This window comes from Helianthus annuus, chromosome 6, assembly GCF_002127325.2.
Source record: "Helianthus annuus cultivar XRQ/B chromosome 6, HanXRQr2.0-SUNRISE, whole genome shotgun sequence".
NCBI classification, from domain to species: Eukaryota; Viridiplantae; Streptophyta; class Magnoliopsida; order Asterales; family Asteraceae; genus Helianthus; species Helianthus annuus.
In genome coordinates this window covers 130,192,802-130,264,890 of record NC_035438.2, presented here as the reverse complement: position 1 = coordinate 130,264,890, position 72,089 = coordinate 130,192,802, and the positions used below count along the sequence as shown (strand labels likewise).

Below are 72,089 nucleotides of genomic sequence, written 5' to 3'. Positions count from 1 at the left end.
GGAATAAATGACTAAAACTAATAATTGTTAACTAACAATTAAATAAAGTTTTACCAAATGAAACCATAAACATGGAGATAATTTGAGGCGTTACTTACATAGGGCGTGATGTGAAAACTATAAAAAGGTCGTGTACGTCATGTGTTAAATCGCTTACTCTGGCCAAGTAAGTAGTGGCATATGATACCACGAGTTTCTTATAGCGGACACATTTACATCCGATGTAGTAAGGGCGGAGTAAATGGGACTAATTAAAAAGTACCCCAAATGAATCAGATAAGCAAAATATTTGATAATAATGTAAACGCACAACCGAGTGACTGAAGCGTATTACATCAGGATAATGAGCCCGAGCAAAGGGACAAAGAAGCAAGTAAAATGATTTAGACAAGTATTGGGAGGGAGTGATACTTACACTCGAACCCATAAAGCGCAAGCAAGTAAAATGATTTAGACAAGTATTGGGAGGGAGTGATACTTACACTCGAACCCAGAAAACGCAAGCATGTAGAATGATTTAGACAAGTATTGGGAGGGGGTGTACTTACACTCGAACCCGGAAAATGCAAATATGTCCTTAACGGGTCGTTTTTGTAAAACGTCAAACTTAAGGACAAAGTCAGAATATAAAAAAAAATGAAACCTTAGACTACGGTCAAGGTCAATTGAAGTTCAAGAGCAAAAATAAACGATTCCAAACATAATAAGAGATGCCTTGAAGCTATATATATATATATATATATATATATACACACACACACTTGAATACAGACAAGAATAAAAGAGTGATCTACGGGATCAACATAACCTTTAGGGTTATAAACAAATGAGAGATATACGGACTAAAACGACCCACGGGTCATGATTAGAAAGAAGTTATAAGGACTCCGCCTTGAGGAGGTGAATGTCTAATCAAAAATAGCCCTTAAGGCTAAGTGATAAAACCTATGGGTTAGATGGAATAAAGCGAGGAAATCAGTTAAGAATCCCCGCATAAAACTAAGACTGTAAAGGGTTAAATTATGGACTGTCAATATCCTGGTATGGATGATTGACAAAAGTTAAAGGGAAGATTCTAAAACTAAAACTTCGGTTTTAGTAAGAAATAATGTTTTTACAAATATAAATTCTGATAGGAAATTAAATAGTAAGCATGAAAGATACAAGTCTTGACACTGATAGGCGCAAGACTATATATTCGAAAAGTGATATTTTCGAAAATGAAAATTTGATATAAATTAAACATGAAGTAACAAAATCATGGTTAAGAAATGTAATGTGAAGTAGAATCACAATATAACCAAGCAAGCGGTAAAGAGTAACTGGACTAATAAGTCTAATCAGTGAGACCCAGCAAGGTCATTTAAATAAATTGGGTTTGCTCATAAGCGGTAGGTTCGGTATAACTGAACCAATTAAATAAATCTGAAAACAAAAGAAAGTATTGCTAAAAGTGAAATATTTCACCAAGGACCCTTAAACGGGTCAAGGTGACAAATGCACCAAGAGTTCGATAATATATAAAAGCGATGGAAATCGCTAAGTTAACTAAACTAGTAAAAATAACGGAATTACGTTATTTCAAGTTACATTATGTCACATGAGATATGTAGAGGTTCTGTAACCAAAAAGATATTACCATAATTTTTCTGGTAATGATAATAATTGATTAAAGTATGAGTAATGCTTAAGAGATTACTCAAGTCAAACGCATTGAGTTTAGAAACTCAATGAACTATGTAAGCAAGGTTTCGAGGACGAAACCTCTTTAAGGGGGTAGACTTGTAACACCCCGAAAATGGGTTTGGTGATCAAACCCCATTAGCACTAAAAGACGGGTAAAATACCGTTAGCGGTAAAACTTACCCGGTAAATATTAGGATTTAAATAATTAATCCTAATATTAAATAAGAAGTGAATAAAAGCTTTTAATGAAATGAAATTTATAAGAGGCCGAGTAACGGGACTTAAAATAAAAACGGGTTATGACTTCCCGAACCCGTTAAGTTAACTAGGAATGTTTAACCTAGTTAATAAGGGGAATGTTACTAGAAATAGATGGGTTATGGTCTACTTAATGACTAACTAAACTAGAGGGACCTAAGTTGCCAAAAAGGAGATTTGAATTATAAAAACAAAAAATTAAAACACAACACACATTGTGTGTGTGTGTGTGCGTACGCCCAGGAGCAAGAACAAGGGGTTCCAAACCCTAGTTCAACAAATCGATCAAATTGAAGCCCAAATCAAGAGCCAAATCAATGCATGAACACAAATTAGTGATCACCTCAGTGAAATGATCATAAGGTATGTGAAATTTCGTTGAATGATTCCAATTGAAATTCTGAACCAATACTTGAAACTCGAAATTCATGATGCATGATAGTTACTTGGATGAAATAGGAATGAGATAGTGATTAGGGATAAACCCTAGTCAATTACTTGTTGAAATTTTGCTTAATTCTTGTTAATTCACAATCACCATTGAAGGTGATAAGTGGGTTTTGTAAGAATATGTTAAACACTAGAATTTTGATTGTTGTTCTAGTGTAATTTGAGCTCTAGGAAGTGAACTCAGATTTTTGTTAATGTGAAAATTGATATGAACATGCTTAATTGGTATTAAGCTTGGCTAAATAACTAGTTATGAAAATTGATTGTTGATTTTATAGAATATGCCCACAAGGTGTTTGTTAAAATGCCTAAGTGAATATTCATATTGTGAATTTTTGAATGAAACGCATAATTGCCTTGTTTGACTAATTACGTGAAAGATGGGGTAAAGCGGGTTCTAATCATAATGTTGATTCGACTTAATTGCGTAAACCATGTGATCAAAAAGTAGTTAACTTTTGATAAGCTAAGTTAACTAACCATGAAGTCGAATAGTAGCTTCGGCATAGAAAATAAGTGAGGTGGAATAGTCGTGATTTTATGACTAATTTAACCGCCTCGTAAATGATTTAAAATAGTTTGACGCCTAACGAGCTAGGTGGAGGCTTGGGAAAGGAAGCGGGTCAAACAAATCAAGAATGGAGGAAAAACACAATTCGGATGCAAGGTAAGTAAAGCTTACATTCTAGTTATTTGATACCTATTGGTTTGATAGGTCGTGAATAATAAGTCTTGTTTTAAATTATGATGTTCCGACACGGCAAGTGCGGTCCGGAACAAAAGACAATGGTCATAAATCATGTTTAATGGATAAAAAGGAGCTAATGCGGTTAATTAGTCATGAAATGACTAAAAGATAATGAGTTTTTAAATGGTTACCTTATAAGGTAAACCATTGCAAATAATAAGGGTAAAATGGTACTTTGGTCATTTGTGGACAACAACCGTTTAATTGGGGAAAGACACATTATAGCTTGGGTCATAATGGGTCAAAGAAATCAATAAATGATTTACAAGTAGAACGACTATACGGTGTAAACCGAAGTTAGTCATATAGATAAGATGGTAATAAATGCCACCTCATAGAGTTTCATGGTCCTTTAGACCAAACGGGTCAAAAGGTGAAATTATCACCCTTTGACAATATTGACTAATAGTTGTTGAGCTATGTGATTATAGAAATAAATATCGGATGGATATGTACATCGTTATCGCTTAGCGGCTACTAAGGCAAGGTATCGAAACGAATCAATATATTAATTCGAGCCAGGTGTGTATAATTGGTCAAATCATCATTAGAACTTGAAGTTCAATGAGGGCTAAACAAGTTAAAATGGACATTGGGTTATCTTTTAAGTAAACCGAATGATTTAAGTTATTGTCATTGTGTTTTAAGAACATGATGTCTATTTAAACAAGATCCTAGTTCAAACAGTGGAATTTTGGTCAATTACGACATGAAAAGTCCTTGTTGTAAAGAAAGGGTTTAAGATGACTAAAACGCCCTCGTAAGCAAAATCGAGTAAATGAACCTTAAGAGTCGTTTAAAAACAAGTTATATGATCAAGCAAATACTTTGAATAAGTATAGAGAATGAAAAGGGTAAACCTTGGGTCAAAAGACTCAATATGAGTCTTTGTCGTAAATTAGCAATCCGACGAGAAAAACTCGGATTATATAGATCATCTCATTGAGCTCACCACAAATTTTGTTGTGGTTGAAGATCTCATAATAAGTAATGTGGTATAATAACGCTAGAAACGAATTAAAGCGTTTCATGCTCAAAATATGCCTAAATACCCTTAACGGGTCAAATTACGCATATGAGCGTAAACGGGTTTAAGATACGTAAGAAACCCGTGACTTGAACCTAATATGATAGGAATTATTGAAATTATGATTACCGTGAGAATAAGGATCAAACAAACATGTTTCGTTTGATAAAAACATGAATGGGTCAAAACTACGGCAAATTGGAAAAGTTAGATGCAGGGTCCACCGTAAATTACGGTGACACCGTAATTTACGGTGGAGCTGATATGGTTACGGTGGTAACCTACTGTTGTACGGTAGAGGGATATGAATACAGGAGCCACCGTAAATTACGGTGACACCGTAATTTACGGTGGAGATGATTTTCAAGTTCTTGTTTTTCTTTTGATAATCAATTGTTTCCCGGACTCGTTTGGACATGATTTAAACCCCGTAAGACTAAAGCATTTCATGTTTATGAAATGTAGGTACACTATGGGATGCCGGAAGACGATCAAGCTCAACGAAGAACCGAACACGATAAAGATACACGCTTCCGCACTTTGTAACGTTGTAAATTTTAAAACAACGATTTCGATCACGTTTTGTAGAATAACTTATGAATTGTAAAAGTTTTAGTAAACCCGTATTTTTTTATAGCATGTGTAGTCTTAACTACACATCTAATTGTTGGTAATTGCATATAAAATCGTTAATTAGTAAGCAGGGTGTTACATATTCAAGTTGAAATCACGACGAATAACAAAGTATTAGCTCAATTTGAGCAGCACTCAAACAATCGTTGGATAGTTATAATCGATCGGACGTTGAATCGTAATAGCGATCGTGTGTGTTAATTGTATTGTTTCTGCTATAACTCGTTCTACGTAAAGAAATTTTACGTCGTTTCAGAGACAGAATGCAAGTGCCAATGTCGGCTATTTATACTGATTTTTGGACACGCTTACGGACCGTAAGCCACTTCCCTTACGGTCCATAAGGGAAGCAATCTAGTTATAGGGTAGCCAGGTCTGGGACTAGCTATGCTGAGTTGACAGTTTAGAATTTTTCGAATTTTGACAACGAGTTTTATAGATAATCGTTACTAGGGTTTTACCCCCCTGAGTTTTAGGGGCCCTGATCCTGATTCCAATTGTTCTGAAAATTTTAGGGTTTATGCAGAATCACTTTGGGTGTCTCAATTAGGGTTTCCTTAATAGACAATTATTATCCTAAGTATTAATTTTAGTGAGAGTTGTTACACCAACCTTACAACAATCAAAGTGGATATCGAGGTGGGAACAACCAAGGATACCAAAGGCAATATCAAGCGGGTCAAGAACAAGGGGGGTCTTCGGGTGGTAATGAAATGATGGAAATGTTGAAGAGCATGAAAGCGGAGATGCAAAAGAGGAACCAAATGGATGATGCTCGCATTCAAAAGGATGAGGCCCGAGAGAAAGCGATTCAAACCTTGACCACCCAAATGGGTCAACTTGCAACCGAAGTGTCCGATTTGAAGAAAAACAAAGGTCAATTACCAAGCGACACTAAGTTAAACCCGTCTCATGGTACTTCAAGAGGTAATAATGTTAATATTCACCATGTAAGTGTTTTGAGAAGTGAGAAAGAGTACAAAACCAATCCTTCACCGGATTTGGTTGATGGGGTGGTTGAGGATATAACGAGTCAAGAAAGTGAGGAAGAAAATGAACCACCAATTGTTTCTTCTAAAAAACCCAATTTTGAAAAACCCAAAGTTAATAAAGAAAAAGAAAAAGTAAATGAGGGTGGGGGATCTAGTGAAGTACCATTTCCCTTGGCTTTATTAGATCCGGGTAGAAAAAATTTTATTTCAAAACGGGGTCCTCAAAAAGAGGAAATGTGGGAGGGTTTTAAACAGGTTAAAATTAATCTTCCTTTACTTGAAGCTATCAAACAGGTACCCGCTTACACCAAGTTCTTAAAAGAATTGTGTACTCAAAAGAGGCAACAAAAAGTGCCTAAATTGGTAGATTTGACGGAGCGGGTAAGTGCGGTATTGAAAGGAGACCTTCCTCCTAAGTTACAAGATCCGGGAACGCCCCTAATAAACATTCAAGTTGGAAATTTTCAAACCACAAGGGCGTTATTGGATCTTGGAGCCGGAGTAAGTATCCTACCAGGGGGGTTATACGACCAATACGATTTTGGTCCATTGAAGCGAGTTGAGACAACGGTTGTATTAGCCGACTTGTCTCATAAACTTCCCCGGGGTATCGTACGGGATGTGATAGTTAAAGTTGATGAATTTTATTATCCCGTTGATTTCCTTGTGCTAGATTACTCATCCGCGGACCCAATTCAACAACAAAATGTTATTTTGGGTCGGCCATTTTTGAACACCGCACATGCTATTATTGATTGTCGATATGATACGGTCGACATGACATTCGGTAATAGAAAAATGAGATTAAATGTTTTTACTAACGGTACTAATGTGTATGGTGATGAGTGTTTCTTAGCAGATTTCATAGATGGTTATGACCCGAAGGAGTTCGAAGAAGAAATTTTGGGTTCTTGTGTTTGTGATATGTCTTTGCAGGTTCACGCATGTGAGTTGGAGGTGGAAGAGAAAGAGCAAGAGGCTCTTGCGGTGAAAGAAGGAAGACCGCCATGGACCCACCAAACGGACTCTTTACCGGTGGGAATTGATTCCGGTACAAAGCCTTCTTTGGAATGTCCACCAAGTGTGGAGTTGAAGGAGCTACCAAAACATCTCAAGTACGCATTTTTGGGGGAGAATGACACTTTACCGGTGATCATTGCTTCCAACTTGGCGGTAGCTCAAGAGGAGGAGTTGATACGGGTATTGAAGGCTCACAAGGCGGCAATTGGGTGGACGATAGCTGATTTAAAAGGTATTAGTCCATCCATTGTGATGCACAAGATTATTACAAGTGAAGAAGCAAAGCCGACCCGTGAAACACAAAGAAGGTTAAATCCAAACTTGAGAGAGGTGGTAAAGAAAGAAGTTATCAAGTGGTTGGATGCGGGGATCATTTATCCTATCTCGGATAGTGCATGGGTAAGTCCGACTCAGGTAGTGCCTAAAAAATCCGGCATCCAGGTAGTGAAAGATGATCAAGGTGAGCAAATCGCCACCCGCCCGGTAATCGGGTGGCGAGTGTGTATTGATTATAGAAAACTAAACGCCGCTACCTCAAAAGACCATTTCCCGTTACCCTTCATTGACCAAATAGTTGAGAAACTTTCCGGTCAAAAATATTATTGTTTTTTGGATGGGTACTCGGGATATAACCAAATTGCTATTCACCCGGACGACCAACACAAAACCACATTTACATGTCCATATGGTACATTCGCTTTTCGGCGAATGCCATTTGGACTATGTAACGCCCCCGCCACGTTCCAAAGATGTATGATGAGTATATTTTCGGACATGGTCGGGGAATCTCTTGAAGTGTTTATGGATGATTTTTCCATTTTTGGCCCAAGTTTTGACTCTTGTCTTGATGAATTGGAGAAAGTTTTAAAAAGGTGTGTTGAGACAAACTTGGTGCTAAGTTGGGAATAGAGCCATTTTATGGTTCAAGAGGGTATTGTGTTGGGGCATGTCATTTCGGACCGGGGAATGGAGGTAGACAAAGCAAAGATTCGGGTAATTTCATCTCTACCTCCACCAAAGAATGTTAAGGGGGTGAGATCTTTTTTGGGACATGCGGGGTTTTATCGAAGGTTTATTAAAGGCTTTAGTGTAATTACAAAACCTTTATGTAACTTGTTATTGAAAGAAGTTCCATTTGATTTTACTGACGAATGATTGCAAGCGTTTCATGTTTTGAAGGAACAGTTGGTGAAGGCTCCTATCTTGCAACCACCGGATTGGTCAAAGCCGTTCGAGATTATGTGTGATGCTAGTGACACGACCATTGGAGCGGTTTTGGGTCAAAGGGTCGATAAGAAACAGGTGGTGATATACTATGCAAGCAAAACTTTGTCTGAGGCGCAACTCAACTACACCACAACGGAAAAAGAATTATTAGAGGTGGTGTATGCCTTGGACAAGTTTAGATCTTACATTTGGGGGGCAAGGTGATAGTGTATTCGGATCATAGTGCGGTCCGATATTTGATGGAAAAGAAGGATGCAAAGCCCCGGTTGATTCGTTGGGTGCTTTTGTTACAAGAATTTGATCTTGAAATTCAGGACAAAAAGGGATGTGAAAATGTTGTTGCGGATCATTTGTCCCGAATCCCATTGGAAGGTGTTGATGACCCAAGTGAAATCAATGAACGGTTCCCCGATGAACATTTGTTGGTCGTCTCTACTTTCGTTGCACCTTGGTATGCCCATTACGTTAACTATTTGGCCAAGGGTGCAATTCCAAATCATTGGACTAAGAAGAGACGACAACAGTTTCTTAGTCAAGTGAAGCAATATATATGGGATGAACCGGACGTGTTTAAAATCGGGGCCGATTAAGTGATACGAAGATGTGTTCCCGAAACTGAAGTTTTAGAGATCTTGACCCATGCTCATTCATCGGCATGTGGAGGCCATTTTAGTGGGAACAAGACGGGTTATCGGGTGTTATCTAGTGGGTTTTATTGGCCCACGATTTTCAAGGATTCTTGCGAGTATGCCCGGAATTGCATCAATTGTCAAAGAATGGGAAGCATTTCGAAACGTGATGAAATGCCGTTACAACCGATTTTGGTAGTAGAAGTATTTGATGTTTGGGGAATAGACTTTATGGGTCCTTTTCCAAACTCAAATGGGTTTTTGTACATATTGGTTGCGGTTGATTACGTGTCGAAATGGATTGAAGCTATCGCCACAAGGACCAACGATCATGCCATCGTATGTAAGTTTGTGCAATCCAATATTTTTGCTCGTTTTGGTGCGCCTAGGGTGATAATAAGCGATGGTGGTTCACATTTTAAAAACTTCAATTTTGGAAAATTACTAAAAAGATATAATGTGAACTACCGCGTTGCTACACCGTACCACCCGCAAACGAGTGGTCAAGTGGAAGTATCTAACCGGCAAATTAAAGAAATTTTAATGAAGACGGTAAGAACGGATCGGAAAGATTGGTCAAGCAAGCTTGATGACGCATTGTGGGCCTATCGCACGGCCTACAAAACTCCACTTGATACCACTCCTTATCGAATGGTGTATGGAAAAGGATGTCATTTACCTATGGAGTTGGCACATCGGGCATATTGGGCAATTAAAACGGTGAACGCAAACTATGATGAAGCGGGTCGGGCGAGAAAGCTTCAATTGAATGAAATTGAGGAAATAAGGGATCAAGCTTACGAGTGTGCATCCGCATATAAAGACAAACTGAAAAAAGTTCATGATGCGAAGATAAAGAAAAAGAACTTTGAAGTGGGTCAAAAGGTGTGGTTGTACAATTCAAGGTTGTAAATGTTTGCGGGGAAACTCAAAAGCAAGTGGGTGGGTCCTTACCTTGTCCGAAGAGTGGGGAGATTTAGAGATATTGACATTCAAGATGAGCAAACAAATAAGCAACAAACGGTGAACGGGCATCGGCTCAAACCGTACTTGGAAGGTAATGATATCAACAATCTCGAGCTAGACAAAGTGGGTTACATTTTACGCCCAGTGGATGACGAAGAAACGTGAAAGAGGCCCAGGTTTGGTATTTGTAAATATTTAGTTTAGTTTATTTCGTGTTGAATAAGTTTCGTTTAAACCGATGTTCGAAACAAGTGTGGGGAAAGTTTTACGGATTTTCCGAACATAGTGTTGAGGACAACACGGGTTTTTAACGGGGGGTAGGAATATAATTTTCATGTTTTCAAAAATCATAAAAATCATAAAAATTAAAAATTATAAAAGCTAAAAAAAAATATATATTTTGCAAGTTGAGAAGTTTGTGCCGGCCCCCCTTTGCCCAGTACCCGCCGTAAGCTACGGTGGGGGGCGTAGCTTACGGCGGCTCTCCAACAAAAAGAAGTTTACGCCGCATAGCTCCTGTTTTACGGTGTGTTTTTTTTTTCGCCCAGACATCGCTGTAGCCTACGGCATGGAGCCGTAGGTTACGGCTCGTAGCTGAATGGTGGGGTCGTCTTCGGTTATGCATACATATAAAAAAACCGTAAATAAATAAATAATAATAATAACTTTACTAATAAAAACAAAATCAACAATAACCCTATCCACTCATTTTCATCCATCCTTCCCCAACCACAATCTTTCTTCTCCATCTTTCTTCTTCAAAGAACCCTAAACCTCCATTACTCCCTAACCTTCATATCTTCATAACTCTCTCAAATCAAGTCCGATTTCAGTGATTTTTGAGTCCATTTTGGGTGAAATTTCACAAGGAATTCAGATTTACTCTTGTATCTTAAAGATTCCTTTGTTTTGGGGTCGGATTTGAGCCTAGGGGTGCCGAAAATTTGGGGCTTTTTGTGGGTTTTTGTGTGAACCTCAAGTTTTTGTGATTCTCATCTTCTACAACACCAAGGTATGCAATTTCTTGTCACTATTTGATGTACATTGAGGTTTGTAAGTTTTCACCTTTGTTTTTGCTTACACACTTGCTAGCATATGATAGATGATAGGATTTTGTGAACCATTGAATGATATGGGTACTAATGTGTTTGATGTTTAGTGAAAATTTTGAGAAAAATTCTGATTTATAAGGACATCATGCCGAAATTTTGTTTGAAAGAATGAATTTTTGGTTTTTGCACATTAGCACCCATAACATGAAGCAAGTGTGGGGAAGATTTGGTAGAAATACTAACTTGATTTGTTTGTGTGATTTTTGAATGTGTGTAGGCATGGCGACTAAGAAAGGGAAAGGAGTTGCAAGTTCTTCTAATGCGCCTCAAGGGGATGTTGCGCAACTAAAAAGGAGGAGATTGACCCGGGTTGGTGACCCGGACTCGGAGGAGGATGCACCTCCAAGGGGTCCGAAGCCGGATTGGACATCCGGTTCATTGCTAGACCAACCCGCGGAATGGAGAGAGGATCTATTTCATGAACAAATGAAGAAGCTAAAACAAAGGGGTGAAGCATTTATTTGTGAAAAGGAGATCCGGGAGGTTGATTTCGGGCCATTCGGGGTCACGGCCAAGTTTAACGCATTAGGTTGGGGGCGGCTATGAAATGCTATGATGGTGAGGTGAAGAAGATGTATGACAAGCAGATTCAAGAGTGGGCGGCATCACTTGAATGTCCCCCATTCAAGGCCCCAAGCAAGATGCGGCTAGTTGGATGGTGTAATGGGGTGAAAGTAGAAATGTCGTACGATTCTTTGCGTCGGATAGCAAAGTTTGATGATGGGCCGGCCAATGAATACATCTACCCGAGTCTCAAAGATCTCTACCACGAGCCCAATAAGCATCCGCAATGGCAAAATATGCTTGATTATCTCTTCCTTCCGGGTACAACACATGGGAAGTTATATAGAAGAAATTGGAGGACGGAAGCAAAGTTATTGTTGACATTGTGCATGTATAATGTTGTTCCAAGGCGGGGTGACAAGATGGAGGTGCGGTTCCAAGAAGTGCCAATCTTATATATGATGATGCATGGGTCACGCAAGGTCCCTTTCAGGTTCTTAGTGCTAAACAACATTTGGTTGAGCAAGAATAGTGGGGAAAGAAAGATTATACCTCATTGCCGGTTGATTACGGCATTGCTTAAAAAATATGGGGCAATTAAAGGAGATGAAAAAGGTTCTTACAAGAGGTTTAGACCATTCGACCTTAAGAATCTGGGGTCAGATTGGATTTACACAGAATCAGAGAGGTTTCATAAGTTGAAAACAAATGGGAGAAGGTGGAGAGCATTGAAGGTGGGTGCGAGACCGTTACTACCGGGAGAGGCCGAGGAGCCTGAAACAACGGATGATGAAGTGAGTGGAGATGATGATTACCGTGAAGACACATTCATGGTAGATGCTCAGATAGGGGGTGCCGGTCAGGCGGGAGTGCATGGAGCTGGCGTACAATCTGGTTATGTGGGGAGTGCATTTGATTATGCACAACATGCTTATGATCCGTACTGGGCCCATTCGGGGGATATGGGTCAAATCATTGAACAAAGGCGGCCACCCACTTTCGGTGAATGGAGTGAACCAAATCAGATGCTATTTGATCAACAAATGTTCATGGGTGCTAGTGTGGAAAGGTCTATCAAAAGAAGTTATGATAGAAATGAGCAATGGAACCGTGCTCATAGATATGCCCATGAAGAGGAAATAAACAATCGTTATATGGATAATTGTCAGAGACGCATGCATGACCAATGGCATGCGGGGCAGCCAGTTGTAGGAGATCTGCCCGTTGTGGACTACACCACATTGCCACCAAATGATGGTAGTGTGTCATACCCCACCCCACCATTGCACCATTCTCATTGGGTGGATCCGCATGCTATGAGTTACCAACAGGCGAATCCAAGTAGTGATCAAGGAAGCAGTAGTAGCGGTGGAGCATTTGGTTTTGGTGAGTGGACGGATATGATGACATCCATCTTCGGGCCTCCACAGCCGAAGTACTACTAGCCAGGTTGTATTTTGCTCCTTTGTACATTTTTGTATATATGATTATGTTATGGTTGGGAGGTAGGGTGGTGTTTGTGTTGATATGTTGTTGGGTTGTGAAAGTTGGTAGTGTCTTTCGTAATATCTAAAAATAAGAAATTTGGGGTTTGAGAATATAAGCAAGTGGGATGTTCTTGGTTAAAGCGATCTTTCCCTCAAAACCATACATTGGGACAATGTATCCCAAGTGTGGGGATGGGGGAAATTTTTGAGTTTTTTTATTTTTAAAAAAAAATTAAACAAGCAAAACATTGTGAGAATTTGAACACCTTGGATTAACTCCAAATGATGCACCGGCAACCCTTGATACCCCTTTTGTTCTTGGTGAGAGTTGAAGCCACACATGTAACTAAATAATACTTGTCTTTAATGAGAGTGGCAACGGGTGGGGGTGCATTAGAACTTGTGCCTCGATACGGTTTGAGTCCTTAAGTTAAATGTGAATGTAGAAAGGATAAGGGCAATTAGGTAGCTTCGTCTTGGTGAGTGCGAGTGTGGGATTTGGGGGGTTGGACCTCATTAATTATATATATGAGCATGGTTGCGAGAGGGGCGGGGGTTTGGACATTTAGTTGCCCATTTTGTGCCTAAAGCCTATCATTTGTTACCCCTTAGCTAGTTTCCTAAAAATTTACCCGACTTGACCCGGTCTTATAGTGTTAGTAGTTATTTTAGTAGTGTGTAGATACGTTCGATGTTATGTTGAATGTTTGAAAAAAAAATAGAGAAAAGAAAAAAAAAAGAAAAAAAATGGAAAAAGCAATGAAAAAAAAAAGTAATGTTGAGTTGTCTTGTATATAAGTTTAAGTTTGTTTGCTTGTTTATTTCATTATGTAATAAAAGACCGGGCAAGTCCTTCGCTACTTCATATATATTCCATGTCCTACCCATTCACCTAGCCTTATTACAACCTTAAAAGCCCCTTTGATTTGCATTCATATTTGACACTCGTAGGAGGAGGACCGATTTAGGTACAAGCATATAGTTGTGCAACCGCCCGTTTGCCTTTTCTGTGTCTAGCTTACTAATGCTAGTGCTTACTTGTAGCCGAGAGGAGAGATTTAGAGAGGGGTGTATTGTTTTGGGTGTTAAGAACGGGTTATTAAAAGGACAACATGTTTTTGCTTGGTTTGCATATTTGATCGTTCTTGGTTGAAAATAGTTTTGAATGGGTTGCTTGGGACAAGCAACGGGTAAGTGTGGGGATGTGACGGGTGGTCCGTAGGACAACCCTTAAAAGGTTTAATACAACGCACATTCTATGCTTTATTCGGTAAATTGCTTGAACTAGGTAACCACTTTATGTTTGTTTATGCAGGAGTTAAAGTTACCAAGATGTAGATTTTAGGAGGCATGAAGGAATGCTAGAAGTTGTTGGAGTCAAAGAGTGAAAGAATGAAGATTTGGAGAAGTAATGGAGAAGAAACAAAAGCTCAGCGCCGTAGCTTACGGCATCTGGCCGTAGGCTACGGCCCCCTTTCATTCAAAAATCACCTACCGTAGGTCAGAAGATCCGGGCCGTAAAGTATAATTAGTGCCGTAAGCTACGGTGGCCTGGCGTAGCTTACGGCGCTAAGCTGACCAGGTTGACTCAATATTTTCCGTAAGCTACGGCCAAATGGCTTAGCTTACGGCGCCGACTGATGTAACTCGTAACTCCTCCCATTTAATGCTATTTTTCATGAAGATTAAGGGGTCTCATGATAGTTTTCGGTTACACATCATTGGGGAACGATTGGAGAGCTTTTCGGAGACTTGTGTGCGTGAAGAACATCTGGCAATCATTAGTTTTTGGTCTTGGATCTTTATGAACAATAATATTTTCGTTGTGATGTTGATTCGAGCCATGTGTGGCTAAACACTTTATGATCGTCCTAGTTTGAAGGTTTGCTTGAGACATTTTGTATTTGATTTCCTAATTTCTAGAATAGCAATCCTTATCTTTATGGTTGGTTTGTTATGGTGTGTGATTGTTTGTCAGTAACTTGTTAATTCTTATGTTAATCTAGTTTGAAACCATACGTTCTTGGTGCCGTTGGCAATCGAGATATCATGGGTAGAATTAGGATTGGGTAAGGGTTGATTGATCATCGGGTAACAACCTCACGTTCTAGGAATCTGAGTACTTAGTTCCCTTTCATCACTGTGAGTAATCACACATGAGCTATGTCTATGTAGTTCTTTCTAGTGGAATGATAATATGAATGTCGAAACAAACCGGAAATCTAGGATGGTCATTCGTCTCTAATTTGCTTACAACCAAACTTTTCTCTTGCAATTTAATTAGTTTGATTTAGTCTAAAACCAATTCACTCACATAAACTCTTGAATTTTAATTTTCTTGCAATTAGATTAATTTAGTTAAATTAGACAAACTTTCAAATAACACATATTCCACAAACTCCCTGTGTTCGATACCCACTTGCCACTATCTATATAGTTTTTATTGGGATTAAATTTGATTGTGACCACGACATCACGTCAGATGCTTTGAACGATTTGTTTTCGTCTCACTCTGATGTTTCCGCCATCGGTTGGGGTGTGACAACAAGCATGGCTCGACGTATCAGAAGATGAGATTGCTGGTAAAGTTTCTCTCCATAAACTTTTTTTTGCATACTTTTGTAAATATATTTTTATAATTAAACATTTTTATAGGAAACGACCAAGATATAAATGTATTTTGGAGGCGTATACGTGAGAAGTTTTTCGCCGCAATTGGTCGTGGTGAATATCGTACGGCCGACTCTTTTTCGGGCAAGTGGACCGCAATGCGGACGAAGATTACCAATTTCAACAATTTACATAATCATTATGCCGACAATGTTAGAAGAAGAAGCGGTGCGAGCGACGTGGACGCTATGACCTCCGCCCACAACTACTCTAGATTGCATCATGGGGATCCGTTTACGATGATACCTTCGTGAGAGCTTCTTCGCAAATATCCTAAGTGGAATCTTGTACCTCCGTTTGACCCAACCGCCCATAGGTCAAAACGGTCCAAATCAACACCCACTACCGAACCATCTGAGTCCGATGCTCATGCTACTATTAACCTAAACGACGACTTCGACGAATTTGAATAATCGCAAGAGTTGCCATGACCAAAGGGTAGGGATTGAAGTAAGGCAGCTGCACGAGCACGAGACACGTCTTCTTCAACGCCATCGGATGACCCGTCAAGGTTGGACGAGTTCTACAATAAACTCAAGAAGCTTCTCTCGATGAAGGAAAAGTAGCAAGAACTAAAAATGGAGAAACAAATCCAGAAAGACATGGAATTTCTCATGAAAGACATTTCACATCTAGCAGAGGAGGACCGAGTCATTTTGGAGGCTCGTAAGGCACAAATTCGAGGGAAATATATTTAGTTTTTATTTTCTAGTACTTTATTTTTTTAACTTTGCATTTTTTGGACGTTGTAATGTTTTATTTTATTTTAATGAGATTATGTTTTTCTTAAATTTTCTAGTTATTAAAATTGGCATATAAAAATATAAAATATATAAATAAAAAATAAATAATTAGGTAATGATGATGAGGGCTTTAAACCAATACATGCAAGTTAAAGAAAGGGGCTTTAAAGCCCCCTGTGTGACGTGGCGCTGAGGTGGCGCTGAGGTGGCGTAATAAAGCCTCTAGAGACTTTATACCACAACGTGTAGCCTTACATCTATTGTAATCTTGCTTATTGACTTGGATTTTGTGCAAGTTTAATTTAACTTTGCCCACTCCACAACTATACTCCCATTTTTATTTGAAAATTTGTGATCCTCCATGTATACTAATAAAATTTAGGGATGTTTTCTACTTTTATTTGAAAATACATGATCCTTTGTGTAAACAAATAATATTTAAGGATGTTAAGAGATACATATTATAATTCTTTTGTTTGTTACCTTATTAATTTGAAATTTATTCTATTGTTTTATGTAGTATGTGTTTTGGTGAAAAATTAACAATTTAGATTTAACAACCAAAATTAGTTAGTGAGGTATGGTGCTTGTTAAAATGGTAGATTTGTTATTCAGGATCCTGGGTAAATAGTTAGGATCCTCGGTTGGTAAAATAGTTTGCAAAGTAAAATACAATGAATGTACGATGAAATTTATCACTAGGAAAAAGCCCTTGGTCTTCTTCTTGAAGATGATCTCCTACATAAAAAACCCCGGGAGTTGGAAACTACTCAGCTCCACTATTATTCATATCAAGAAAATGTTATAATGAGGAGGCTTGATTGATCAAACTAGGCGTTACAGCTGGTAATTGTGTTCGTTAACAGTGTAGAGTGATTATGGAGTGCGAAATTATGTGTCTAAAATGATTCGATCAAGCCTTTTTATAGTACAAGTCGAAAACGAGTCCTAACTAAAATTCCAAGAAATCTGAGATCCTAAGAAGTATAAATCTGGGACCGTTGGCAGCTCTCTACTCTATTTCCACACGTTTTCTTGAACTATCTTCGCGACAATTCGGGTTTGGGGGATATTGTTAGGTTTATTGAGGCCGTTGGTACATGAGTTTATATGTTTAGGGTTTCTTTGGGAAATAATTAAAGCCAAGGAACTATTTTGTAAAGTCTGTTAAGACTTGTTAATATAGTGACGGTGTTTTTAATACCCGACGTTTTTATTAAAAACGTTGGTCACAAATATATATATATATATATATATCTTAGTGATGCACACATTAGGGTTTTTGGTTATTCCACGTAGGTGTTTTAGTGTGTTCAAACTTGTAATCTGATTTGGGAGATTATCTAATACAATCCAGGATGTTATTGTTATCATTTTGTGGGATTCATCATCTTAGAGTTATCGCTTTTACATTTTCTACAAGTTTTACTTGGTTTTCATCCTTGTTCTTCATTTTAGAACATTTAAACACCTAATCACTAGGTGTTTGTATGTTTCATCAATCACCAACACTGTGATTCTTAGCTTTTGGGATCTATACCCAACTTTAAGGTAGATTCGATCTTCATCTGCATACTGTAGCAATTATCTATGGTGTGACCGTTGTCCTTGTGGTATACGCCGTAGAGGTTCGAATCCCCACCTTTTATACTGCCATGGGCCTTGGAGTTTAGAAATTGGCATTCCTAATTGTCAAAACCTCCAAGGGGGTCTTGGTTAGTGGGTCCAAGCTCTTTCCTTTGACCGATGACTGTAATCGTGATAGTTTCGGTCATTTATCAATTGTCTCGCATCGGCGAGGGATTAGATCTATCATCCGTAGAACTGTTGGCTGGATGTGGGTCCAGATAGAGATCTTGCCCTATTTGTTCTTGCACCCGCCATCTTCCCACTGATCGTTTCTGTGTGAGCCTCTTCCACCTGTTAGAGACTTTTTGGTATGTGCATAGACCTTTTTTGCAACCATGATTTAATCCAAAGCTTTGGGCATCCCATCTGTACCTGTGAGGGTAAGGATGAGGTGATCACAGCGAACGCCTTGTTTGAAACTAGCGCACATGAGGTCTTCACTAGCCCCGCCGATTTCTAAGGCTTCCTTGTTAAATCTGGTTATGAGGTCTTCAAGGCCCTCATTGAGACGGCGTTGCTGGCTAAAATGCTATAATAATTTAGCCTAAAGATCTACAAGAGATGAGACTTGGTCAGAAGTTAGGCTATCAAACCATATGCGTGCGTGCCCACTAGAGTTTGTGCAAACATGTGACACCATACTGAATGAGTCCCGCCGGCTAGAGTGTTTGCGCTGAAGAAACCCTTTATGTGATCGTCCGGGTGGGTTAAACCGGTGAATTTCCCGAAATTTGGTAGGAGCTTGGACTTTGGGAGTGGAGCCAAAGTTTTTATCCATGCAAACTTGGACTTTTTGGTGGCGGCAGCTGGCCTATATGGTTTTCAGAAATCATCCTCCACATCAGGGGTGTGTGTGAGTGGTGTTGGCGGCTTGTATACTCCACGCCTACTTTGATTTCTTGTCGTGTGGAAGATATGGGTATCCACATCTGAGTAAGTGGGGTCTACATCGTTCATGTAGTTATCCACGTCCATGCTTTCTTTGTGTGGAGCGGTGTGTACACGGCTATAGGTGGTGTTACGGGCTTGATTGTATACATTATCATGGGGGTGCCCGTAGTTAGCATCACGGTTTTTCCCGGTCTCATCATGTATGTTGCGCGTGGTGCCTGCTCACTTACGGGCTTCCCTGTACCTGCGCTCCTGACTACCCCCTTCCGTGTTTCCACCTATGAGAAATGATTGTTCACGGATGCGAGGTGGAGAGCCATAAGACAAGGTCCATGCCATCATTAGACCCTTATGTTGTGTTTGCGCTCGCAACCTCTGGTATTTTTCAACGAGTGCTGCTTGCTATTTAATGAACCAAGTTTCAACGGTTCAACCTCTAGCAATTGTGGTTCTTGTTGAGCGTCCGGGTCCTCACAGAAGCTGAAGGACGGGTTTAGGTTCGTCCTAACTGTGTTGTTGGTAACCTTGTTGTTGACCAACAACATTGGTCTCCTGGTCGTATTCGTCGTCGTTGGGATCAGGGCCATGCGAGGTGGCTTTGACGGCTGCATATTTCGAACAAGAGCTGTAAGGTGGAGGAGGAAGATCAGCCATAAAGATCGAAAAAAGAAAAGATCGAAGAGAGTGTGTTCTAGCGAATGAGTTGGCGCCAATAAAGAAACAATGATTCTAATTCGCGGGGAATAGGACTAAGATGGTATCTCAGCAAGGAGTTATCTTTTATTCTCTTTTCTTGATCAATACGAACTAGGATCTTGTTTTGATGATCTACAAAACTAAAACAACACCGTTACTCGTTAAGAGAAGGAGAAAGGGGTTCTTCTCTTAATCAGGCTTCTGCTTGAGAATAAGTATTGTTCTTTCTAGAGAGAAAAGAAACAAGTGTGAGTTTAGAGTGAGAGAGTCAGAAATCTGATTCTCAAACCTTTGGTGAAAGCAGGCATTTATAGCCGAAGGGTTTGATAAGGATATGGATTGATGGGCCAAATGTCGCTTTCAAGGAATATCCATTTGGTCCTCTCTGACATGACATGTAGTGTGCGTAGAGGTCGGAGTACGAAGCCCTGATTGGCTAGTACGTCCTTGATCGTTAGTGGAGATTGAGCAGGGGTGAAATGGCGCATGCTGATTGGCCACATGATGTTGCTTAACTATTTGTTCCATGCACGGTTGAGCATCGTGGGAATCTTCCGGTACAGTAGTTGACGGACGTTAATTGGTTGTAAGTCATTTTCACCTTGTACTGCTTGTCTTTTCTGGGCTGGCGTGGTCTCGCGCCCACAGGAGTTGCTCGTTGTGGAACCTTAGAACCTGTTGAGTGTTTTTATGATAAATGTGGATATGATTCTACACACGCAGTGATGGGTTCACCACCCGCGTAACAGTTGGGACCATACCCCTTCAAGAACCTTCACCACCACACAACCACCAACTGGAACCCGCCGACCACAACACCAATCATTCACCTGAAAGAAATAAATAAAGTCTGGGCCCAATTTAACTAAGAATGGTACAATTATGTAAGATGAGAATCACTCTTTTACTAAGTTGCGTCCGTGTAAATATCTAAGAATGGTACAATTATATAAGATGAGAAGCACTCTTTTACTAAGTTGCGTCGAAGTAAAGACTATCATTATAAAAAGCAAGATAGTAGATGAACAATATTTTAAATCCTAAATCATCGCCTCCTCCTATGCTATTTGAGTCTTGGACCTGGATCAACCTCTTCTACCTTGCATCAATTTATTTTGTAGTAATTTTATTTCTCTAACTGTTTGCTTATATTAAGTTGCTTGTATATGTTATAATGATTTTATTATTTGTTTATGTGAATTTGCTAAAAAAATCTATTAAGTTTAGTGAATTATATTTAGCAGTATAATAATGTTTTATCGTCTTTTTGTTTTCTTGACACGATTCATTTCTAACCTGCTCCCTATAAAAAAAAATAGTGTCAGTCACTATGTGTAGACCAAACAGGCTATACAAAAGGTTAATCTTATTTATTTTTATTTTTTTTTTGAAGGGTGAGAATCTATTATTACAGTTGAGAGAGAGCTCACACCCTTTCAAACAGATGATTGTAACCTACTCTGACCAAATTATGTTGTCTTAACTAGATTCAAGTTGAGTCAGAGTTTAGCTAACGGCGTTCCCCGGGAAACAATATCACCCACTGCCAGTGGCAGGGGTTGGGCCGCCACAACAGAGAATCTCTCTGACGTAACACACGGTGGACTAAAACCCGGGGTGGCTCGGGCTCGAACTCTTGACCTAAGGTCTGGGAGAACTAGCATTAATTGCCTGTATTCACCAAATATGACACTAGTGATGGAACACAATATTTTATATAGTTCATTGAACTTGAGTCTTCAAGGAAAACTTTAAGTCTTTCCAATTAATAAACCACAAGTGATGGAACAATATATATATTATATATTTCTCCTCATTATAAAGCGTAAACCTCTTTATTGGAGTAATTAACCCCAATTGTTGATTGTAATTTGTAAACGCTCATAATGTACTTGATCCAATATGGGGTTGGTGGATTGAAACTAAACAATTGTCTATTCTCCACATCTATTTAAAACCAACAAATTAATTTTGAAGGACAATGAGGGGCCATTTGCAAAAAAAATAATTGCAAAGTGACAAATCAATAACAGTCATCACATGACTAAATAGTTAATACAATAATTCTAGATGAGTATTGAGTAAACTGCCATTTTGATCCCTATGGTTTGTGTACTTTTGTTATTTTAGTCCAAATCTCAAACTTTTTACATCTGAGTCTCTGTGGTTTGCATTTTGTTGCCATTTTAGTTCAAAATCCAAAAACCCTCTATTTAGACTGTTAAAAGCTGATTATTTTGTCCTTTAGTGCAGGGGCATTTTGGTCATTTTTAAATACAATTCCTTTTGTGCAACCAGCAGATCAAAACCCAGATGTTCATCTTCATCATCGAAACTTCAGCGATTCATCATCATCCATAATTTTCAACCATCCAACAGTCACACCCACACCTCCTTCCTCGTTTACCGACGACCACAAATCCTAGATTTTGAGTAACACCAAGCATATCATCAGATTCGAGTTATCGGTTCGTTAATCACAAAGGATTCAAACTATCAGACTAGTAATTTAGCATTTTCATATTACCGCCATGGATTTTTAACCCAAATTTGATCCCTTCCAATAATTCCAAACAACCTTTTCGAATCTATGTATATGTCTAAGCAAACAGTCAGTTAACAATTATATGTATTCACAGCTTCAAAAGAAAATTACAAGAATTTACAACAAATACAGAGGAACACAACTGACCAAGTGCTCCTGAGATGAACGGGGGTTTGCCGTCGTCTTTGCTATGTCGTCGACGTCGTCAAAAGTCACCTTCATCACTACAGCCGCTGCCGAAACTTCGAACCTCCTTCATCAGCATCAATCAATCAGCTGTTCATCTTCATCATCGACAACTTCAGCGATTTATCATCATAACCAAAAACCTCAGTCATCGATCATCATCAATTTCACCAACACTGTCGTCATAGCGGCGGAGCCGCCGTCATCGGAGTTCCTTTCTCTCTCCTCTCTCTCTCTCTCTCTCTAATCTCCTGAACATACAGGTGTGACTGTTGGATGGGACGACGCCGGAGTGGCGGTGGTGAGAAGGGGGAGGAGGTGGCGGTGGTGGTGGTGCTATAGAGAGAGAGAGAGAGAAGAGAGAGAGAGGGAGGAGGTGGCGGTGGTGGTGGTGCTATAGAGAGAGAGAAGAGAGATAGAGTTGATCTGGGTTTTATTGCTAAAAAAAACTAAACACTTAAATGAATTCACAACAAATGAAATCTAAAAAATGACCAAAATGCCCATGTACTAAAGGACAAAATAATCAGTTTTCAACAGTCAAAACAGAGGGTTTTTGGATTTTGGACTAAAATGGCAACAAAATGCAAACCACAGGGACCCAGATGTAAAAAGTTTGAGATTTGGACTAAAATGGAAAAAGTGCCCAAACCACAAGGACCAAAATGGCAGTTTACTCTTTCAATTTTGTATTATATTTAAATTTAGATCGTTACCATAGGTCGTGCGTTGCGGCGACGACCTCTAAGTTATTTATAGATGGCGACACGCTATGTCATGCGTTAAACGCGTGTTTTGACCTATCTGATCTAACTCAGTGTAACCAATATAGGCATTGCAGTTACAATGTACGATGATGACATTAACGTGTGGTGCATGCACGTGACAGACGTTATGTTTGTGACATTAGCGTCATTAGACATAGATAAAAAGAGCATGTCCCGTTTGTTGCGGTGTAAAGTCGTAAAAGTAATGTAGATAACGATGTAAAGTCTTAAAAGTAATTTAGACATTCACGTGATTAAGCATAGATAAAAAAAAAAGTAGAATAATGTGTTAAACGTTGCGGTGTCAAATTAAAGGTGAATGTGTAACCTACTTAGACCATGCGTAATGGTTAAACATTATAATGCCCCCTCCATGGGGCGTTTTGCGCCATGTGGCAGCCCAGTCAGCAAGGGGCATTATACCATAAAATGGTGTAGTGGGGCATTATTCAAATAATGCCCATGCAATCATTTCCTAATTATTTTTTTTAATTTAAAACATAAAAAAATACAATACTAAAATATTAAAAACAGAACTTAAAAATAAAGAAAATAAAAATACAGAAAATAAAAAACAGAAAGTAAAATAAAAATACAGAAAATAATAAAGTTTAAAAGTATAGGGGCCTAAGTGTCAATATCAAAGTTTTAAAAAAAAACCTTTCTTCTTCTTCATTCCCATTCTTCTTCCCTTCTGCAAACCCTGCAAACCCAGAAAATCCGGCCAAAAATCCGGCCAAAAATCCGGCCAAAAAATCCGGCCACAACCCCATCTCTCTCTCTAAACCCACATGTCCTCAATTGATTGGGCATTCAAACCATTGTTCAGCGTTTTTAAAACCACGCCACCACCATTTTTTTTCAAAAAAAACGCCCGGAAACGCCCCATGTAATGGGGGTTCCGGCGTTATCCGGCGTTTTTTTGCAAATTTTTTTAAAAAAAACGCCCCGTTACGGGGGGTCTTAAAAGATAAGGAATGTAGGTGTCAATTTAGAAAGTGTAGGAATTAACCTTTATTTTTATAATAAAGTAAATAAATAAATTTCAAATTATACGTAAATAACTAATTTCACAAAGTCAAGAATCATATATTAATTTTAGTAAGTACAGAGTCATATGTGAGTATCAGAACATAAAACTAAAAGAGTATTTGAGAAAAAATAAAGAGTAAATTACAAGTTTTGTCCTTTATCTTTACAACAAATTTCAGGCGCTGTCCTTTAGGCAAAAAGTTGACAGGCGGTGTCCTTTATGTTTCAAAATTTTGCAAGTTTTGTCCTTTAGACTAAACTAGGTTAGAAATCTCAGTTAAAATACCTCATATGCAAGGCACATGAGGGTAAAATGGTCATTTTCCTCGCACCCCTTTCAATTCCCTCTTTATAGCCCACACCAACCCCTGAATAAAAACCCTAACTCTCTATTTTGACTTTCACAAAAGTATTAAATCATACATTAACTTATTCATTTGTTTTGCGAGGTCTATGTTGTTGCATCCGAAGATATGGATTCTCTTACTTTTGGAGCACCCAAATTTCTTCGTCATTTAATGGACCCGAGCTCAAGAAAGACCCATGTGATGGAGTTTGATGTTTCAAAGGTGCTAAAAACAAAATAAATTGCAATTATGATCTGTTTACTACTTTTCTGTGTTATTACTAATAACATTGACGTGCTGATTTTATCAGGTTTTGGAGGAACTTAACCTGACAATGGATCAATTCATTGATTTGTGCATTCTATGTGGGTGTGATTATTGTGACAGCATTAAAGGTAATACATAAATTATATCATTACTTACACCGATATTTTCACTTTAAGTTTTTTTTTTTTTTTTTTTTTGGTTTTGTGGCCTGTTAATAATACATTTTTGTAAAATTATAGGTATCGGTGGTCAGACAGCTTTAAAGCTTATCCGTCAACATGGTTCAACCACCGTTGACATTAATCAGCTGTTGACGTTAAAAACCCTAACTCTGAAAGATGAGGGACAGCGAGTGTGTTTAGAAGCTGAATTCAGGGGTTGGTATGGGCTATAAAGAGGGAATTGAAAGGGGTGCGAGGAAAATGACCATTTTACCCTCATGTGCCTTGCACATGAGATATTTTAACTGAGATTTCTAACATGGTTTGGTCTAAAGGACAAAACTTGCAAGATTTTGAAACATAAAGGACACCGCCGGTCAACTTTTTGCCTAAAGGACAGCGCCTGAAATTTGCTGTAAAGATAAAGGACAAAACTTGTAATTTACTCAAAAATAAATGGAGACAAGAATCAAACTCCCAACCTCTTCCTTAGACTGTGTGTAGTGGGGCGCTATGCACCCACATAAAGCTCCTATAAAGCCCCATACACCACTACGAAGGGCTTTATAAGACAAAAAAAGGGGAGGCGCCATGCATATAGCGCCGAGTATGGGGGATGTTTTCAAAGTTTGGACCAATCACAAACAAGCAAGGTTTTTATAATTAATTATTAAAATTGAAAATTAATAATTAGGTAATGATGGGTAGGGGCTTTATGACTACGAGCTCTAGTGATATAACGCCCCATAAAGCCCCCGTGTGACGTGGCATGACACGTGTCGTATAACGCCCCACAAGGGGGTTTATGACTACGGATGGCCTTAAGAGGAGAAGCACAAACCCTGTAACGCACTGTCACTTTAAATTTGTTTACACAAACATATCTTTTATATATAAGTAAACTGTCATTTTGATCCCTAAGGTTTGATCACTTTTGACACTTTAGTCCAAAACTCAAATCTTTTGCATCTGGGTCCCTGTGGTTTCAATTTTATTGCCATTTTATTCCAAATGTAAAGTCAGCTCCAATTTCTCAAAAAAAAATTCTGATATTTGTCCTTCTTCTCAGGGATAAAATGGTCATTTTTTTATTTTTTATTTTATTTAAAGACCCCTCTATCTCTCTTTCTCTCTCCTCCAAACCCAAAATTAGTATTCCACATTAGCAGTCGGTAATCAATGATTCAATTCCAATCTAAATTTCAAACTTGCGTTTAATGCTTACACAACTAAGTGTTTGAACAAAAGAGCTTTAATTCGGTAACTAAAACGAGTAGGTTGATAGGATTATTACCTCAAATCGATGCTTGCATCGATACCGGCGCTTTGCCGGAAAACTTGTAGCGGTGGCAGCGGTGGTAATGATCAGAACAGAATGCGATTTCAAGGGACGGAAACAAATTGTGAGTGTTCAGTTCTCAAAAGAAATTTCGAGGGACCGAAAATGTGTGTGATATCGATTAGGTTTATACAGCAATTATTGTTCCGTAATCTTTGATTGATATGGGTTTTGGAAACCAATTGGAAGGTTTGGCGGTGAGCGGATAGGGTGCTCGCCGGAGTTGGCCAGAGAACTCTCCACTTTCGGCGACCATTTCTCACCTCCAAACCCTCTTCTTCAAATTTCCTGCAACTTTTCTTCTCAGTCAAAAATGGTCACCAACAATGGAGGTTTAATCGTCAGCTTCGGCGAGATGCTAATCGAATTCGTCCCCATCGTCTCCACTTCCGGCGACCATCTCTCACCTCCAAACCCTAGCGCCGATATGTTGACGCCGGAGGAATTGAACCTTGAGATTATACAATCTGTATGTATTTCTTGCAACTGGGTTTTAACATCTGAGGGAGAGATAATGGTGGAGTTGGGTGTAACTAGTTAATAATAATAATAATAATAATAATAATAATAATAATAATAATAATAATAATAATAATAATAATAATAATAATAATAATAATAAAACAAAGTTTAAAAAATCGAAAACAAAAAGTATATGTAAAATGATCATTTTGCCCTTGAGGAAAAGGATAAAATAGCATAATTTTATAAGATAAATATGACTTGATTTCACTTTTGGACCAAAATGGCAATGAAACTGAAACTACAGGGACCCAGATGCAAAAAGTTTGAGTTTTGGATTAAAATGGCAAAAGTGACCAAACCTCATAGACCAAAATGGCAGTTTACTCTTTATATAAACAAAAGCGCTGGTTGTGATGTAACAATCACCAACCTTTTGTTTTAACATGTATATAAACTAGCAAAAACACCTCGCGCTACATGGTGGGAATTCGTTTGGCTAACCCCCGTCCAGCGCTAAGTAGTAAGCAAACATCAACCGAAACCGATAAAAATCGTAAAACAAAATTGCCAATTTATATAGCTACATGATGTAAAGCGAAGTCAAAGACAAACGTGAACCGACGTAAAACGCACAAATTCAAATTTATACCGACAGGGTTGATTATACTAGTGGATGATAGATATAGTATTACAAGTGATAGATACCAATTATTTAGTGAACTAATATGATGTTTGTTAAAAAATAAAAATAAAAACTTGTTGATATTTGATAAATAAAAATGGAAGGCTTGAGTATATTAAAGACAAACCCAGCAAGTTGCTAGGCAGCCATAAAAATCCAAGAGTACAACAAAGGAAAGAAAATTATAGCAAAAGAACACCACTTTTTTATATAGAAACACACAACATCACTCCAATTGATAAGTGACGCTGTGTTCCCGAGTTTAATAAAAGAAAGAAAAGAAAAGAAATAGAGTTTAGTAGAGAAAAGAAAGGAACAAATAAAAATTATTGTGTGTTTCAGAGTTTCAAGTAAACGAAAGGAAAGAAAGGAAAATAAACATTTTTTTGCATTCCCGAGTAGATAGGAAAAGAAAGGAAAGTGACAATTTTACTATTATATCCTTTTAAGTAATACTAAAATAAAAATAACCCACATATTCTCGTCTTCTTTAAAACATTCTTTTATCTTCAATAACAAATTAAACTCCATTTCATCCAACCTAAACTTGTGTCCCATCATGCAGGAATTGTGCTAGGGGTGCAAACGATCCGAGCTCGAGCTCAACCAGGCTCAAGCTTGTTTAACATATGAAAGCTCGAGCTCAGCTCGATTCAAGCTTTGATTTTAAAACCTCGAGCTCGGCTCGTAAGTAATTTTTCAAGCTCGTCGTCGGCTTGGGCTCGACTCGATTAGTATTTGTTAATTAATTTTATTTTAATTGTAATTATTTGATTTTGACTTCAAGTTAATTCAAATTTATTGTACTCAAAGATATTAGTTTAAGTAGCAGATCTTGCTACTTTTCTTTACAAAACTTTACTGCCATTTTATGCGAGGTACAATCTAATCTAAACCTAAAGTAATCTAAAGATGGGATATTGAAACTATGAAAATGAATTTGTATTTCTATTAATGATACAATATGAGATTCACTTTGGTATCTTCTAGTTTAAAGTAAATAAAATCATGTTAAACTTTCTTGATTCAAAATTCAACCACATGTTCAACAGGAGTATACAGTCTGTTAATGCCATTAATGGCATGATCATGATAACAAAGGAACCTGAATGATTTAACTCTTGATGATCTCCTCAATTACAGATGGAAGAATATAAATATTACACAAAGATACAATTAACAAACTGTTATCTAATAATTCAAAACCATGTAACTAAGCACGGTAAGTCCTTGTTCGACCCTGTACCCACGAAACCTTACAATTGAGGATCATAGGGTTTGAGTTTGAAAAATCATTTAAGAATCAATGTTCGAGCCTTCTTACAAGGTTCTATGCACCAGTTCAGCGGGTTAGAGTCCAGATCCATCGATGATATCCGCAAGGCCTTTTTATGGAATTTACGAAGGCTTGTTTGGTGCCCAATACTTATATATGTGATTCCTGCTGCGTTTATTTTGTCATACAAGTGAGCCTGCAAACACAACAACCATTTATGGTCATATTTTCAATGAATATTTGACTTTGACCCTTCACCCATTTTCTAACTGTAATATAATATCATCTATGTAGTTAATATCGCCGATATATCGCCGATATATATCGGTTATCGGCCCCCTGGTTATCAGCATGATATTAAAATTACCAATATCCCACCGCAATTACCACCGATATCTCAAATATCGGTCCTTGATCGATATCCGATTTTTTTACCGCATTAACTACTTAGAATATAATTAATCAAAGGTACCTCATTTGCTTCATCTAAAGCACTGGTGGATTCATCCAAGAGAACCAGGTCTGGTCTAGAAAGCAACAAACATGCAAAAGCAAGTTGCTGCTCGCCAAGTGAAAGAACACTGGACCATTCATTGGTTGTATCAAGACCACTGAAGTGTGACAACAAGTAGCCAAGATGCACATCTTCTAAAGCTTTTATTAATTCTTCTGTATTAGGCTGCAACGGTTGTGCACTACCGACTTCAGACCCAAGTTTATCTTCAAGAAAAGGAAATGAACCTGCAAAATCATGTCAGTTTGCAATCACAGTGTTATAACTCTTAGCCGATAGATATACATAGAATAGGATTATTATTTATTTGTATTATTATGTATATCTAGTCCTATTTTTTATGTATATCTAGTCCTAAAATATCGATAGGGGCTCATTGTATTTCTCCCTATTTAAAGGGTATCTCTGATGAATAGAAATCACGAACAAATAAATAATAATCATATTCTATGTATATCTATCGGCTAAAAATAACAAATTCATGTCTGGATACTTAAACAAGATCTTAAGCCTGCATACAGACTGATTTTGTTCTAGTAGCACTCCTACTGCTATTGTGCTACGGGTGTTCAGGCGTCAATTACACTTGCAGCGTCTATTGCGCGTTTTTACTCTAGTTACGCGTATCCGGTCTGGGACACGCGCGTAACCAAGCCTGGTAAGCACTGAACGCAGCACTCGACATGAAACTGGCTTTGCACGAGTAAACAGTGCCAGTTACACGTGTTTAATGACTGTTACGCGCATTCCGGTGACTGTGCCTACGCCTAACAGGGTACGTTAACGAAAATAACAGCGTTGTTTCTAACGATTTAAAACCCTAAACCGGAAACTATAATAACTCACCACACAATCATCCTCTCATTTACACTTTGTTGCACTGACAAGCCCAATATCATTTTCCTCGATAAAATTTAAAGCATAAAGAAGGATATGATGCAACATCTGCACTACCATTTTCTTAACCCCATAGAATATAAGTTTTGCCAAGTTCAAACTTCAAACAATGTACTATAAAGATATGTTTTCACATTGTGTAAGATACCTATATTATTGCAGAAAACATTGAAGCGATTCGTAAACATAGAAAGCAAGTGTACGAATTTATGACTGCCATATATGAAGCACAACAGCCACAACGAACATATCAAACTGGAACTAGCATACCAGTTCAGCCGCAGACCGTATCTGCCTAGACCACTTGAACGACACACCCTAGACTCCATCCGGCAGCACGTAACGATTAGCGACAGCTGCCTTTTTGTTCCTCTTTTAACCAAACAGCAGTAGGAATTTGGTGGCCTATGGCGTCTCCGATTTTGTTCCAGTAGCACTCCTACTGATACTGTGCTATGGGCGTTCAGGCGTCAATTACACTTGCGGCGTCTATTACACGTTTTTACTTTAGTTACGCGTATCCGGTCTGGGACACGCGTAACCCAGCCTGGTATGCACTGAAAGCAGCACTCGACACGAAACCGGATTTGCACGAGTAACCAGTGCTAGTTACACGTGTTTAATGCCTGTTACACACATTCCGATGTTTAATCAAACGTAAACAATTCAAGAAGCCTAAACCCAAATTGGACACATTAATTTAATCAAAATTCTAGATAAGGGGGACCCTCTTCATATTCTTTCCTCAATTCTTCAGTTATGAGGATAGATTGCAAAAGATAAAAAAAGTAAAAAAAGGACTATGAGGATAAAGCGAAAATTTTGCGGAAAATGAAAACTACTATAAAGGACTAAAGTTGAAAGTAAAAAAAGTTATGAGGATAGATTGCAAAAGATAAAAAAAGTTTTGGGTTAAAAGTAAAAAAAAAACAAATAGTTTTGGGTTAAAAATAATTTATGAACTACCTGTGGGTGGAATGTAAAAAAAAAATCAATTTTTTTTGGAAATCCTCCAAAGCCAAGGTTACAACAACCTTATGCATAACTATTTTTTCTTTGAAAACCCCCAAAGCACACCCCGCGTTGCGGCAGGGTGTAAAACGGTGTCAAATAGTACTAATGCCACACAACCGTCATCGACCACCAACACTGACTCGACCCAGGATATGCGTGCTGTGACGAACCTGTCAACATGAAACAATAGAGGTAAAAACGTTCAACCACACATGCACGTTGCGCCGTGTTAACTTGCAAAATTTGAAACAAAATATAAAAAAGTTGAACCACAGTCGTACGTTGCGTCGTATTAACTCGAAAAATTTAGAACTATACGTAAAACGAAAATTTGCGAAAGATGAAAACTAAAAGCGACAAAAGTTGTGAAATTATAAATTGCAAATAATGAAAGTTTTGTGTTAAAGTTAAAAAAACAAATTGTGTAGGGTTAAATGTGCAAAAGGCAAAAATCTTTGGACTAAAAGTAAAAAATCAAGTTTTTTTTTTTTGAAAAACTCATAAAGCACAATATACAAGTTCTATTGCATGTTTTTGTTGCTTCGTAGTTTTAATTTTAATGTTCCAAGATTCCTTATATTTAATATAAAACTTCGAATTAAATATTTATGTTATAATATTCCTTATAATTATTGTAAAATTCGATTTTTTTTTAATTTTAAATTACTATTATTAGCGAACCCAAGCTATGCCTACAATGATTAAAAGACAAAAAAATAACATCACGTGTTATCATTGTACCTCTTTTTCTTTTTGCAATATCTTTGTGTTCACGGTTTCAATTATGCCGTGTGGCACGCGGGAAGGGCTCGTGGCACAATCCACAATAAAATTTTATCTATTCATAGAGATATATAAATAAAAATTATTTAGTTTTATTTATTCATATAGATAAAAAAAACATTTTTAGATCGATTGGTAATTTGAAAACAGATAGATGACGAAAATCCAGATTTTAGTATAAAATTGTAATAGATGACAATAAAATTTTATCTATTCATATAGATATATAAATAAAAATTATTTAGTTTTATTTATTCATATAGATAAAAAAAACATTTTTAGATCGATTGGCAATTTGAAAACAGATAAATGACGAAAATCCAGATTTTAGTATAGAATCAGGGTCCAAAACATATAATCAATCTTGATCCAATGGGATACTGCTTGTTTGAAGTATTGAATTTTCCAACAGAGAGCGCCAATGAAGAAACAAGGCATCACCAGGGTAATTTGAACCTTTTTCTTCAAGATACCTAGAATCACACCTTATTCTTCTCGTCGAAATCCGTCGAACTCGTACGCCTCGTTTATCCTTTGATGAGCTGTGTTTTAGAAAGAGAAACTTAGAGAGGGGGAGAGTTTAGACCAAAACAAGCTTGCTTCATTCATTCTTGATCACCGGTTATATAACCGAAATAACAGACAATAACAAACTTTCAAACTATTGCCCGCCTATCCTATAGGTCCCTATACTATGACTTTATTACACTTTCAGTCCTTATTACAATACTCATACACACACTATTACATTTTACACAATGACCCCTGAGCTTTCTAAACGTTATCTTTACACATCAATAGTCCCCTGTTCTTGACATTTTGTCCTCAAAGATCATCCAACTGGAAATCTGGAAACCTCGGCTGCAATTCATCTCTGAATTCCCATGTAGCATCTGAATCTGGCAAGCCAGTCCACTTAATCAATACTTGACCTGCAGCTCTGTTGCCCCTCCTGACAACTCTTGATTCCAAAACTTTTTCAGGTTTCAAAGAAAATCTATGGCCCTTTGGAATAGGAATAACTGTAGTGGGAGGACCTGTTGCCTTCTTCAGTAGTGAAACATGAAATGTGGGGTGTATATTAGCATCATCGGGTAAGTCAAGCTTATATGCTACTGCACCCACCTTTTGAACCACCAAGTAAGGTCCATAGTATTTAGGTGATAACTTGCTATAGGCATGACCCCTTATAGAACTCTGAACATAGTTCTGTAACTTCAAAAATACCCAATCTCCCACTGCAAAGACCCTATCAGACCTGTGTTTATTTGCCTGTTGTCTTAGTCTATTTTGAGCCTTTTCAAGTGATTGTTTCAACAGCCTGATTGTTTCTTCCCTACTGATCATAAAGTCATCCACAGCAGCAACCATGGAATCTCTGTGCACATAGGGTACATGTAAGGGTGGAGCATAGCCATACAAGGCCTGGAATGGAGTTGTATGAGTGGCTGTGTGATAGTTAGTGTTGTACCAAAATTCTGCCAAAGATAACCATTTCATCCAAGAGCTGGGCCTCTCCATTGTCATGCATCTCAAATAAGTCTCAACACATCTATTGACTACCTCAGTCTGGCCAACAGACTGAGGGTGATATGCTGTAGATAAGGCCAAAGACACCCCTTGTAACCTTGTGAATTCCTTCCAAAAATGGCTTAAGAAGATAGGGTCTCTGTCAGAAGTGATAGTGGAAGGCCACCCATGCAGCTTATAGACATTGTCAAGGAATAACTGAGCCACTTGTGCAGCAGTAAAAGGGTGTGATAAAGCCATAAAATGGCTGTATTTGGTTAGCCTATCAACTACCACAAAGATCACCTCTTTACCTTTTGATTTTGGAAGACCAGATATAAAATCCATGCTTATATCAGACCATACCTCAGTTGGAATAGGTAATGGCTTTATTAAGCCAGGGTATGCAGAACTGTCATACTTAGCTTGTTGACAGACATTGCAAGCCCTTATAAACTCTTTAATGTGCTTAGTCTGACCCTTCCAATAAAACAAACTCTTTAACCTTCGGTGTGTGGCATGCACCCCACTGTGTCCACCCATGGAGGAAGAATGGCATATTTCAATAAGCTTTTTCCTTAATTCCAGATTTGCCCCTATCACTAATTTCTGCTTTCTTTTTAATAACCCATCATGCCAACTATAATGATGGACCTCTTCCCCTTGTAACAACTTCTGAATAACATTTTGAACCACTGGATCATGTTCCCAACTGTCCTTTATATCTTTCAATAGTAATGGGTCAAAGGATGACATTACCATAGTATAAACAGTGGAACTCTCAACTCTTGATAGGGCATCTGCAGCCACGTTTTCAACCCCTTTTTTATATTGAATCTCATAGTTGTAACCCATCAGTTTAGATAGCCAAGAATGTTGTAAGGGTGTGGTAATTTTTTGTGTTAGTAAATGTTTTAGGCTTTTCTGGTCTGTCCTTATAATAAAAGGCTTAACAACCACAAAATAATGCCATTGTTTAATGGCCATTATTATGGCTAGTAACTCTTTTTCATAAACAGATAAAACCATTTGTCTAGGACATAAGGCTTTACTGAAAAAGCCAGGGGATGGTTATCTTGTATTAAGACTGCCCCAATTCCTTTCCCTGAGGCATCAGTCTCTATGATGAAAGGTTTAGTTAAATCAGGCAGTGCTAAGACAGGAGCCTCAGTTAATGCATGTTTCAACTGATAAAAAGCTTGTTGGGCCCTGTCATTCCACTTAAAAGAGTCTTTCTTTGTTAATTCAGTCAGTGGCTTTGCAATCACACCAAAGGACCTTATGAATTTTCTGTAATACCTAGCCAACCCCAAGAACCCTCTAAGCTGCTTAACATTCAAAGGAGTTGGCCATCCCTGAACTGCCTCAATTTTTTAGGATCTGTGGCCACCCCATCTTTGTTGATTATGTGACCCAAGTATTCCACTTATTGTCCACCAAAACAACATTTTGATTTCTTTGCAAATAACTGTTGATCCTTTAAAATTTTTAAAACCTTCTCAAGATGAACCAAATGCTGATCAATATCCTGGCTGTAAACCAATATATCATCAAAGAAAAGTAATACAAATTTTCTCAAAAAAGGTTTGAAAGTTTGGTTCATTAGAGCTTGAAAGGTTGCAGGGGCATTAGTTAAGCCAAAAGGCATAATTAAAAACTCAAACAGCCCCTGATGTGTTCTAAATGCAGTTTTATGAATGTCATCATTGAACATTCTCACCTGGTGATAGCCAGATCTCAAATCCAGCTTAGAAAACACAGCAACTCCTTTTAATTCTTCTAAAAGTTCATCAATAAGGGGTATGGGAAAATTGTTCTTGATGGTGGCATTGTTGAGTTGTCTATAATCAACACACATTCTCCATGTTCCATCCTTCTTTTTTACAAGAACCACAGGAGCAGCAAAAGAACTTTTGCTGTTTCTTATCACCCCTGATGCCAATAACTCCTCAGTCATCTTTTCAATAACATCTTTTTGGATTGATTGGTATCTGTAAGGTTTCAGATTAATAGCCATCTCTTCATTTTTTAGTTCAGTTTTATGATCACATTCTCTTGATGGTGGTAAGCCTTTGGGTTCTTCAAACACCACTGGATACTGATTCAGCAGTTCTTCAAGTCTATCATCTCTTACTTCTTTGGACACATTTGTGCTTTGACCATTTTGCCCTTCTAATGATACCAACTGAATGCCATACATGTGAGATTCTACTAACTGATTTGGGTGGCTCAACATATGTTCCATTTGTTCTATAGAACAAAGGCTCATCTTGTTATTATTATCCCTTTCAACATTTTCTTCTCACCATTAACCATAAATTCCAGGGTTAACTGGTTGAAGTTCCAAACAATATCACCCAATGGAGACAACCACTGGATGCCCAACACCATATCATAACTATCCAATGGGATTACCATCACATCTGCTTCAAACCACATCCCCTGCATCATCCATTGAAATTTCTTACACATTTTTGCACAACTAATCTGATTCCCATTTGCCACTTATACTTTCAGGGTTGGTACATCATAGGTAACACATTGTAATAATCTTGCCAACCTTTCCCTGATAAAATTGTGTGTGGAACCAGAATCCACTAAGATGTGCAATCTTCTGGTTCCAAAAGAGCCCACAATCTTCATTGTGGAATATGAAGGAATGCCATTCATGGCATGAATAGAAATTTGGGGCTGTCCCAATATCTCAGCCAGTTCCATGATTTCATTCTCTACTTCCTCCTCTATTTCCTCATCATCCATGATCTCGATCACAAACAACTGTCTATTTTTACATTTATGGGTAGCAGAATATTTCTCTGGACAAAAGAAACATTCTCCTCTTGCCCTTTTTTCATCAGCCTCTTTAGTGGATAATCTTGTAACACCCCGTGTTTTCGAAAGTTAAAGTCAAAGTCAAGTTGACTTCTTTGACTGTAATTAGTCTATTTTATGTTTTATTTGTATTATGTGGAATAAGTGTTGTTAATCTAAGAATAGAAGTAATCGAATGTTTGATCGACGCGAACCTACTTACGACTGTGAATAGTAGGAAGTAACAATGCGATAAAGTTAACTAATCAGTAATCAAACCGATCAAACCATCATCGAACTCGAATCTCGAAATATGCGAACTTTGGTTGTTATACGTGTGTGTGTGCCTTATGTGTTACTTGTGCATGTTTACCTTATGTTATGTGTGGTGATCAATCGAATCAATCGAAACTCGAATCGAAACTCGAAACTCAAACGAATGCAATCGAAATCGAATCATGGTAGTTAGTGGAGAAGAGACTATGCTAGATGTAGATGATTGTATGTTAGATATAGTGGTTGGGACTGAAAGTAATTTGAATAGGAAAACTCTATCGTACTCGTATCGTCTTCAATCAAAATCGAAACGTCAAAAATCGTCGCACCGAACACTCGAAACAGGCTGTGGATCGATCAGGCTGCCAGCCTATCGAACAGCCCAACCGATCGGACGGACCGTCCGATCGAGCAGGCTGTCCGATCGGGATGCCTGGCCGATCGGCCAGCCCTTTCCTCTTTTGGAGCCTATAAATAAGATTGTCATTGTCATTCTTTCCACTTTTGGAAACTCTCTAACCGACCAGCTCGTGCTCCTCATCTTTTCTCAGATTTCTTCCGATTCCAGTAAGTTTTCATCCTAAATCTTGTAATTCCTTGATCATTACACACTCCTACACCTTTCTATCTTTCAAATCTTGATTTCTAACCGTGAAATCATCAAGATCTAAGCATTCTAGGATGATGTCATCATGGTGTTCTTCAAGAGCATCATGTTTTGGACTTAATGCACCATGAATAGCTCGGATCTAACCGATTTCCACATCAACAAGCTAAGATCTATCACAGATCTAAACATTTACATGATGTAAAGGATTGAAAGGAGGATTTCCAACTTTCTTTCAACTCTTTTACACTCAATGCCTTTAAGCCGGTAGAAACGGAGCTTGAGTCAACTCACCAATCATTCTAGTGGATGAGTGGTTCAAGATTCGGATTCTATCTACGAGGTTCACCAACTTCGGGTTAAACATCAAACTACCGTTCCGAACAGTTCACCGGCCAGACTTGGGTGATTCCTGTCCGAGAAAGGGAAACAAGTAAGAACGAAAGTTCCATGGTTCAGCTCGTTGTCAAACTACCTCAATATAACGTCAATTAAACAGAACAGCCAAGTGTTAGACGAACAGGCCGACCAGGTCAGGATGCTGACTGAACGGTTAGGTTGTCCGAATGTACAACCCAATCGATCGGACATGTCAGCCGCTCGACCAGGCCAGCCGATCGGCTAGCATATGGCCCCACAATTTGACAATTTCATGAGGTATGATATTGAACAATGTAATGTCCGATCGAACGACTGATTGGTAAACATTACTCTTCGGACCATGAGATACTATGCTTCAACACTTAATCGATTTATAACTCGTAGTAGTATGGAGTGCCACCCGATCGAACATGTTGTTCGATCGACCAGGTGACATCCAGTTGAGGACCCACTAACGAAGTGCCTAATTGATCGATTAAGCCGGCCGATCGAACAGACCGTTCGATCGATCGACCTGAAAGGTAAGAGCACTTCAGTGTTCTCAAATACTACAACGAAAACTTCAAAAGGTCAAACCATCATACATAAACACATCCTATTCAAATGAAGAAACAATCCACTCGAACAGTCCAGCCGATCGAGCCTACCAGACGATCGAATAGGCTGTCCGAACGGACTGTCCAGCCGAACGAACAACCCGTTCGATCGAACCAACTGTCCGATCAACCAGGCTGTTCGACCCATCATCACTTGTTTCCGTTTCGCGTATTATTCATTGTTATGCTATCGAACTGTTCAGGCTAACCCTACTCTCAAGCGCTCCCTTCAATCCACCAATCAATCGCTGTGAGTATACTCGATCCCTTTTTGCTTTTAGCACTTTTGGGTGTTACATACGTTACTTATATCAAATCACAATCGAACACACTACTCAAATTTTTTTGAACGCTAACCGATATGCATGTATTACGTGACTAAATGAATTCTTGTTGATTGTGTTTACACGTGGAATGCTGTCTACCTGCCTTAACGACGTAGTACTATAGTTTGGACTCAGCACCCGTTCACACGGGGGTTGTTAAGGACAATTACTTGCATGGATTACGGTGGTAATCATGTATTGCGAACTGTCTCGGACAGTCAACCCGCAGTCACTGGTATCGATAGATCCATGTCGATAATTAACATGCTTCGTTTTCCTCTGTGTACGTGCTGGTTATGCGTAAACTATTCGAACTCTATTATGCTATTATTAACTTGTATGCTCGCCTTTACATTATATGTATTGACTTTATTTTAACGTATGTGACAGGTGTTTAAGATGTTTGCTTGCTAGGAAAGCAAGGCTAGAATAAAGCTCTAGAGGACCCCAACAAATAGTCGTCTGTTAGGAAAAAGCAACTAGAGCATAGTTGTCTGTAGATCTTGTCAGGTTGGGTCTTTAGGAGCATTTGAACAATGTTTATTTGTTTTTATTTAAATCTGAGTTGTCGGAACAGAATTACTTGACTAGTTGTTATCTGTAATAATTTATTGTAATATTTGGGACACGGTATGGGACGTGTTATTTAAACTGAATAGTAATGATAGTTGTTATGGAAACTTCTAGACAATCTGTTTCGCTCAGTGCCATGCCCCGATGATTCCGCCATCGGTTGGGGTGTGACAGATTGGTATCATAGCCATAACTATAGGGAATTAGGCTAGACACGACCTAGTCCGGGTCGCTGTCTTAGAGACCTAGACTATAGTTAGGAACCAACAGACCAAGTTTAGGTGCTATAACCAGCTATCCATCACTATCACTGCACTCGAGTTTTCAAATAGAATCAAGTGATTTAGTCCGGATTAGGTGTGAAGACCGCAAACTCCCGACTAGATTACCTTATTAATGCCGATTTTATCCATCTATCTATGCTTTCCTCATTATTTTCGAAAACAAACGAGGAGAATTATACCAAATCAGGAGTGAAACCCATATTTTGATGGATAATCTCCTCAATTTTTACTAAAACAAGGAAGAAATTGCTAAGCCAGGGGTGAAACCCAAACCTTGGCAACTTATCCAACTTTTACTCATCTCACCAAAGCCTCGACGGACTCCAACGACCTGAACTCACGAGTATGACCTAGGGAAAGCGTGTTGAATGCCCAAGAATCGAGGCAAAAACACGAACCTGAGGGTTAAAAAGTGACGACAAGTCTATCATGAATAGTCGAACCGCCTTGGGTAGTCGATGTCTAGTAGCCGCAGACAATCCGTCTCTCGATTTTTATGTGTTTTGATTCTGAGCCGCAGTCGCTGACTCTGACGACTCGTTGATTTTATGTGTTATATGTGATTAACTGTTTATATGTTTAAAATTTTGAGGGTTATTCGATTTTGCTACCACTTCAATCAACACACACGATTCGCATTGCTGTCTTATCTCAATACGCTAACAAATCGTTACGAACTTAGACGATACTATGCTATGATATAGATGCTATTCGATTGTACGATACTACTCGATATACTATACACAATCACTATATACTAACGACACGCGAACTCTGAATGATAGGATCTTGAGGCAGTCAGAATGCTCTATGTGCTTATAGGAAGACCACGTGTTTAGCTGCCTCTGTGATTGAATGTGTATGTGCTTCTGTGCTCATGTGTCTCTGTGCTCTACGTGTTTACGTGCTTATGTGCTTCTGTGATTACGTGAGTCTGTGACTTTGTGCTTATGTGTATATAAGTGATGCATGCTTCGACGTGTTCCTAAGCTTTAGTTAGAACTAGACGTGTGAGGTGAGATTCAATCATGTTGTGTTGAGTCCTGTGACGATGTCTGTTGCAGACAATGTCGTCTGGATCCCGACACCTTCTTACTCGCCAAGAGAAGAGAGACAAGCGTCTCGCTGCTATCATCGCCAACCAAGTGGCAAAAGCTGTGAGCGAGGTGTATGAAAATGTCAGCAAGTCGTCCGAGGAATCGCGAACTGAAGCCCCTAAGGATGCCAACAATACTGGTTTCAGCTTCAAACAGTTTAAAGCATGCGGACCCAAAGAATTCACCGGAGAAGATGGCCTTACCGCCATGTTTCAATGGTTTGATTCAGTCGAAGTCACTCTGCACCAAAGCGGCTGTCCTGAGAATCTCCACACCCTCAATGCTACAGGCGTCTTCCAGTCCCGAGCTCTAGACTGGTGGACGGTCGAACGAAACAAGCGCGGAAATGATGCAGCTTATGAGCTGACTTGGGAGGAGTTGAAGGCAATCATGATGGACGAATTCTGCCCTCCCCATGAACGCCAAAAGCTGGAGGACGAGTTTTGGAACATCAAGCAGAAGGATGGAGACAACGCTGCTTTAACTGCTCGTTTCAAGCAGCTTAGCATCATCTGTCCCGATCAGGTCAAGACGCCAGACATGGCCATCAAGAAGTATATTCGAGCTCTACCCGATTGTGTTGCCGATTTTGCTCACGCCGCCAAGACATCAACGATTGAAGAGACCTACCTGCTTGCCGCTGAGATCAATGACAAGCGGGTAAAGTCTGGTTTTTGGGATAAGCATACCAAGTCTCTACACCAAGCCACCAACACATCGACCGTCGACACCACCACTGCTCAACCCTCCAAGTCATCAAGAAGAAAGAAGAAGCACAACAACAACAGCTCCAGCAACAAAAACTGTGCTGTGACAACAACTGCTGCCCCACTGCAAGCCGTACAGGCTCAGCAGCAGTCCCACCACCGACAAGCTCCAGTGATCAATGCGCCGCCAGCAAAGCGCGCTTACACAGGTCCCCACCCATTTTGCCCTACATGCTCATACCATCACCCGATGGGAATCGCCTGTCGTTTCTGCGCCCACTGCAACCTCTACGGGCATTTCACTGCGAATTGTCGCTATGGTCCCCGTCAAGCCCCAGTTCAAGCTGCCGCTCATCAAGCTCTACTCCCAGCCCCTCAAGGCCAACCTGTAGCTCAAGCACCCGCGGTCAATGCTCGAGTCTGCTTTGCATGTGGTGATCCTAACCACTTTGCAAACATGTGCCCGAACAGGGTTGTGAAACAAGAACCCCAGCAGCCTCAGCAGCAACAGCAAGCAGCCCGTGCCAGAACCTTTAACATCAACGCCCGTCAAGCCCAGGCTGACAACAACGTGGTTAATGGTACGTTCCTTGTGAATGGTATTTATGCATCATGTTTATTTGATACTGGAGCCGATAACTGCTTTGTGTCGTTTGAATTCGAGAAGCTCCTTAGTCGTAAGCGTTCTTATCTCCTCTCGTCATTCGAAGTTGAAGTTGCTACTGGAAGAACCGTCGCCGTTAACTCTGTTCTTCGTGATTGTACCCTCGAGCTCAACAATCACCTTTTCCCAATTGACCTCATTCCAATGCAGCTCGGAAGTTTTGATGTCATAGTAGGCATGGACTTTCTTCGCGAAAACCATGCTGAAATTGTGTGTTTTGAAAAGATGATTCGATTCTCGCTCGCGAATGGTGATTTATTGTGTGTGTACGGTGAAACAGCTTCGAAAGCTCTCAAGCTCATGTCGTGTATCCAAGCTAGCAAGCATCTCCGCAAGGAATACAGCACTTTCTTGGCCAACCTCGTAGTAGCGGAGAAGGAAAAGAAAAAGAAGGCCGAAGTCAAAGACGTTCCAGTGGTTCGTGAATTTCCTCAGGTGTTCCCTGATGATCTTCCCGGGCTACCGCCAAGTCGTGATATCGACTTTCGTATCGACCTCATTCCTGGAGCTAACCATGTTGCCGAAGCCCCTTATCGACTCGCGCCATCCGAAATGAGGGAACTCTCAAACCAACTCCAGGAGTTACTTGAAAAAGGCTTTATTCGCCCGAGCACCTCTCCTTGGGGCGCACCGGTCCTTTTCGTCAAAAAGAAGGATGGGTCGTTCAGGATGTGTATCGACTACAGGGAATTGAATAAGCTGACCATCAAGAACCGTTATCCTCTACCTCGAATTGACGACTTGTTTGATCAGCTACAAGGTGCATCGTGTTTCTCGAAGATCGACTTACGCTCAGGTGATCATCAGTTACGCATACAAGAGGAGGATATACCAAAAACCGCTTTCCGAACCCGATATGGCCATTACGAATTCGTTGTTATGCCTTGTGGTCTAACTAACGCACCCGCGGTTTTTATGGATCTGATGAATCGCGTGTGTAAGCCTTATCTTGACCGTTTCGTCATCGTATTCATCAAAGATGTCTTGATTTATTCCAAGTCGAAAGCCGAACACGCGCAACATCTACGTTTGGTTCTCGAGTTACTCCAGGGGAACCAACTCTATGCCAAGTTCTCCAAGTGTGAATTCTGGCTGGAGGAGGTTCAGTTTCTGGGCCACATCGTGAATAGTCAGGGTATTCATGTCGATCCCACGAAGATTGAAGCAGTTAAGAGCTGAATTACGCCTAAGAACCCGTCCGAAGTTTGTTCTTTCTTCGGGTTAGCGGGTTATGATCGACGATTTATCGAAGGATTCTCTAAGATCGCTGTGTCGCTTATCGCACTTACCCATAAAGACAGAACTTTTGTTTGGGGAACTGAACAAGAGTCTGCTTTTCAAGCCCTTAAGCGCAAGCTCTGCAATGCTCCTGTTCTCACGTTGCCGGACGGAAACAACGATTTCATTGTCTATTGTGATGCTTCCAACCTTGGTCTTGGCTGTGTTCTCATGCAGCGGGACAAGGTTATAGCCTACGCATCTCGTCAGCTCAAAATCCACGAGAAGAACTATACAACCCACGATCTCGAGCTAGGCGCAGTTCTTTTTACATTGAAGACTTGGCGACACTACCTGTATGGTACCAAGTGTACGATCTTCACCGATCACAGGAGTTTACAACACATCTTTAATCAGAAAGAACTTAACATGCGTCAACACCGATGGGTAGAACTTCTTAACGATTATGACTGTGAGATTCGTTATCACCCAGGCAAGGCAAATGTTGTTGCCGACGCACTCAGCAGACGGAGTTATTTGCTCAGTATCCGCAATACCCAAGCCCAACACAACCTCGAGACTCTCATCCGCGGAGCTCAGCATGCCTGTTTTAATGAATGCACTTTGAAGAAAGAAAGGATCTACCACGATGGAGCTCAACTGGTAAGCAATGCCGATGGGATTTTCTACTATCTTGACCGAATTTGGATCCCTAAGCGGACCGATTTGCGGAAGATTATAATGGACGAAGCCCACAAATCCTGCTATTCTATTCATCCCGGTGCCGACAAAATGTACCAAGACCTTCGTTACAAGTATTGGTGGCCGGGTATGAAACGGGATATTGTCCTCTATGTTGGAAGTTGCCTGACTTGTGCGAGAGTTAAGGCTGAACATCAACGACCTTCCAGCTTACTCGAACAACCTCCAATCCCCATATGGATGTGGGAAAGTATAGCTATGGATTTCATAACCAAACTTCTGCCCACGCCATCTGGTCACGACAGCATTTGGGTCATAGTTGATCGTCTGACCAAATCAGCCCACTTTTTACCAATACGGGAAGACTACAAGGTAGAACGACTAGCCTGAATCTACACTGACGAGATCATCTGTAATCATGGTACGCCTCGTGACATCATATCAGACCGTGACGCTCGGTTTACGTCGCGATTGTGGGAAACGTTTCAAGCGGCTCTTGGTACATCACTTAACCTGAGTACTGCATTCCATCCTCAAACTGACGGACAGACTGAAAGAACGATCCGTACTCTTGAAGACATGCTCCGTGCGTGTGTCCCGAGTTACTACAAGAAACAACTGACAAAATCCTCCAGATTCGCGACAACTTGTTGAAAGCCAGGGATAGACAGAAAAGTTACGCCGATAGAAGACGCAAGCCCCTTGAATTTGACGTTGGCGACTACGTACTCCTAAAGGTATCACCTTGGAAGGGAGGATTTGCAGCACTTACAGTTGTTGTTCTATTCCCATAAATTGTCTTTCCACCACTGTTGTGTGACAACCCTCACCAAATCAGGTATCCGTACGAATTAATTAATATTTAATTAATGCTTAATTACTGTGCTTGCTTACAATTGTGGTTAAACTGCTACTTGATTTCTGATACATACATATACATGCATCACACTTTATTACTGTCACTCCATTCCTTACACAGAACTATAGTGACAAACTTGATGCACAAAAGCAAAGTAGCACAATGAACGGATAACCCAGTAAACATGCTGACATAGCCAGCACCAGACAGACACTGTCTCTGAGGCCAGTATGAGCTGGGAATAGATCACTACACTAGTAGGGAATGTAGAGAGGTGAGGATTGTTAAACTGCGTCACTATGTGATAGTTATAGTGACCGGAAGTGCCTAAAACATGCTCTAATTACAAAATTCTGCACTTTATTACAAAATTCAGCATTTTATTTAACTAGTAAGGTGCAAAAACATGGGAAAAATAATACTAGACACTTTCCAAAGTGCCGGGAATTCCTTGTGTCACTAAAAATAATATTAAAGACACTCTAAATGCTTAATTAGCACTTTAACGGATTAATATCCAACCGAACAACTGGACTTTACCCGGAACATAAAAATATTGTCAATGAAATTGTTTTTCCTTTTCTGAGCTAGTTAGGGTCCCCGAACACCCTAACACCCGTTATAATACATAACACACTAATAAACTATTTTAATCTCTAACTAAAGTAACTATCACTTAACTAATTGGCAGAAATCAAACTATTAACCCCCCCCCCCTAACCGAACGGTTCCCCAAGGGGACACACCCCACCCATTTGTGATTATTTTAATCAAGTTTGTCTAATATCTTGACAACATTTTACCTAAGGGTTAATAGTAGAAGATGGTCCATAAATAAGCTTGAAGGATAAGATCATTCATTCACACAACACTTAACACAAAATTGCTCTCTTCCTTCCCTCTCCTTGAAGCTTGGCCGAGATCACAACCATAGCCACCACCAACATCAAGTCTTGTTCTTGCTATTTCACATACACACAAAGGTGAAAGGTCACATACAAGGAGGCTCGGTGCTTTCGGAATCTCAAGAACCTCACTACGTTGCTTTTATCCACCTTGTTTTCGCTTTGATTCTTCCCTAGCCTTGAGCTAGTTGTAAGTGCTTCTAAACACTCTCTTATTCATGTTTAAAGTGGTTAATAAGAGATTTAACGGATAAAAATCAAGAACACTAAAGATCAAAACATAAAGTCTTGAATGAAAGATAAACTTGATGGATAAAGAATAACTATTGGTGTAAAACTTGTGAATCTTGTTTATAAATGATTATTTTATGTTGTTAGTGGCTAGTAGTGGAACGGATCGTCATCTAACCGTACTAGATCATGTTCATGGAACATGAACTAGCAATATGTTAAGTATGAAACTTGCAAGATGATGAATCTTTCCATACATGAACATGAACTTGTGTAAAAATAAAGTTTTCAAGAAACTGATTTTATTTTTAAAGGACACAAGATCTACTAAATATGTTGGAAGATTACTACATATTTTTACACAACTTACAAGTTCATGAGTTTGCGATTTATACTTGTTTTGACTAGTTGATGTTTGAATATTGAATATTGATGGTTGAAAAGTTGTTGATTGAATTCTTAAAAGAAAATGATACGCTAGTAAGCGTGGCCACCTCCAGTTATAGAGGAAACTCTGGCGAAATTTTTCCAGAAAATAACACTTAGAAATATTTTTGACAAGTGTTTATAACTATATTTTTAACTTGTTTCTCCAAACAAATTCGCCATGATTTTTTTTATAAAATAAGCAAATGTCGGAGGTGGAATTTTCGTAAATAAAACTTGTTAAATATATATTTAGAATATATATTTCATAGTAAGACGCTTGTGTGATTTTATGATTATTTTGTGAACTATATGTATATTATTTTAGAATAAAAATAATATTACTTGAAATATCATGAAGTTACGACTTCCAAAATAATACAAACGCCTTCACAAATAAATATTTAAGTTACACCGGTATTATTATTACCACACAAACTCTAAAAATGTAACTTATGTATTTTCGGAAAAATACTCTTAAATGCGTATTTTGATAAAAGTATTATTTTGGGAAATTGTATGAAATAAAATATAATATTTTTGGGGAAAAATATGTATATTTTTGGAGATAGAATATTTTAGACAAAAGAATTAAAATATATTTTATTAAGTGAGACTTAATAATATATTCTTGAAATTATAAAAACGCACATGTATTAGAACCCCCATCCTTGGGAAGGAATATAATTTATAAATAATTAAGAAGTGTAGATACGAAATAGTTGCCTAACTATTTCCCAAAGACGTTAAACCTTAAGCCAAGGCACGACCGTCCGTCTAACAGAGGTTAGTACATGTAGGTCGTCACGCAGCAGGTTGATTGGGAGTTACTATTTCGAGACGCACTTCTGTGAGTTCATGTCCCCCTTTTCTCTTAACTGTTTTCAGTTTTTATACTTCGGGGGTGAAACACATGTTACTATGATTACGAATACTTTTTACATGGTATGGTTAGCGTAAGGAGGGTTACTACTTAGATCATGTGAGTGAGTGGGCGGAAACTAGAGGCCATTAATCCTCATTGTAGGACCGAGGGTCATTAGCGGTAGATCTATCTGGGTGTAGCGAGCCCAACTCCAGGCCCAACAGAACGGACCTCGGGGTGACTTTGAGTCCGACGCAAAAATCTGCTAGGTTTGAGTCTTCCTAATGCACTTCACACATATCAATGGCCTTGCAAACCATTGGTGATCTCATTATTCCTTATTTGCTACATACCAGGGATTTTAAACTTACAAATGTATTACAAAGGTTTTACATACTCACATTACATGAACTCGCTCAACAATTTTTGTTGATTTTTCCAACTTACATGTATCTCATTATTCCTTATTTGCTACATACTATGTCTACACGCTGCGTAGGGGATATGAGGTCATCCAAGTTTAGGTGTTGTGGCTCTTGCCTGGACGAGTCGCAAGTGTTAAGCTGTGTTTGTTTTTATGTTTGTGGTTGTGTCTTATGAACAATGTTTTTATTTTGTTGGGTTGTAACTCGTTGCATGTGTCAACTTTAACAATGTTGTCGCATTTTACTTTTCAAACTTAAATCAATGGATGATCTTCATGGTTTTACTTTCATATAGCTTTGTTGTGGTTAAGCTATGGTATTAAGAAGTCACACCAAATAAACCCACGCTTCCGCAAAGCCAGGGTGTGACAGCTTGGTATCAGAGCTTTGATCATAGCGAACTAGGATTCCTTCTCGAGTCTAGACTATGATCACTAGGGCTCTCACGAAAACATTTTTACATTGCATACATTACGTCCAGATCCCAGATACAAAACGTTTTTACAAACAAAAGTTGAGCACTTTTCCTTCTTAAAATTTATGGTTTGGTCGGGGAGACCAGGGATTCAGTCAGGGAGACTGAGGGAGTTCAGCCCTAAAGGCTGGGAGGTTGGTCGGAGAGACCAGGGATTCAGTCGGGGAGACTGAGGGAGTTCAGCCCTAAAGGCTGGGAGGTTGGTCGGGGAGACCAGGGATTCAGTCGGGGAGACTGAGGGAGTTAGTCTGAGAGACTAGGAGATTCAGTCTGAGAGGCTGGGAGGGTAGTCTGAGAGACTAGGAGATTCAGTCTGAGAGGCTGGGAGGGTAGTCTGAGAGACTAGGAGATTCAGTCTGAGAGACTAGGAGGTAGTCTAGTGGGACTAGGAGGATTACTTGATTGTTTATTGGTGACTAACATGCTTATTTGATTATATGATTGATTGTTTGTTTGTGCATATGTGTGTTTGTGTTACAGACATCATGCCTTCATCTGATACTGGAGAGTCAGACACCACAGATCCCATGGTCATAGTATCAGACGACATAGTTTCACCAGAGCACGAGATGTACACATCCGATACTACCAGCACAGACGATGACGACTTCCAGCCCTTTGCGCTGCCTGATGTCGTAGCTGAGCCTACTGATGGCCATATCGCTGGGGATTTGCCACTCGCGGTGATCCCTGCTCTTGTGCCCCTTGCTTCCTATCCGGTTGTTGATATGCCCATCAATATTATTTCCGACGACGACGTCGACTTGTTTGAGGAGGACCCACTTGAGGATGATATTGAGGAGGACATCCTTATTGTTGCTGGTGATATTCTACTTCTTGCTGATGCTCCTGCAGAGGAGACTCCCGTTCATTCACCTATTCCAGACTCCTTTGAGTTTGTGGCATCCGCACCTTCGCACACTCAGGGAGTTCAGCACCATTCACACGACGCCGACCCGGACATGGCGTCATCAGCTGCACCTGCCCCTAGTTTTGAGTTCGATCATGATGTTGATGATGATTCAGATCCTGTTTTTCCACCTGGTTTTGATCCTGACCAGGAGATTGAGTTTGTACACTTAGACCAGCCCTTGGAGGATCCAGTAGCCCCTGTCGACCCTCTGTTTGCCGATCTAGCTGATTTCGACATGGAGTTTTTTGATCCGGAGCCTACTGTGACCCCTGAGCCAGTTGTTGCTCCTGACCCCGCATTAGAGCATGACCCTGTTCATGCCGATGCACCTGCTGTTGCTCCTCTCGTTGATGATTTACCTGTTGACGATCATCCTATTGTTGCTCCACCATTGGTGGGTGATCATGTTGCTGTTGATGCCCCACTTTTGTTAGAGGATCATGTTGTTGCCCCTCTTCCTGATCCAGTGCCGGTGATGTTCGACCGTGCACCTTTTGCGACCCATATTGATCCACGATACGCTCACACCCGCAATGGGTGGATAGACGATGATGATGATTTCCCACCTTTCGTGGTACCTGTTACACCACCTGTAGCCCCTGTTTCAGCCCCTGTTTCAGTTCATATTGCTGTTCCTTTGATTCCCACACATACCACAGATGTTCACCGCACCGACTTACCTGTCACATTTCTTCAGGACATACCTCCACCACGTCCTGGAGAGGGTTCATCACGACAGCCTTTTGGTCATACACTTTTCATGATAGGAGGAGATCAGTTTGTGCCTTAGATTTCTCATCCTACTGTTATTCCCACCGTTGCACCATTTACTGTACCATCCTTCGCTCCATCTAATGAGCCGTTCCTCTGGACCACGCCCCCATTATGCCACCATCTGATCCGTATCACCCATATCACGTGGGGTATTCTACAGAGGATATTCTCACATCTTTCATCATACAGCAGGAGGCGCTGACTCGTCGCGTACAGGAGCTGGAGAGAGCTCAGCGACATCCGTGCCAGTGCCAGACTCCACCTGCAGTATCGCACCCTCCGCGTCCGCTTTCACCCGATTCTGCCGCTCGTTTTTGGACTCCTGAGCAGCAGATAGCTTACTTGATGCGCTCTCATCGCGCTATGGAGGAGGACTGGCGTCATATGCGACGTTTGCTCTTTTCTCGTTTTCCCCCTCCTCCGCCGCCATCAGCTTAGGCCATTTTGTATGACACGGGTAGACTTTTGATGAGAGGACCGCGATTGTGCAGACTTTACAGCCTTTTTGGAGACCGTATTTTGGATGATTGTGATTTATTGTGATTGTATATTGGTTGTTGTTGACATTGATTTGGTAGTTTGGACTAGGGCGATGTGGCCCTTAGTCATTGCTAATGTACGATACAGTGATGAACTTGTAAACCTTACATTGTGGTCTTGATTTATGACAGCGCAATCACAGTATTCTCATTATACGTGATGTTGGATTGATTGTTTATATTCTATAACATGTGATGTTATGTGCTTGATTTATTTATAACATGAGATGTTATGTGTATGATATTGTTGTTACATACGCCTTTACTTACTATGACCTGACCTACGTGAAACATCTTTTAGAAGATGCCTCCAAGATGCCAGACACGCATGCCTACCAACGAGGCAGAACTCCAACAGATCATCGCTGCCGCCATTGCGCAGTATGCAGCCTCGCAAGGAGGAACTAGCGAGAGTAATTCAAACAAAAATGGCAATAACAATCCACCTCATGGTAGTGTTAAGTCGTTGAGACATACTACGATACACTTGGATATTTTTAGCACGTTCGCTAATACCATTTGTATATTTTAACGTATGTGCAGGGTGTACTTACAAGCAGTTCCTTGACTGCAAGCCCGTGAACTTCGACGGTGCCGGAGGTGCAGTTGCTTTTGTGAGATGGGCTGAAAAGACTGAGTCTGTTCTTCGAATGAGCAAGTGCGCTACAGAACAACAAGTGACTTACATTTATGGGCTATTTTTGGACGGAGCCCTGTCCTGGTGGAACTTACAAGTACAGACCCTTGTTGAAGCCGCAACTTATGCGATGACATGGACAGAGCTGAAAGAGCTCATGCGAAGAAAGTACTGCTCTCGTGCGGAGATTCAGAAGCTGGAAACGGAATTCTGGCACTTGAAAATGGATGGTCCCAAAATTGCGAAGTATGTTCAGAGATTCCACGACCTGTCTCATGTGGTACCTTATATGGTTACACTGGAATTCAAGTGAATTGAGCGTTTTGTTTGGGGTTTAGCACCTCAGATCATGAGTATGGTCACTACTTCCAAGCCTGCAACCATCACAGAGGCCATCGATCTGAGCGTAGCTCTTACTGAGGAAGCTATCCGCTTGAACAAGTTCTCGAACGTTGAACAGAAGAAGAAGGAGACACACGTAGAGTTATCTGGCGAGAATAAAAGGAAATTCTCGAACTTCAAGCAGGGTACGAGCCATGTTGGCAAGAAAGGAGAACCAAGCACACCGGTCCAAGCTGCAACCGGTGCTGAGAAGAAAGGAAAGGGTTATATGGGTACACATCCCATGTGTAACACCTGCCAGCGTCATCATTCTGGCCGGTGTGGGCCAAAAGTATGTGAAGCTTGTGGAAAAGTTGGCCACCTGAAGGATTCTTGCTGGGCCAGTACTAGCCGAGGAGGTCAAGGAAGTTTTGGTAATAGGAACAATAACCATGGTGGTAATGGAAATCGCCCACAAGGGAATAATGGAGGCAATGGAAACCGAGGGAACAATGCAAATCAAGCTGGTAATGCGAATCGGAATCAAAACTACAATCAAGCTGGGAATGGAGGTGGTAATGGGCAAAAATTGGGATGTTTTAACTATGGTGATGTCGGACATTTCAAGAAGGAGTGCCCGCAGTTGAATCAAGCACGCGGAAGAGTGTTTAACATTGAGGCGAGGGAAGCGCGCCAGGATCCCAATGTTGTTACTGGTACGTTCCCTAAAAATCAACGCTTTGCATCCGTTTTGTTTGATACTGGTGCCGATTATAGCTTCGTGTCATTAGAATTTAAGAATATGCTTGGGTTAGCCGCTAGTAAATTAGATATCCCATACTCAATTGAACTAGCTAATGGAAAGCTAGTTGAAGCTAATGAAGTTGTCCGAGGTTGCGTGATCGAGTTGGGAGAGCGTGAGTTTACTTTGGATCTACTGCCGGTCAAGTTGGGAAGCTTCGATGTGGTAGTAGGGATGGATTGGTTATCAAGCAACAAGGCTGAGATTATTTGTCACGAAAAGATCATTCGCATCCCAACCGAAGATGGAGAGACGATAGTAGTTCATGGAGAAAAGCGCGATACACCTCTAAGAATCATCAGCTGCCTAAAAGCTCGAAAGTGTCTACAGAAGGGATGTGCTGCCTTCTTGGCACACATCGTGGATAAGAAAGCTGCTGAACCGAAAATCGAAGACATCCCTGTCGTGAGGGAATATCCTGAAGTCTTTCCAGAGGACTTGCCAGGATTACCGCCCCAAAGGCAAGTGGAGTTCCATATTGACCTAGTCCCAGGCGCCGCGCCTATGGCTAAGGCACCTTATCGACTTGCCCTGTCTGAGATGCAGGAATTGTCCACACAACTCCAGGAGCTGCTAGACAAAGGATTTATCCGACCAAGCTTCTCACCTTGGGGAGCTCCGGTCCTGTTTGTCAAGAAGAAAGACGGTAGTTTTCGTATGTGCATTGACTACCGGGAGTTGAACAAGTTGACCATCAAGAATAGATATCCTCTGCAAAGGATTGATGATCTATTCGACCAGCTGCAAGGTTCAAGCTACTACTCGAAGATCGATTTGCGATCAGGTTACCATCAGCTAAGGATACAAGAGGAAAGTATCCTGAAGACAGCTTTTAGAACTCGTTATGGACATTACGAGTTTCTGGTAATGCCGTTTGGGTTGACGAATGCACCTGCATTTTTCATGGACCTAATGAACCGAGTCTGTAAGCCGTATCTAGACAAGTTTGTTTATCGACGATATTTTGATTTATTCGAAGACGAAGAATGAACACGAACAGCATTTAAGAGCCATTTTGGAGTTGCTGAAAAAGGAGAAGTTGTATGCCAAATTCTCAAAGTGCGAATTTTGGTTGCGCGAAGTCCAATTCCTTGGACATGTGGTGAATGGAGATGGGATTCACGTGGACCCCACAAAGATCGAAGCGACCAAGAATTGGGAGACCCCAAAGACGCCAACCGAGATTTGACAATTCTTGGGTTTGGCTGGGTACTACCGAAGATTTATTGAGGATTTTTCAAAGATCGCTCAACCATTGACTTACCTCACGCAGAAAGATAAGAAGTTTGATTGGGGAATCAAACAAGAAGAAGCGTTCCAGCTGTTGAAAGACAAGCTTTGCAATGCGCCGATCTTAGCGCTACCAGAAGGAACAGATGATTTCGTGGTATATTGTGACGCCTCGCGTCAAGGTTTGGGTTGCGTGTTGATGCAACGCCAGAAAGTTATAGCGTACGCTTCGCGCCAGTTGAAAGTACATGAAAAGAACTATGCCATGCATGATCTGGAGTTAGGCGCTGTGGTATTTGCGTTAAAGATCTGGAGACATTATCTATATGGTACGAAATGTACAATCTTTACAGATCATAAAAGTCTGCGGCACATACTCGACCAGCAAGAACTGAATATGAGACAAAGACGTTGGGTCGAATTGTTGAACGATTACGACTGCGAGATCAAGTATCATCCAGGGAAGGCGAATATGGTCGCCGACGCCCTAAGTCGAAAAGAGAGGATCAAGCCCATAAGGGTTAGGGCTTTGGAGATGATTATCCAGACAGATCTTTCCCTGCACATTCGTGTCGCGCAGAAAGAGGCTCTGAAAGAAAGAAACATTGAAGAAGAATATCTCCGTGGGATGGAGAAGCAGTTGATGCCAAACGAGGAAGGAACGTTATGCTTCATGAAAAGGATTTGGGTTCCTCTGTTTGGTGGATTAAGAAAAGTTATCTTTGATGAAGCTCATAAGTCACAGTACTCTATCCATCCAGGAGCGGATAAGATGTACCAGGATCTTAAGGATTACTATTGTTGTTTATGTTAGCAAGTGTTTGACGTGCGCCAAGGTTAAAGCTGAATACCAGAAGCCTACAGGACTTCTGCAACAACCTGAGATTACCAAGTGGAAATGCGAACAAATTTCGATGGATTTTATTACAAAGTTGCCAAGAACGCCAAGAGGTCATGACACTATTTGGGTAATAGTGGACCGATTAACGAAATCTGCGCACTTCTTACCCATTAGAGAGAAATATAACATGAGCAAATTGACCGAAATATACATGAGAGAAATCATTGCACGTCATGGAGTGCCTCTCTCGATCATCTCTGATAGAGACGGAAGGTTTGTGTCAAAGATTTGGCAGTCCTTTCAAGAAGCATTCGAATCTCAGTTGAATCTGAGCACTGCGTTTCACCCACAAACCGATGGACACAACGAACGGACGATACAAACATTAGAAGATATGCTGAGAGCATGTGTTATGGATCTAGGTGGTAGCTGGGATAAATATTTACCATTGGTCGAATTTTCGTACAACAATAGCTACCACACCAGTATTGGAGCCGCGCCATTTGAAGCTCTATATGGACGCAAGTGCAGATCACCGCTTTGTTGGTCTGATGCAGGTGATAGACAATTGGTTGGTCCTGATGTGGTCCAGGAAACCACAGATAAGATTGCACAGATCCGAGATCGCATCAAGGCGGCTCGCGATCGACAAAAATGCTATGCGGACCGAAGAAGGAAACCTCTAGAGTTTGAGGTAGGTGACATGGTATTGTTGAAAGTATCACCCTGGAAGGGTGTGGCACGCTTCAGGAAGCGTGGAAAGTTGAATCCGCGATATATTGGTCCATTCAAGATTCTAGAGAGAATTGGGTTAGTGGCATACAAATTTGACTTACCTGCCGAGCTGAACGGTGTCCACGATACATTTCATGTATCAAATCTAAAGAAGAGTCCAACGTAAGATACTGTTGTCATTCCCGCAGACGAGATTCATATTGACGACACGCTCCATTTTATCGAAGAACCGGTTGAGGTTACAGATTGGAAGATCAACAAAACCCGCAGGAGCAGTGTCAAACTCGTCAAAGTTCGTTGGAATGCAAGACATGCTCCAGAATACACCTGGGAACGTGAGGACCGAATGAAAGAGAAGTACCCCCACTTATTTCCAAAGACCCCTGCAACCAGAAGCAGAACCTAAAATTTCGGTACAGAATTTTCTTAATGGGGGGAGAATGTGACAACCCTCACCAAATCAGGTATCCGTACGAATTAATTAATATTTAATTAATGCTTAATTACTGTGCTTGCTTACAATTGTGGTTAAACTGCTACTTGATTTCTGATACATACATATACATGCATCACACTTTATTACTGTCACTCCATTCCTTACACAGAACTATAGTGACAAACTTGATGCACAAAAGCAAAGTAGCACAATGAACGGATAACCCAGTAAACATGCTGACATAGCCAGCACCAGACAGACACTGTCTCTGAGGCCAGTATGAGCCGGGAATAGATCACTACACTAGTAGGGAATGTAGAGAGGTGAGGATTGTTAAACTGGGTCACTAGGTGATAGTTATAGTGACCGGACGTGCCTAAAACATGCTCTAATTACAAAATTCTGCACTTTATTACAAAATTCAGCATTTTATTTAACTAGTAAGGTGCAAAAACATGGGAAAATAATACTAGACACTTTCCAAAGTGCCGGGAATTCCTTGTGTCACTAAAAATAATATTAAAGACACTCTAAATGCTTAATTAGCACTTTAACGGATTAATATCCAACCGAACAACTGGGCTTTACCCGGAACTTAAAAATATTGTCAATGAAATTGTTTTTCCTTTTCTGAGCTAGTTAGGGTCCCCGAACACCCTAACACCCGTTATAATACATAACACACTAATAAACTATTTTAATCTCTAACTAAACTTACTATCACTTAACTAATTGGTAGAAATCAAACTATTAACCCCCCCCCCCCTTAACCGAACGGTTCCCCAAGGGGACACACCCCACCCATTTACGATTATTTTAATCAAGTTTGTCTAATATCTTGACAACATTTTACCTAAGGGTTAATAGTAGAAGATGGTCCATAAATAAGCTTGAAGGATAAGAGCATTCATTCACACAACACTTAACACAAAATTGCTCTCTTACTTCCCTCTCCTTGAAGCTCGGCCGAGATCACAACCATAGCCACCACCATCATCAAGTCTTGTTCTTGCTATTTCACATACAAACAAAGGTGAAAGGTCACACACAAGGAGGCTCGGTGCTTTTGGAATCTCAAGAACCTCACTACGTTGCTTTTATCCACCTTGTTTTCGCTTTGATTCTTCCCTTGCCTTGAGCTAGTTGTAGGTGCTTCTAAACACTCTCTTGTTCATGTTTAAAGTGGTTAATAAGAGATTTAATGGATAAAAATCAAGAACACTAAAGATCAAAACATAAAGTCTTGAATGAAAGATAAACTTGATGGATAAAGAATAACTATTGGTGTAAAACTTGTGAATCTTGTTTAGAAATGATTATTTTATGTTGTTAGTGGCTAGTAGTGGAACGGATCGTCATCTAACCATGCTAGATCATGTTCATGGAACATGAACTAGCAATATGTTAAGTATGAAAGTTGCAAGATGATGAATCTTTCCATACATGAACATGAACTTGTGTAAAAATGATTTTTCTTGTGAAATGGAGTTTTAAACTAGTAGATCTAAAGATCTACAAGTGGTATTTTCGAAGAACCAAGTGTAAGATGCAAATCTTGTTTAAAAGCCGGATCTTACACAACTAAAAGCATTTTTGCAAACAAACAAGTGTGTAAACACTTGTGTGACAAAAGGTTTAACCAAGAAATATTTTCGTAATTTCTGGACTAGAATTTGTAAAGTTTCATTTTCTTTAAAAATAAAGTTTTCAAGAAACTGATTTTATTTTTAAAGGACACAAGATCTACTAAATATGTTGGAAGATTACTACATATTTTTACACAACTTACAAGTTCATGAGTTTGCGATTTATACTTGTTTTGACTAGTTGATGTTTGAATATTGAATATTGATGGTTGAAAAGTTGTTGATTGAATTCTTAAAAGAAAATGATACGCTAGTAAGCGTGGCCACCTCCAGTTATAGAGGAAACTCTGGCGCAATTTTTCCAGAAAATAACACTTAGAAATATTTTTGACAAGTGTTTATAACTATATTTTTAACTTGTTTCTCCAAACAAATTCGCCATGATTTTTTTTATAAAATAACCAAATGTCGGAGGTGGAATTTTCTTAAATAAAACTTGTTAAATATATATTTAGAATATATATTTCATAGTAAGACGCTTGTGTGATTTTATGATTATTTTGTGAACTATATGTATATTATTTTAGAATAAAAATAATATTACTTGAAATATCATCAAGTTACGACTTCCAAAATAATACCAACGCCTTCACAAATAAATATTTAAGTTACACCGGTATTATCATTACCACACAAACTCTAAAAATGTAACTTATGTATTTTCGGAAAAATACTCTTAAATGCGTATTTTGATAAAAGTATTATTTTGGGAAATTGTATGGAATAAAATATAATATTTTTGGGGAAAATATGTATATTTTTGGAGATAGAATATTTTAGACAAAAGAATTAAAATATATTTTATTAAGTGAGACTTAATAATATATTCTTGAAATTATAAAAACGCACATGTATTAGAACCCCCATCCTTGGGAAGGAATATAATTTATAAATAATTAAGAAGTGTAAATACGAAATAGTTGTCTAACTATTTCCCAAAGATGTTAAACCTTAAGCCAAGGCACGGCCGTCCGTCTAATAGAGGTTAGTACGTGTAGGTCGTCACGCAGCAGGTTGATTGGGAGTTACTATTTCGAGACGCACTTCTGTGAGTTCATGTCCCTCTTTTCTCTTAACTGTTTTCAGTTTTTATACTTCGGGGGTGAAATACATGTTACTATGATTACGAATACTTTTTACATGGTATGGTTAGCGTAAGGAGGGTTACTACTTAGATCATGTGAGTGAGTGGGCGGAAACTAGAGGCCATTAATCCTCATTGTAGGACCGAGGGTCATTAGCGGTAGATCTATCTGGGTGTAGCGAGCCCAACTCTAGACCCAACAGAACGGACCTCGGGGTGACTTTGAGCCCGGCGCAAAAATCTGCTAGGTTTGAGTCTTCCTACTACACTTCACACATATCAATGGCCTTGCAAACCATTGGTGATCTCATTATTCCTTATTTGCTACATACCAGGGATTTTAAACTTACAAATGTATTACAAAGGTTTTACATACTCACATTACATGAACTCGCTCAACAATTTTTGTTGATTTTTCCAACTTACATGTATTTCAGGGAATTAGGGACCCGGCGAGGTATGCTATGTCTACACGCTGCGTAGGGGATATGAGGTCATCCAAGTTTAGGGGTTGTGGCTCTTGCCTGGACGAGTCGCAAGTCTTAAGCTGTGTTTGTTTTTATGTTTGTGGTTGTGTCTTATGAACAATGTTTTTATTTTGTTGGGTTGTAACTCGTTGCATGTGTCAACTTTAAACAATGTTGTCGTATTTTACTTTTCAAACTTAAATCAATGGATGATCTTCATGGTTTTACTTTCATATAGCTTTGTTATGGTTAAGCTATGGTATTAAGAAGTCACACCAAATAAACCCACGCTTCCGCAAAGCCAGGGTGTGACATGTTGGAAGAAGCAGACGAATTCCAACTGTTTTTCCTTACTTCTTTACTTCCAAATAAGGTTGTGTGAACCTTATTTTGCTGCTTAGCCATAGCAATGGCTTCTCTCAATGTTCTTGGTCTGAAAACCTAGACTAGACATCTTATCTCAGGTTTCAGACCTCCAACAAATAGGCTAGCAGCATATTCTTCGGACAATGTGACCTTAGTCATCAGTAAATCAAAAGAATTGCAGTATTCATCAAGTGAACCAGATTGCTGCAAATTCTTGAGTTCTTCCATTGCGTCTTCCCATAGGTCTTCTGAAAACCTAGTGGTAATGGATCGAACATACTCATCCCAAGGAATCAATTCAATGGGTCTGTTAGAACTTGACAGATACTCTTGATGCCATTTCAAAGCAACTCCCTCAAGATTAATGACTGCAAATTGGACTTTCATATTTTCAGGAGTTTTGTCAATTAAGAAAAAATGATTGCACTTATAAATCCACCCATCAACATCATCATCGTTGAATTTGGGGAAATCCAAACGGCCAATTCTTGATAATCTTTGATCATGGTGGTGCATTTGTAGGTGATTATTATTATTATTCTGCAATTGGAAAGATTCCAACTGCTGTTTAAGGCTATCAAACATGGTTTGTAGGGTAAGATTCAATTGATTGATGGTTGTTCTATTATCTTCTTGAAGGGTTTGAGAATTTTTAATGGATTGAGCATGTTCTTTCAAGGTTTTCTCAAGTTTATCCATTTCTTGTTGACGAGTGTTGGCTGCCATTAATGGTGATTGAAAAGAAACGAAACAAAATTAAGAACAAGAATAAGAAGGATTTAATCACAAATTGATTAATTCCAGGAGCATATTGATCTTCAAAGATCAATCCAGGTACAAAAATGAAAGGAATAAGAAAGAACGATGAAAAGAATAAAAGAACCAAACAGAAAAAAAATTTGGAGAAGATGATCGGAATTGCGACGGTGAATGGTGGTTAACAGCGGATAACGATGGTCACCGGAGCTCAGATCGGAAGAGCTCTGATACCAATTGATGAGCTGTGTTTTAGAAAGAGAAACTTAGAGAGAGGGAGAGTTTAGACCAAAACAAGCTTGCTTCATTCATTCTTGATCACCGGTTATATAACCGAAATAACAGACAATAACAAACTTTCAAACTATTGTCCGCCTATCCTATAGGTCCCTATACTATGACTTTATTACACTTTCAGTCCTTATTACAATACTCATACACACACACTATTACATTTTACACAATGACCCCCTGAACTTTCTAAACGTTATCTTTACACATCATCCTTGTAGGATAACTCGGCGATTTCCCTAAAATCTCAACGCATCCACTCGCGTATGCGGAAACTACTACACAAAACATGAGTATACTCGAACCCTTTTTCCTTTTTACACACTTTGGGTGCAACATGTACATTATATTACAAAATCACATACTCACGATCATAGCGCTATAGGATTAACGCACCGCCCATCTTGTTGTATTGTTAGGTAATCTATTTTACGATATTGTCGTTTCAACGACAAGGATACGCACGATTGCGGTATACTTTAGTTTGCCTTGTAGATTACACATGCTAGTATGTTATGAAAAAATGTATACAAATTACCATGTTGGATATGAGGCAACTTTATTCGCATTTATACTATGTAACCAAACTTATATACTCACCAACTTTATGTTGACTTTTACTTTAATACATGTTACAGGAAATTAGTGATGGTGCATGAAGAATACTATTTAGGGTGGACTAAAAACGCACCAAAACTTTAAATCATGTATTTGCTTTATGTTGTTATGTTTACTTGCAATATGTTGTGTTTTCCATTTCAAAACAATGTATTTACCGTTTAAAATGAAATGAAATTCGCGTTATTTAATTATTGTCACAAATACTAAGTTATGAAGTCTTGAGCAATCTCGTTTTCGTCTCATTCCAATGTTTCCATCATCAGTTGGGGTGTGACAACAACAATCGGGGAGCTCACGCAGATTTCACCATGGCCATTCAAATCACAGCGGGGAACGGTGTTCCCCGTCGGGGAAGGAGGCCACATCAGCTCCTCGACCCCTTCCCCTTTCTCACTAATTTGTTCAAACTAAAAGGGTATGTGTTTCCTAACTTTTATTTGTTCCTGCTAATTGTTCCTCGACTTATCGTTTTTGTTAAATGCACTCTTTTCCTCTAGTAAATTATGCTCATTTATGTAATTAATGAACACGAAAAAATCATTACCATAATGAATGAATACAGACACGAAATGTTGTTTGGATATGTTTTTGTGAACCGTTCTTTTGCCCGATAAAAATTTAATGAATGAACATGAACAATACATCGTTCCGGTTCGGTTTGTTTACTTGCCCTACCACTAAATGATAAGCGATTTGGGAAGAACACATTAGCATGTATTAACATCAAAGGGCTTGTAGCCTTGCGGCATAGAAAATATAGTAGATATGTTTCTTCCCAGTTTGTTGAGGGGTCTAGCTTTATAATAATCATTGGTGTAGATTTAAGAGTACCTTTAATAGGTCTTGGAGTTGCCCATTAATGTTGAAATATAAAATACATTAACACCAAGATAATTAAGTCATCTTCAATTTATCATGAAAAATTTTTCATGGGCTCAAGAATATTCCATGAATATAATGGATAGTAGAATATTCCGTAAATAAAGTTGTTAGATTACTCTATTTCAAAGCATATACGACTTTTAGGCACAAGAATATTCCATTTCATAAGAGTATATGACTACATTTGCAACTTTGAGATCCAATGCATGAGTTGAAACTCTTACCGATGTGCTTCAATCTTTGCATTTGTGCTTCAGTCATCTTAACAAGTTCAACTGAAATCAAATATCGAGTTTTTTTGCCTAAGGAAGTTTTGATCATCAAAGGAGGCAATGTGCACTAAATGGATTTGATGACTAGATGACGAGGTAAGTCTTCAAAAACATGATGTGGTGGTAAAATGTCTCAATTCTATCTTAGAGCTTGAGAGTTCAAATATTGTAAAGTGCAAATATAGAAATATGTAGAAGTAAGTTTATCGTTAAAAAAATAATATGGATCATAGCTTCAATGATGGAATACGATCGTAGCCTCTTAGCCTCTTATACCGTTCTTTTTAAAATCATTTTTTTAACTTTTTTAAACAGTTCGTTATTTTAAGTCGTTAATTTTTAAAGGATTTCATTTTAAACCGTTCCTTTTAGAACCGTTTTTGAAATCGTTCATTTTTGAAACTTTGTATTCAGTTTACTTATAGCAATTAGGGAAAAAAAACTTCAGAAAATGAACGATTTAAAAATCGAAGAAATTTAAAAACGCTCGATTTTAAACGAACGAATGGTTTAAAAACGAAGATTAAAAATGACATTTATAAAAAACAAAACCTTTAAAAAATAACTTATCAAGTGTAAGTAACTAGAAATGCACGAATTTAATAAACGAAAGGTTAGAAAAAATAACGAATTTTGAATAAACAAACGGTCCAAAGAAATGGAAGATTTGAAAAAAAAAAATATTCTAAAAAAAAGTTTAAAAATGAACGAACTTTTGCAAACTTTTTATTATAATGTTTCTTTTTTTTTTTTTTTCAAATCTTCCATTTCGTTTGTGTTTTATACACGTCGTTTTGTATAATTTAACAAATGAATGACTTAAAAAGGTGAGTAGTTTAAAAATGTTAAAAAATAAATGATTTTAAAAAGAATGGTACGAAACAAAGTGTTTAAAAAAATTTAAAAGTCAAACGACTTTAAAAAGAACGATTTAAAAAAAACAAATGGTTTAAAAAAAACAATTTTGAAAACGATAGATGGTTTAAACAAAATGTAAAATAACAAATTATTTTTTAAAACAACTTTTATAAAAATAAATGGTTAATGAAAATACATAATTGTTTTTATATTTAAAACGTTTTGTTAAATAATAATCGTGAAAATAATGAAATAATAAAAAAAACTTGAGTAATTGCATTGATAGTCTCTTAAATATTAAAAGAACTTTGTAATTATCAAAAAACAGCCCTAAGGTATATAATGACCTAATTACCCTTACACTTAACTGCAAAAAAGTAACAAAGTTAGTGTGAGGGGCCAAAACCGTTATAAAATGCAATATCAGGGTCTGATATGTTAAAAGATTCTTTTTTGGGCTGAAATGGTTAAACTGACTAAACCACAGGACCAAAACAGTAATTTACTCAATTTAAAATAGAAAATGATCTAAACTAGGAATCTATTAAATTAAATAAAAAATATCAAAATTAGGAATTTGTTTTTAATATTTTAACTAAAAAGGGAGCATTCCAAAAAATAAATATAGAATGGTAATCAAGTTTCCACCTTATTCTACTAAAGTCACTTTTTTTTTCTTTCTAAAGTCACTCATTGTTTTTTGTCTTTCCAAAGTCACTCAAGTATTATATGTTGTTCCAATCTTATGTAATTTGTAGGTTACCAAGTAACTTGATAACGTATCAGGTCATATTTTTTTATGCTTACGTGTATCATACATATAATGATATGTATTTTTTAATTAAAAAAATAAACTTAAAATGTCATTTTTTATTTTATATTTAGAAAAATAATATTTTGTTTTGTTTCTTTAGTCCTAAAATATAATAATAATTTTTATTAATCCTATTTATAATTCATCGAGGCCCAACCTATTAGTAACTTTCAAGTGTTATTATTGTAATCCCATTTTGTCTTAACCAAATTTGTAAACACATTTCTTGATTTTATTCATTAGATCCCCCAACCAATTTTGACTTCATCTGTTCTTACTAAGAACCCATTTTATATTCATCAAATCCCAAAACCCATTTCTTGATTTTATTCCCCCCAAACCTTTTATTGTTAATCATCCAAATCATTCCAAACAATTATGGGGTAGGAAGATGTAGAGCAGGTGGTCCATCTAAAAGAAAGACGAATGGTTGTATTGATCCATGGATGATTGAAAGTGAAACGTTTAGGTTTTTAGGGTTTGAAATATGTTTTCCTACTATAAATAATATTCAAATAAGCATTAAAAAAATACATAATAATAATAATAATAATAATAATAATAATAATAATAATAATAATAATAATAATAATAATAATAATAATAATAATAATAATAATAATAATAATAATAAGAGAGAAAAACAGTTCCCTGTTGACCTGATAATTACGCATAATCAGAATACTAGTGGTAGGAGGCTTGGGTTTTCCAATGGAGACTCAAGTTCAATTCTCACATGTGTCATATTGGGGTGGATAAAGACGATGAAGGATTTGGACTAGGCCTTGTGTGAGATTGTCAGTTCGATTCCCGAACCCAACTGAGTTTTCGTCCCACCATGTGTTACGCCAGAGAGTTCTACTCTTGTGGTGGCACAACAACTGTCAAGTGGCAGCCGGTGGCATGGTTTCCCGGGGGAACGCCTAAAAAAGCCTAACTTTGAAGCCAACGTGAGCCCGGTTAAAACAGCATAATCCGGCTAAAGTGGGGCAATACGAGGCTCTCCGATTTGGAGAGTGTGATAACCTTATACATGAAGTTTACTGTTCAAAAAAAAAGTTTAGTTACTTTATAAAGGTAAATAAAATTTGAATGACTTAATTGGAACAATAAGCAAACTTGATTACATTTATATGGCATTTCCCCAAAAACTTTTTATTTGAAGATATTATTTTTATTTTTTTACAAATTGAGAGGTTTCATTAATTTTCTCTTATTTTCAAACTAAAAGATAAAAAAAGGACCCCATGATTAAGAAGGGATACAACATCCATGATTTCTGTAGTAGTGTTCTACACAAAATATTGTTTCTTATAGCATGTGCAAATACTTCTATACCACTTATGTATTTTTTTTATACCAATTATCCGTATTTTTATACCATTCAGTGTGGTTTTTGAGCTTAATGATTAAAGGTGTACTAAACTGTTAAGAACTGTTATTTTAATCAACCAAACAGTTTTACATATGACTGATTCAGATGTATCATCTTTCATCTTCCTAGTGGCCAGTTAGGCCGGAGAGTATGGGAGCGTCACCCTTGTCATCTCAGCCTCCATGGCGTCTGGGTGGTGGCGCCACCCCACACGGCCACACCCTGCTAGTTAAACCGGGGCACCATTGATGGGGCTTTACCATGGTAATGAGGAAGAAGGGAGGGGGCAGGTGGGGCCCACATCATTTCATCCAATAATTTTTTTTTTTAATTTTGTTTAATAGGGAGCTTTATCTCACACCCTGCAAGTTAAAGGATGGCGTTATAAAGCCCCCTGACTGACGTGGATCCTAGGTGGCGCTGACGTGTCCTGATAAAGCCCCTAAGAGCTCCATCCCACACTCTCCAACCTTATAAACATTGTGAGTCACCCTTGACCACCCATCACCACCACTAGGCAAGCTCTTTCTATTCAAACAAACACATAATCAAAACCATACCAACTTAACAGACAAACATACAACATATGAATTTACATATTTAAAAATCCTAACAAATAAAAAACGAAATAGCTATATGTCAACGGCAACCCTAAGGTGAAGAAGCGAATGGAGAGTCCTTTGTTTCCGATGTTTGTATGATGGAATGAACATTAAGTGTTTTCTGATGATGTATTAAAGCTTAATATGTACTCTTTAATAGCAAGTAAGCAACATTGATATCATCTTTTAGAAGGTTGGTTGACTTCCAATGACCTTTTATTGCATTAACAGCCACATGGAACTTATGGGATAGAGTCTCGTCTATAGCAAATTTGATCTGGGTTGAACTAGGGGTTTTGCCATAGTAAGATTTTGGGCGGTGGGCTTCCTTTGAAATGATGGCGGGCAAGGTCTTCAGCGTCGTTTACGTCTACGAGCGTGGATAGGTGGCTTTTTGTCATTGAGTTTACCCAGATAATCAGGATTTTGTTAGTCGTAAAAAGAGGTTGACTTAACTCAATCAAAAGTCCTACAACAACCAAATCTTTGACTGCATCATAAAATCATGAAAATTTTAATGAACCTAACCATCACAACATTTTCCATGGTATAGTAAAATCATGAAAATCATATGTACTCTTTGACTGGCATGTCACATGCCAGTTCTTGTTAACTAAGAAGGTTAAATCGTTTATAATAAAATGATATATATATATATAGAGTAGGGTTCCTACGGAAAGTGTGTTTTTCCTAGAAAGTCTAGGAAGCGATCTTGTCCATCCGATTGGTGTTTTTAAGGGTTGAGATTAAATCAATGGCAATCTTGTAATAATTAACTATATTTAATAGATTGTTTTAAATGAGTAGGGGCAATTTCGTCCTTATGTGTGTTTTAAACCAATCAATAATAACCGCCAGAGATATCACATCTCCTTAATTCACGCCAATTTCCCTCTCTCTCTCTTTCTCTCTCTAAACCCAAATTCGGAAACCCCCAAAATCATACCAAAAATACCTAAAATCATGGATGAAGATAAGAGATTTTCCTTGTTCCATATACGTATGATCAAGCTTTCATTGTACTGCGTGTTTTACAAAGCGATTACGGGTGATTCTTGTTTGTAATTGACGGTATTTTGTTGGTTGCAGGGAAGAGATTCAAAAAGCAGGAAACTTTGGAAAGGATAGATAGCAGCGGACCAGTTACCGGAAGCCGATCTGAAGCTGGGGAGAAATCTGCTGATGTAAAACACATTTGTATGAATCTGCTTGCTGTTAAAACACAGCTGTATGAATCTGAATTGCTGTTAAAACACAGCTGTATGAATCTGCTTGCTGTTAAAACACAGCTGTATGAATCTGAATGATAAAACACATTTGTATGAATCTGCTTGCTGTTAAAACACAGCTGTACGAATCTGAATGCTAAAACACATTTGTATGAATCTGCTTGCTGTTAAAACACAGCTGTATGAATCTGAATGCTAAAACACAACTGTATGAATCTGCTTGCTGTTAAAACACAACTGTATGAATCTGCTTGCTGTTAAAACACAACTGTATGAATCTGAATGCTAAAACACAACTGTATGCGTCTGCTTGCTGTTAAAACACAATTGTTTGAATCTGAATGCTAAAACACAACTGTATGAATCTGCTTGCTGTTAAAACACAGCTGTATGAATCTAAACGCTAAAACACAACTGTATGAATCTTCTTGCTGTTAAAACACAACTGTATGAATCTGAATAATAAAACACAGCTGTATGAATGTGCTTGCTGTTAAAACACATCACCAAGAACAAACTGTTAAAACACAGTATCAAGAACATGCTGATAGATTCCAGCAAGAAAACGAAGGAATTATTGATATTACGTGAGATCAGAAATCTAAAATAAAAAATTCCGAAATTTATGGATAGTTAGTTATTGAAGATAATTTCCTAAAATAAAAATAGATTGTGAAAGTACATAAATGCCCTTTTAGATAAAATCCTTTAATGCCACATGTCGCGTTCTTATTGCTTCCTAGACTTTCTAGGAAAAACACACTTTCCACCCAACTCCTACTCTATATATATATATATATATATATATATATATATATATATATATATATATATATATATATATATATATATATATATATATATATATATAGGGGAAGGATGTATAGAAACCCCACTTTAATTTAGAAAACCCGGGAAACTCAAAGCTCTCGATGTTTTTTTTTTCTTGAAAAAATTTACACATGTTATATACATGTTTTTAAGGGTTTTGGGCAAAAAAAATCAAAAAAGCGCCGAGTAGATATTTTAAAAAAAAATAAACAAGTTTTGGTGTAACACATGTTACATTCATCTGACATATTTGTAACATGTGTTACACCAAAACTTGTTTATTTTTTATAAAAATATCTACTCGGCGCTTTTTTGATTTTTTTTGCCCAAGACCCTTAAAAACATGTATATAACATGTGTAAATTTTTTCAAAAAAAAAAAAACATCGGGAGCTTTGAGTTTCCCAGGTTTTCTATATTAAAGTGGGTTTTCTATAGATACTTACATTATATATTATATATATATATATATTGTTTACGTATGCTATGAATAGTAATTTTATTTTTATAATAATATATAGTTTTTTAATATTTTATTATTTAATATTATAATAACTTAATATTATTGTATTCACTTTTAGTTTTAGCATATTTTTATTTTCATTTTACTTTTTAAAAACCATACTTTCTTTTTCTTTTATCATTTGTTTTGATTAATTTCTTTTTTTTCTTGAATCATATTTCCTTTGTGAATTAATTTGATATTTTTTTTAAAATTTATGGTCATTAATTTTTCACAAAGGACTATAAATAATGATTTTTTTATAATAATATATAGCATTTTAATATTTTATTATTTAAAATTATAGAAGTTTCTTATTATATTTACTTTTAAGTTTTAACATATTTTTATTGTTATTTTATTTTTTTAAACCCATATTTCTTTATCATTTATTTTTTTATTTTTTTTATTTTTATAAATCATATTTCCTTTATCAAATCTTTTGAAATTTCTCTAATTACTTACGTTCATTATTTTCTTTTCTAAAAGTTTAACTACATAGTTGTGTTTGTTTTTCCCTCAAAAATATGGTATAAGTTTTGTTAAGAATCTTTTACTTGTGTTAAACTTTGGTTTGAGTTGGTTATCACATGCTAGATTTACGTTAATCTTGAATAAGATAGTTTGCCATGTGGATTCTTTTAAACATTTTTTTATACTTATGATATGTACTTAAAACTTGTGTACTCGCCAATGCTTTTTGTGTTGAACTATACTTTTAACATGTTGCACATTGATGGTAATGATTCATGATGAAATCTAGTAGGGACGACCTTAGAAACGCATATTGAATTACTAGATTTGCTATCTTATGATTATTAAACTTTGTCGTATTTGTGTTTCAATGTTGTACTTTGTTATTCCATGTTGTAATTGACGATTATAGCTATGAAATGAAATCGGTTTTGAATTCAAACATTGTCGTAAATAGTGTTATGTGTGATGAGCAATCTATTTCGTCTCACTCCAATGTTTCCGCCATCGGTTGGGGTGTGACACCACTGATTCCCGGTTTTTTTGGATACTATTCCCCACCGCCATTTTTTCCCCAAAACATACCCCAAACCCAGAACGTACCTGAAACCCAAAACATATCCCAAACCCAACCCACTTCCTCAAAAGGTGAACGATCTAGAAGACACCGTAAGAAGGGCGAGAACGAAGTACGTGCTCCTAAGACGATCGAGAGGTGGACGCCTACGGAAGTACTTGCATTGTCACAAGCATGGCTCGACATGTCGGATGATCCGATTGTTTGTAATTTTTCTATCCATTAACTTTTTATTAATTTTTTTATAAAATATAATTTTATAAATATTTATTATTTTATTTTGTTGTTACTAATTTTTATCAAATTATAGCAACCGACCAATATATATCCGTATTTTGGAGGCATGTACATGAAGTTTTTTGCCGCAACGGATCGTGGTGAATATCATTCGGCCGACTCATTTTCGGGCAAGTGGGCCGTAATGCGGACCAAGATAAACAACTTCAACAACACATATAATAGTCTCGTCAACAATCGTACAAGAAGAAGCGGTTCAAGCGACGTGGACATTATGACCCCCGCCCACAATGAATATAGATTGTATCATGGTCATCCGTTTACGATGATATATTCGTGGGAGCTTCTTCGCAAATCTCCCAAGTGGCATCTTGTACCACCGTTTGACCCAACGACCTATAGGTCAAAGCGGTTCAAATCAACAACGCCTAGCGAATCATCCGAGTCTGAGGCTCGTACTACTATTAACCTAAACGACGAGTTCGATGATTTCAATATTGAAGAACCGCAAGAGCTGCCAGGACCCAAGAGTAGGGATAGAAGTAAGGCAGCTGTTGGTGCACTTACGTCTGTCGACTACGTCTTACATCGAGTCTTAGATATGAAGAGATCAGACATGGCATGGAAACCTAGAAATACATGTTTGTAATAGGTCCGCTTTTGTGGTATTATCTAGGTCCGTTTTTATGTCAGTGTCTTGATTAGGTTCGCTTATAGGTCATGCTGCTAGGTCCGTTTTTATGTCACGATGTAGGTCCGCTTATACGTACATGTACGTATAAGCGAACCAGCTTGTCTATAAATAGGTCCATAGGAGCGAACCATAAACACATAGTTGAAGGTGTTTTTGTTCCGGTATGCTGCCGAAGTGCTGTCAGACCTTGTAATTGTGTTCAATATCAATACAACAGCAAGTTTAAAGTGAATCTAGCTAGAATTGCACCAAATCATTAGTTTCCGCCTCTTGATTTGGATAGAAACTTCTCTGATCGACTCAAACAGGGCTGAACGCGATCCTACAAGTGGTATCAGAGCTCAGGAGGAGGAGTTCTTGCCATTTTAGCTCGATTTCATCTAGTTTTCTACACTTTCTTCACTTTTTCAAAAATTTTCACGGTAAAATCGGCTCAAAATCACACAGTGCAATCGGAATCATAAACTAATGAACCCTTGAAATTTTCAGATCTAAAATCGACGTAGAAACCAGGATTTTTAGAGGTTCGCTAATACGTACTCGCACAAATAGTGACGTCATCAAACAGGTTCGCTCCAGTGTACCTGTTAGATTCGCTCAAAGGAACAATTTTGGGACAGGTTCGCTCAAAAGTTCTAGGTTGGTTCGCTTTTAGTGACAGAGTTGGATAGTTTCGCTCTTCTGGTCCGCTCCTTGGAAATATTATCTGGTCCGCTTATAAGCCATCTGTTCGGTTCGCTCATCCGGTTCGCTCCAAGAGATAACATTGTGGTTCGCTGTTAAGACATTTGTCTGGTTCGCTTTTAAGACAATTTGTCTGGTTCGCTTTTAAGACAACTTGTCTGCTTCGCTTATAGTATCAGCTTGTTTAGTTCGCTTTTGGAACAAGTACAGATTCGCTTTTGTGACAGTTTGACTATTTGAACAGTGTGCCTAAATTTGAAAGTTGTGAACAATGGATACTGAATTCTATAACGCTTTTGCAACCCCGACCTCGATTACTCAAAGTGCTATGATTGAAAATGAAACCGGAACGTCTCAGAAACCGCCGAAACTCATGGATATTGATGATTATAACGTGTGGTCTGAACGTTTTGGAAATTGGGTCGAAGCTTATCATCTAGATGCGTGGGAACACACTGAAGAGCCATATGTTAGAGCAGTTAAAAATGGTGTACAGCAAACAATTCGAGAAATGAGTACAGATGACAAAAAGAAATACCGTGATGAGAAACTTATGGTGAGTCTGCTTCAGCAAGCAATAAAAGAAGACATTCTGATCTTGCTTCAACATGATGGAACTGCATATTCGATTTGGACAGAGTTGGAAGCAAAGTTTATTGGAAGTGATGATATGCTTAAGAATAAGAAATCTCTCATGAAGAAAGAATTCGATTTGTTTCGTGGTTTAAAATCTGAAAACACCAAGCAGATCATTGATAGATATTGTAACTTGGTGAGAAATATGACAAAACTTGGTATTAAGAAAGATACTGATGAATTAGTTGAAAAACTTGCAGATGCGCTTCCACACGAAACATGGGGACCATTTCTGATGATGCTGAGATCTAACAGAAAAGATTACAAAGCTATGACACTGGGAGATTTTATCAAGCATCTGGAAGCTCAGGAGATGGAGCAGAGGAAGATAGCCAGAATGAAAAATTATGATGGAGAACAGGATATCAGTTTGTACTACAAGAGTGGCTCTACTGATTCTACAAAGTATTCTCTAAAGATCGAAACTGCTTACAGTGTTAAAGATTCTCCTGAGAAGAAGCCATCCCAAGGATCAAGCAGTAGCACAAGATTTTCATCTTTTGATCCTAACATCTCTGTAACAAAGAATGGTAGAAAACTTCAGTGTAACATTGTGTTAAGCCTTGAAAATGATCAAGACTACACTGAAGAAATTGCAAAAAATCAAATGTCTTTGTTAGGGATGATTTTAGAGTCTTATAGTTGCTTTGTTGCAGGAAAGATCGGAAATCCAATGCTCACGAAAGAGGATTACGATCAAATTGATGCTGAGGAAATGGAATTGATGGATATCAAATGGTGTATGGCGAGTGTGATGAGACGTGCTGAAAAGTTTAAACAAATTACAGGCCGTGATGATTTTCGTGATGCAAACGTTTCAGCTTTAGGTTTTAATAAATCTAAAGTTACGTGTTTTCGTTGCAGAGAGAAGGGGCATTTCAAGAGGGAGTGCAAAAACCGTGAAGCTACCGGAGCCCAGAATCCTTTCGGAAACAACGACTATCACAAGAAGGCCATCTATCATCAAATCACACCACCAGCACAACAACAGGCACAAACAGTTCATGGGAGAGATGTGGTTGATAAAAGGGCATGTGTTGTTAGTCAGGGAAAATATGATAATTTTACCTGGGAAAAGTATCTTCCGAAAGACAGTAAAGTGTGTTTGGCTGAACAAGATGATGAGAAGTTGGCTGAAGGTTTTACCTGGGATGATTTTTGTCCAAATCAAGATCTCATGGCCAAAGAGATGTCCAAAAACACTTCTCATGCTTTCTTTGCTAATGCTTATGATTTGAAATGTGCAGAAAGGTGCAGAAAAGTCATGGAAGCTCCTGAAGAAAGACGAAGGAAGAATAAAGAAGAGGAAGAAGAGGAAGAGCGATTAAAAGCTGAAGCTAAAGCTGAGAAAAGGAGAAGAGCTGAATTCTTACAACATAACAGG

General features: G+C 38.5%; 2 protein-coding genes across 3 annotated transcripts; one reads left to right on the top strand and one right to left on the bottom strand.

Moving 5' to 3' along the window:
- The first annotated feature begins 24,328 nt into the window (after positions 1 to 24,328).
- On the top strand, positions 24,329 to 24,927 carry LOC110864031 (flap endonuclease 1-like). The gene is made up of 3 exons (XM_022113182.2): positions 24,329 to 24,467; positions 24,556 to 24,640; positions 24,752 to 24,927. Exons 1-3 carry the CDS (start codon positions 24,372 to 24,374, stop codon positions 24,904 to 24,906), a joined length of 336 nt encoding a protein of 111 aa, XP_021968874.1. The 5' UTR covers positions 24,329 to 24,371; the 3' UTR covers positions 24,907 to 24,927.
- A 3,322-nt stretch (positions 24,928 to 28,249) lies between these two features.
- Positions 28,250 to 30,519, bottom strand: LOC110864030 (ABC transporter D family member 2, chloroplastic-like). Of its 2 annotated transcripts, none has more exons than XR_004859635.1 (3): positions 30,117 to 30,519; positions 28,908 to 29,176; positions 28,250 to 28,631 (listed from the first exon to the last, which is right to left on the bottom strand). XR_004859635.1 is itself a non-coding variant. In XM_035974007.1 (3 exons), the coding sequence occupies exons 1-3, from the start codon at positions 30,173 to 30,175 to the stop codon at positions 28,452 to 28,454; spliced, it is 630 nt and encodes a 209-aa protein (XP_035829900.1). In that variant the 5' UTR covers positions 30,176 to 30,519; the 3' UTR covers positions 28,250 to 28,451. The 2 variants fall into 2 exon arrangements, 1 of the variants encoding a protein (XP_035829900.1); XM_035974007.1 differs by having other exon boundaries at positions 29,995 to 30,519.
- Between the last annotated feature and the right edge of the window lie 41,570 nt (positions 30,520 to 72,089).

Bases quoted from the DNA above. Each gene is read 5' to 3' on its own strand.
- LOC110864031 (XM_022113182.2), top strand. From the start codon at position 24,372: ATGGATTCTCTTACTTTTGGAGCACCCAAATTTCTTCGTCATTTAATG. The intron at 24,468-24,555 runs GTGCTAAAAACA...TGATTTTATCAG, and splicing joins TGGAGTTTGATGTTTCAAAG to GTTTTGGAGGAACTTAACCT. The intron at 24,641-24,751 runs GTAATACATAAA...GTAAAATTATAG, and splicing joins TTATTGTGACAGCATTAAAG to GTATCGGTGGTCAGACAGCT.
- LOC110864030 (XM_035974007.1), bottom strand. From the start codon at position 30,175: ATGGAGTCTAGGGTGTGTCGTTCAAGTGGTCTAGGCAGATACGGTCTG. The intron at 29,177-29,994 runs GTATCTTACACA...ATGATTTTGCAG, and splicing joins TGTTTTCTGCAATAATATAG to GTTCATTTCCTTTTCTTGAA. The intron at 28,632-28,907 runs GTACCTTTGATT...TTGTGTTTGCAG, and splicing joins CTTTAGATGAAGCAAATGAG to GCTCACTTGTATGACAAAAT.